Raw genomic sequence first — 72,089 nt, forward strand, 5'->3', positions numbered from 1 at the left:
GTGTCAACACACAATCTTAATCCAATAGAATGCAAAGAGAAATATAATACCACAAGAGAAATAGTTGACATGCTTGGGTTCACCAAAGAAAGATGAACACACAATATAATGCAATACTCCAACTTTAATAAGAAAGAGGGCACAAGTTAGGTTTGCTAAAGATGTATAGGGGAAAATGTGAATTACATAAATAAACCCTAAGTTCATATAACCACACTTACACAATTGAAAGAGGGAGTCAAGGATATTGATCCTTTCAATCCTATCTCTAAGGTAACTAGATCTGGGAAGATTAGTGCCAACCAAGTGATAAGGGAGCACTATAAAAACAAAGATCTAATGAATATAGGATTTGAGAAAGAATGAAAAAGTCTTTAAAACCCTAATGTAGCAAGAACTATGAAGATAAATTAAGTAGATGTGAATTGCAAGATTTAAGGGTAAGAAAATAGAAATATGTACCAAAATAGAGAAGGAATAGAAAATTACCTTGTAAAATACAAACTTGTAAGAGGGTTGTCAAATGACCTCTAAAGGGTTGATTCTCTCTATTTGGACCAAAAATTACGAGACAGAAAAACTCAAAAATTATTTAGTGATTTTCAAGGCCAACCTCCCTAGTCAAGGCCAAAATGTTCGCTATTGATGCATCAAGGCCCATAAGACTAGCCTTGATGGAATGAGTGTGACGTTGATTCTGATTTCACAATTTTGTTAAAAGTCAAAAAACATACTTAGATTAGTGTCATGTTCACCAATATGAGATCTACAACTCATAATAAAAATGGGGTTTTTTTGTTGGTGGGTTTGCCTTGGTCAAACCACAATTTAGGAATTGACCTTGAATTGAAATAATTGAATTGTAGAAATATAAAGTAAATGCATGAAACCACCTAACAATAGTGGGATCTCTTGAATTGAATGTATTGTGCTCACTTTGCCACTCAGTTTGGATCAAGAAGATGAAGATGAATGGATGTGGAAGATGCAACAAATGATCTTGAAAAATATATTTCTAGATACTTTATGCTTGAATCCTTGATCTTCAATGGAGGAATTGCTTGAATGATGCTTGAAGGCTTGAGTACTTGAGTGCGAGTGTTTGATCTTGTCAATGCATGATGTCTAAATGAAATGAGAAGGCTCCTTTTTATAGAGATCTCAAAGTGTCCAATGTTTCAAACTTTAAAATGAGGTGAGACCCATCTTAAAGTGGTGCAATTAAATAGATTTGGCATAATAAGATTTCTTGGAGGAGTAAATGAAGGATTATTAATTTGAACTAATGAAGATCCACCCTAGTTTATAAAATAAGTGGAGACACATAATATTAAAATATAAGGAAGATAAAACATTATCTAAGATAGGACCAATTTTAAATATTAATTTGAATTTATTAATAAATGAGGACACAATATTTAAGAGAAATAAAGGTCGAACCCATTTATATCAATTTAGAATTAATATAAGGTCCAATGAGACAAAATTAATTATTTAAATGGAGGAAAAATAAAAATAAATGACAGAATCACATTAAATGGGTGCTAAACCTTCACTAAATTAGAGTGCTTTTAATTTAATATGATAAAATAACAAATAAAATTTCTAAAAATTTTGTGTCAGAGGTCATACATTTACATGAATTTGGATTAGTGAGTGAAATTTATTTCTAGATCCTATTGCTATATTAAGTTATCTTTCAAATGCATATTATTTGATGAATTAAAGTGCTAAGGTGAAGATCTGACAATCAAATTCCTATTTCTAGCTTGAAACCCTCTTAATCTTAGGGTTTGGTAATAAATAATAGAAATTGGACACGCAAGTATAGTTCAAGTTTGTAATGCTCAAACATGTATATCAATATTATACAATGCTTTTTGTTTCTACTTCAAATGGATATTTTTGGTAGCAAACCATAGTTCCTAACATCTCTATGTAATAGGCTAGGTTTGTATGAACAAAGTGGTTTAGGAGATATAATTGAAGAAAGGAAGGGGTTTGAACACCTATGATATGTTGGGTAGAATATATTCAATGTTCTTGGGGTGATAATTGAGTTGGTTTCCATATATAAAGTCACTAGAACCCATTGCTATCAGTATAGCAAATAGTTAGGCCTTAAGCCTAATAGGTGCCTTAAAGAAGAAATCATATGATTTGACCCTAAAAAATTTGAAGTTTTTAGAAGGGACAAATCGTGGTTAAATTTGGGTTTTTTTGGAGAGATCACTAGTTGGGAAAAAGTGGCAACTATAATACCAAATAGGGAGTCTAATTGGAGCTCATAGACCTAATAGGATATTTGGAGGAAATTGGGTGTTTGGAGCACATTTGATTTTTATAACCAAAATAATTTGGGATAATTTGGCCTAAGGAAAAAAATCCTAAGTGATGGGGCATTGGAGTAAGTTTTTGGTGGGAAAACCCCTATCGTGCTAGTAGCTTTTCTATATGAAACATATGGTAATGTTGGGTTAAAATTTGTATGTGTTGGATCTAAGGTTAGGTCATGTTGTGGAAGATTTCCATGTCACAATGAACAAGTTTGTGTGAATTTGGGTGGATCTGCAAGAGCTTGGCTGTAGTCCTTAAACACTACATAGGTATAAGGGCCTATTGTAAGGTGAAAAAGTATCTAACCTCCTCCTCAAGATTGTGGCTCATTCTGAGTGAATGATTGATCAGTTAATAGTGTTCTAACAATACAACAACTTGGTAGGAGATTGTAACTTATTCTAAATGAACAATTATCGACTGGACAAACTAGAATCTTAGAACAACTTTTTGAATGAATAGTTGATTGATATATTGATTTGTAACCCTAGAATGACATGATATGAGATTATATCTCATTCTAAGTAAATAGTTCATCAATTTGACAATCCAAAAAATTAAAACAACTTCTTATTGTATTGTATCTCATTCTTTGCGAATGCTTGATTAATTCAACAACTTACATGCTCTAAATAATTGCTATTATATTGAAACTCATTTTGAGTGAATAATTAATCAATTTGGTGATAAAAAACCTCATAATGACTATTTAAGGGTAAAATGGAAGTGCTTTAATGGGATTTAGGCCTTCACTTTATGCTATTGAGCCATTCAAATATGTATGTGAGGGTGTACCATCCTAAGTTATAAGCACTTCAATTTATGGTTGTTTAATACTTATTCAATGTAATTTAATGATAAATTTGCATTTAATTCTCTCACCTATCCTTGTCTTAAATGGTATCTAGGTAGAACCTAATAAGCCCTCCTTTATATTCCTATTCTGCAATGTGAAACCTGAGATAGGATCTATTTACCTAGGTCCTCCCCTTTCCTCTAATGTCAATCAACATAATTCATTTTTACACTAAAATTGTAAGACTTGGTCTACCTCACAATAGGTGTGTGATAATCATGACCAAGGCCTTACTTAGGAATATTATATTCAATCTAAGGATTACTCCCCCCATGATGAGGTGAATTTAATTTTTCAACCTAGGGACATATACTTGAAATGGTTGGCATAGTATGTGCACTAGGTTTCTTAAGGAGTCATTATGCTTATGCTGGAGGAAAGTAAAAGCAAAGAAAGAACCTACACTAGTGTTGTAGAAAAGTAACACACTTAACTCTTTACTGAAATGAATGCTGTAATACAAATAAATGCTAACTTATATTTCAACTTAGATCATCAACTACAACTACTCTTGCAAATGCTATAGGAAAACTCACAAAGTATGATGCTGCAGGAAGAAACTTATAACTTCTACTTGAAATACTAGAAATGGTAGAAGTAAATATACACTAATCTAATCTAATCTACCTCTCAAGTGGTCCTGCTTGGTTGGCTTCTGTTAATCTACTAATATAGAATGTAAACCAAGAATTACTTCATTATATTCCAAAATTCTTTACATAAGAACAATACATAAAACTGTTAAACAACTCACTGCAAGGGTCGATAACATTTTTTCATAAAATTTTCTCTAACCCCCCAAAATTATTGATCCAATCCTTATAAATAGAGGATAGACACTTATTCTAAAATAGGAAAGAAAAAAATTAACTACAAATTCGCTAGAGAAAGAAGGAAATATAATAGTTCACGATACAAACAATAAAGTTTGGATAACCAATTCAACACAATAGTAAATGTAGAGGGGTAAAAGTACAAAGCTGTGTCACATTTTAGGCTGTCTTATCTGAATGACTGAATTTAAGTATTTCTATCTAAAAATAAATTTTATTCAAAGATATAAACTAGATAGATTCATTCTAGCTAAGTTATATATGGTCTCACACTTTTCCAATTGGAAATGTCTATTAAATGCAATTTTATACTAGTTTGTATCCAATTACTAAAAAAATAAAATATTTCAGAAAACTGACATTTCAATAACTCTTAATATTTTTTATGATATTCTTTTAATAACATATAGACACCATTTTATAGAGTTCAAAGTCAAGAATATTCTCATATAGAGTTTATAGTGTTTTAATTAGATATAGTATATTGTAATTAAAAACTTCTACAAGTACGTATTTTAACACTAGAGAAGATGTCAAGTTTGAGAAAGGAAAAAATATTACATCTTATCAAAAAATTTTAAAAATCACATGATGTTCTAGGGGAGAGAGTCCTCTTCAAGAATGTATAATTTTTTTTTATTAGGAAAGGTTTGTTTTAAAAAATGTGGTGGGAGATGAAAATTATTGATTTTAGATGAGTTAATTTTGAATCATTATAAAAGATAAAATAAAGGTCTAGAACCAATTTTAATTTTTGATTTTTTTACCTACATATGTTACCTATAACATAATCTAAGATCAAAGGGAAATAAGTTTATTTCCACATTATTTTGTGGTGGGAACTAGACCCCTAATTTTCAACATTTTTTAGCAATTAAAAAATTGTCTTTAAAAATTAGGAAAATATATGAATTCTTCTTCCAAATAATTATTAAAAATTATAATCCTAAAATTAATTCATTTCTACACATTTCATTAGTTTACTTTATTATCAAGTTCTAAATAATACTGCCATTTTTATGTCATTGAAGATGAATAGTTATACTTTTATTAGCGTTTTCCTTTATAAAAGGGTGATATAGGTTTGTGCTTTTACCCAAGAAACACTTCATCCTTGTATTCCTAGAATAATAGATTCTCCTTTGTAGTAGTTGTGTCTCCTTGTACCGTATGGTTCTTCCACTGCAGCAGGGCCTTAACATTCCTTCTTGAATGCTGGAGACCATCCTTTAGCTTCTTCCCTAACAAGTTAGTTATGATGCAAAAATATTTACACAAATAAGAATAATTAAATTAAATCCAAATATTAGAACACACATTCCAATGATTATATGAAATATTGCATTATATGTATAATATTGGCAAAATATGGCATACTATCTACCCATGGGTTAACAATTCTATCTAGACTTAATCATAAGTTCATCTAAGCATAAGTTCACAAATATCTTGGCAGTATTAAAATATAGTATTTAAAATTAACATAAAATAGAGGCAATAGATAGCCTCATCAAGACCCCTCCTCATATGTACTTATTTAAATATTAAATTCTAAGTTAAAACATTTATAGGAGATTTGGATGGATATTTGAGCATGACAAGGCAAAAATATGGGGGAAATATTATTGTTCTTGCTAGAAACCATGCAGAGGACATCATGATAAATTTTGGCTATCTTATGTATAATGATTATGATGATGGATATGAATTAAAATTTTATAGTTTAGATATCCTAATGAAAATTGAGATCAGTTGATACGTTCATGTTTAATACTCCATGATTCGAGGCTTACTTCATTGTTTAACTATTTAGACATTGATTTGTACTAACAATGATAAGAGATGTTTCACCATATGATGATGATATTAATTATGGTACCTTAATTATTAGGTTATATGCATTTAGATGGTTCAGTATGCCTTATTGCTGATGTTATGATGTTTGGGTATACATATGCATTACAGTGATTATTTCAATATTTTAATTCAAACTAATGAATATGTTATGATGATTCAATTATGAGATTAGTGATGATAAAATATGTGTGCAAAAATGAGAAAAATGTTATTTAAATGAAAATTTTAATGCTTTGATCAATACAATTATGAATATATGAATGTGATGTTATTAAACTAATGATATTCAAATTGAGTGTGCAGGATAATTAACCATGAAATTTATTGGAGAATTGGTAATTGACCCTATGTACAAACTGTACGACTAAGATTGAATCCAACAAAGTGATTCGAAACCTTGTTGACAAATTTTTTATTTGTATCATAATTTGAATGTGTGTGTGTATCATTCTGTGAATTGTGACATGTCGAATGTATGTAAAAGTAAATCTTAGGGTGTCACTTGATACTTGTTATATGTATATGTGTGCCGACATGTCAAATTAGGGTTAGTAGAGTAACTCGTTAATTTGAGACCAATTAGTTCGTAACCTAGATTAATTACCCTAATTAGAGTTTAGTGGAAAGGTTACATTCTTGGGGTTTTAAAAGATCAAATATTTCAAGCCAAATATATAGGTCCTAAAATGATCCTAGAGGCCAAATTTAAAGTAATCCAAGTGCCCAAGGGGTATGTGTATGGGTTGGGGACCTTTTCCACCCTTCTAGAACTTCCTAATAGTACTTATGACCCCTAAAATATCTCAATTTTTCCTTTGAACGAAAATGGACCATATCTGTGAGGTTAGTCAAGTTTACACTTCTCCTAAAATGTTATCTTGATAGTAGGAACAAGTGGGAAGACCATAGAAGGCTTAAGTCAAGTTTAGAGTGTTAAAAATAATTGATCAATTGTATATATTATTTGATGTAACAAAAAATGTCATATCTTTACTAGCTAGTATCTTCCAAGCTCACTCAAGAGATGAAGATAGTTTCCTATGTCTATCGAGAATTTTAGTGTTTACCAAGTTTAGAAGATAGTGTCTATCGAGTTCACTCGGGCACCAAAGAGAAGTTTGCAGAAGTTCAGTGCTAATAGAGCTCACTCAATTAACAAAGAAAAGTTGGCATGGAACCTGTGTTAATTGAGCTCACTTGATTACCAAAGGAAGTTTACGAAGTTGTAGTATTGACCAAGTTCACTATAGGAAAATCATTTTAGAGTTAGCGTCTACCAAGCTGGGTCAGCTAATAAAGGATTTCTTATTTTGGCATATTGAGTTAAATGAATTTGTTTGTTAATTCTAGCTGACTGAGGAGATGGATATTAATTGTTTTAAGTTGTATTCAAGCCAACTTGAAAATGTATATGATATAAGTATAAGGTCAAGTTGAGGAATGAATGTGTAAGAATGTTTGGAAGATAAGAAGATGCTTAAGGGAAGCATATTAGAAGGATAAGAAGAATATACTTGATGAGTTGCAAAGATATATATAATCAAGAAGGATCAAGTATTCAAGTCTAAAAAGAGATTTAAAATCAGCAAGTTAGTTAAATCAACAATCAGGTCAAGTCATTATAACTCTCTAACCATTGTAGTAGTGAATCAAGTATCTTAATAGGGTTATCCTAACAACTATTGTGTAAATCCTCTAACAAGGTGGTATTTCTAAATTGAAGTATCTAAAGACCTCTAACAAGGCCACTCCTAAGAGGGTGATTAAATCCCTTAATAGGATCACACCTAACAGTGTGTTTTGTAATCTTTAATAGGGTTGGCTCCTAATAGGGCTCACTTTAGAAGAGTGAACAATAGTAACTAGTTGCAATTGGTGGTTTTTTTCAAATTGGGTTTCTATGTTAAATCTTGGTATCACTTGTGTTCATGCTATTTATTTTATGTGTATGCAAATAAGTTAATTAAGATTTATCAAACTTAATATCTTAAGATATGCATGTAAAATATTTTTTGAGTTACAGTTGATATTACAATACATGCCGAATAATAGTATATTGTTAGTGTTAACCGAGTGTTAGTAGTAATTTTATTACAATAGAATTTATATTTGTATTGAAATCTAAGGGATCTAGGAGTTATTTTTTTGGTAACTGATTCACCCCTCCCCTCTCAATTACTCCTCTTATATTTCCAATAATTGGTATCAGAGCTTTTGGTGCTTGCAGAGAATGTTGAACAAGGAGCTAAGCTAAAGATCAAGATGTCTTACAAAAGAAATATTCCCAAGTTGAAGAAAGATAACTTTGAGGCATGGTAGGAACTTATGAAGCTATATTTGGAAACCATCAGTGGCTTTGGTATAAAATATTTAAATGCCAAGTAGAAGGCACCTACTAGAACTTTGACTGTGGAAGAAATTTTTGAAAAGAAGAATCATAACATAATGATGATTGACATTGCATCTACGCTTAGTTATGCTAAATTTGATGAAGTCAAGGATTGTGGTACTACTCATGAATTGTGGGTCAAGTTGAAAGATATCTATGGAGGTGATGATAATGTGAGGAGAGCAAATAAAGAAAGATTAAGAGGCTAGTTTGATTAGATAAAGATGAGAGATGATGAAAACATTGCAAAATATAGTGAAAGAATAAAAGCTAGTGTCAGTGCAATTAGAGCCTTTGGAGGGAAAATTGATGATGTCATTGTGGTGAGCAAGGTACTCATAACTCTTCTTCCTATCAATGCAATTAGAGTACCAACTATTCAGGAAATGAGAAGTAATACCAAGAATGAGATAACTTTGGATGCACTAGCAGGAAGGTTGACAACTTTTAATTTGGATAACTATGAAAAATATGTTCCTAAATCTAGAAGCATTGAGTCTACAGTTGAAGCTAAGCTTTCACTAAAAAAAGTTGGTAAAAAATCTAAAGGAAAATAATCTAAAAGTGAAGAAGAAGAAAATTTTGACAATGATATTGAAGTCATTAAAGCCCTACTTTCAAGAAGATATCCCAAAGAAAAGGAAAATATAAAGGTAAAATTCCTTTAATCTATTTTTCTTGTGAAAAAGTTGATCACATTGCTACAAGGTGTTCAAATAGAGAAGGTAAAGAAGATGAGAAGAGCAATAAGTACAAAGGCAAGAAGGCGTTCAAAAAATACAAAGACTACAAGGATAAAGGTAAGAAGTCTTATTTCATGGCTAAAGATTCTGATAATAGTGATGGTGATGAAATAGTTTATATTGCTATAGAAGATGAATCAAATGAATCAGATGATAAGATGATACTTATTTCTCATGTTAGTAAAAATGATACATAGAATATTGATAGTGATTGTTCTCACCATATGATTGGTGATAAAACAAATTTTGAACATATGGAATACTACGATGGTGGGAGTGTCAGATTTGAAAATAATGAACCTTGTTGTATAAAAGAAAAGGTTGTATTTCACTAACCAATGAACTCAGATATGAAAATTCCTACTAGGTTGAGGGATTAAAGCATAATATACTGAGTGTGGCATAGTTGAATAACATTATATTCAAGGTAGTACTCATGAATGGGAAGGCCAAGCTGTTGGATAGAAAAGGAAATCTAGTTGGGTCTAGGAATCAAACAAAAGGTAATCTGTTCTACCTAGATCTAAGTAGAATTTAGTATTTCATTGCTCAAGTAGAAGAAAGATGATTATGGAATAAAATATTGTGTAATGTGAATTCTAATAACCTAATCAAAATAGGGAATAACAAAAGAGTGAGAGGTATTCCTAGTTTGAGAAAACCTAATATGGGCATGTGCAAAAATTGTCAAATTGGAAAGATGGGAAAGACAACTTATAAAAGCAAGAACTATCATTATAAAGAAGTCTTGGAGCTAGATCATATAGAACTTTATAGACCTATTGGCATATAAAGCTATAGTGGAGATAAGTATTTCATTTTATTTGTTGATAATTATTCTAGAATGATGACAATACAGTATTTGAAAGATAAGTATGAAGATTTTCAAAACTTCAAGTGGAATCTAGCTAGGGTTGAGAGAGAAACTAAAATGTTTAAGGTATGATAGAGGAGGTGAATTCATTTCTAATGAATATAATGAATTTTGCATTGAAAGGGGAAGCAAAAGACAAGTATCAACCCTAGTACACCTTAACAAAATGATTTAGCAGAAAGAAGGAGAAGATCTATCATGGATTGTGCAAGAACCCTAATGATAAAGAAGAATGTTGTAATCAAATATTGGAAGGAAGAACTTATCACAATAGTTCATACCTTAAACAAAGTACAACTGAAGAAAGAATCAAATTAGACTCCTTATGAACTATGGTATGACTATAAACCCAATGTAAGTTACTTCAAAGTATTTGGTAGCGAACATTATATCTTAAAGGAAACTAGGAAAGGTAAATTTGATGTCAAAAGTGTTGAAGGCATATTCCTAGGATACTCTAGTAGAAGTAAAGCATAAAAATGCTTGAATCTAACTACTCATAAGATCATAGAAAGTGCACATGTGAAGATAGATTATTTTGCAAAAAAGAGTGAAGAAGAGAGAAATAGAGAACCTAAAGACTACATAAAGTTTATTTAATTTGAACTTGATACATTTCCTAATCCAATTGGAAGTCAATAGAATTCATCCCTTGAGTCACCAAAATATCCATAAGCACCCAAGTTGCAGCTAGTGTAACCTAGGTCATAGTTTGAAGGACTCGAGTCATAGTCAAAAGCAACCGAGTTGTAGCCAATGCAACCCAAGTTAGACTCTGAAGGAGCTAAGTTATAGATAGTGGGACCCAAGAATGATGCAGAAGATCATGGTGAGGCAAGTGAAACAATCTCTAAATCCAAAGTACCTATACTTGCAAGATATGGCAAAAGGTACCATGCACCTAAGAAAATCATTAGAGACAAGTTAGAAGGTACAATGACAAGGAAAAAATTGAAAGGTACATGTTTTCTTACTAAACTTGAACCTAGAACTGTTAAAGATGCTTTCGATTATGAAAGTTGGATTGAAGCAATGAATGAAGAGATTGAACAAATAAAGGAACAAAACTTGGTCTCTTTTTCCTAGACCCAAGGATAAGAATGTAATTGGCACAAAATGGATGTTCATAAATAAGCTAAATGAAGATGGAGAAGTTTCAAGAAATAAAGCAAGATTAGTATGAAAAGGTTACTCTCAAGAGGAAGGTATTGATTATGGTGAAAATTTTTCTCCTATTGCATTATTAGAAGGTGTTAGTACTCTACTTTCCTATGCTGCACATAAAGGATTCAAAGTGCATCAAATGGATGTGAAATCAACATTCTTGAATGGAATTCTAGAAGAAGTCTACATAGAGCAACATGAAGGTTTTGTACAACCTAGAAAAAAGGATATGGTTTGTAAGCCACACAAAGCATTATATGGTCTCAAATAAGCTCTTAGAGCTTGGTATGAAAGATTACATAGTTATCTTTTAAAGATTGGTTTTGAAAGGACTAATAAAAATAACAACCTATACATCAAAGAAGGTCCAAAGAAGGAGATATTGTTGGCAAAAATCTTTCTAGATGATATACTTTTGATTGGTTATGATGACTTATGTCAATCTTTTCATAAACAAATGAGTAAGGAATTTGAGATGTCAATGTTAGAGAGATCAAATTCTTTGTTTGCTTGCAAATTTAATAGAAGAAAGATGACATCTACATTACTCAATCAAAGTATATCAATTAGATACTAAAGAAGTTTGGAATGGAGGATTCAAGACCAGTTGGAACACCTATGTCTACTAGACATAAGCTTTCCAAAAATGATGATTCAAGGAGGTAGACCAGTGTTAGGAACCTGTGTGTTCCTTCTGTTTATTTTGTTAGAGTAGTGTTGTTGGACGCATATGCTTTGTAAGTCGTCCCGTGAGTATATTTTATTATCCCACATGCATAGGTAGTATTACTTTTCTAGATCGTACTCAGTATATAAGAATAGGTTGAGGCCCTTGATGGGCACGGACGAATTTATTGTATTGAGCTTGCTCAAAGGAGGTTACCCCCTCGAAGTGGCCTGCGATCAGTAGATTCATTCTGAGTTCTGCTATCACTTTGTATTCTGTTATTTCGAGCATTCTCACGATATTGCTATAAGGAGGTTCATCACATCTGGTATCAGAGCACTCTCTTGGGCTCGCGGGGTGGAAATTACATCAAATTTTTTTTCTGTCGTGGCCTTCAGGTTCCTCTCACTTCTAATATCTCTTGTTATTGCAATAACTCTTTTCAGTTGTTCTGTCTGTGAGTGAATTTTTCTAAGTCGACTGTTCAAAAAAAAAAAAAAAAAGAGTAAAAATTTTTCTATTTTTTAGTCGTAGCTTCCTTGTTTGCTTTCTGTTTCTGCTCATACTTCCGCAGAACGTCTGCAATATCATTTCGCATACTTCCTTCCTTGGCGACCCAACCCCAAATTTTACATATCAAAGCCCTAAAACCCTCATTTATCTAATTTTAGGGTTTGCCCTATCTTTTTCACCTCTCATCCAATCGCCACCAAACTGAGCCACAAGATTCAATTCCTCATTTTGCTCCCTTATCCCTCTTGGACTATTCGCCTCATTTCGCCTCCCTACCCTTGAAACCCTCATTTTTCTGTTTCCCTTGTCCCTAGATAGTCTCCCACCACCCGTCGCACACCCATTTCCTATTTGAGTTTTACCCAAATCCAAGTTTGCCGTAACTAAAAAAGTTTTTGTTTCTCATCTTCTACCCATTCCAAAAACAAAAAAAAAAAAAAAAAAAAAAAAAAAAAAAAAAAAAAAACCTTGCTTTATGGTTGTTACGCGTACAGGAGCAAAAATCATGGAAGAAGGAATGGCATCCCTCAAAACCAAACTTCAAGATCTGGATGACAAAATTCTGGGTCTTAACTTTCAGTAGTCAGCCATGAGCCGAAACCATTCAGGAGATACTGGGTCCTCTTCTGGCAATTTCCGTGGACCAAAGCTTGATTTTCCACGCTTCGATGGTTCTGATCCGACTGGATGGATCTATAGGGTAGAGCAGTATTTCAGCTTGCATAATACTTTGGATAACCACAAAGTCCCCCTTGCATCTTTTCATTTGGAACATGAAGCTCTTCAATGGTTCCGTTGGTACATCAAGGCTAATGTCGGCCCAACGTGGAGAGAATTGTGCACCCTCATTTTGGAGCGCTTTGGCCCTAGTTCCTTTGATGATTTCATAGGAGCACTCACTAAACTGCGTCAAACAGGCACTGTAAGAGAATACCAGACAGAGTTTGAAAAATTAGCTAATCACACAGAGGGCTTGTCTGATGAATTCTTCCGTAGTTGTTTTGTCAGTGGTCTGAAGGATGCACTTCACTCAGAAGTCAAAATGTTTCGACCTACTACAATGATGGAAGCCCTTGGGTTGGCTAAGTTAGCGGAAGACAAGATTAGTGCTCTACAACGCTCCAGATCTAATTTTGTTCCATTCAGAAATACAGGTTCTCACAACCCTCCAGTCATACCAGCTCCCAGAACTACTCCGATCAAGCACTTGTCTGAAACAGAGATGCGAGTCAGGCGAGACAAAGGGCTTTGTTATAATTGTGATGAGAAATGGTCTCGGGGCCATAGATGTGTTCAGCAAAAGCTCTATCTCTTGGATGTGGATTCTCCACCGGAACTGGAAGAATATGTAGATGCTCAGGAAACAGTGGATGATGAGGTTGAGCCTCACCAGCCTGAACCTCCTTCACCAGAAGCTCCACCAGAGATATCTGTCCATGCTTTGGCAGGAGTCACTACTCCACAAACCATGCGGGTTCAGGGTTTCTTCAAGAAGATCCCTCTTACTATACTCATTGATTCTGGTAGCACTCATAACTTCATTGATCCACGAATAGCCAAACAGGCTGATTGCTTTATCCATCCCTGCTCTAGCTTTGAAGTCATGATTGCCAATGGGGGCACTTTACCTTGTAAAGGGAAATGTTGCAATGTGCGTCTCTCTATTGGCGATTATAACATGCGCTCTGACATGTTTGCCTTACCCTTAGGTGGCTGTGATGTGGTTTTGGGTGCCCAATGGTTACGCACTCTTGGCCCCATTCTCTGGGATTTTGCTGAACTTTGGATGCAGTTTTCAGCCGAGGGGCACCAACACACTTTGAAAGGCTTACAACCAGGGTCTCTCAGCATCATCAGTTCACACCGTATGGAAAAACTTCTTAAGAAGAATTCACATGGTGTCATCGCTCAGCTCCATTCCATTCAGATGCAGCCATCAGCAGTCTCTAGCACTCCTGCCGATCTCCAACACATTTTGGACAAGTATTTTGGTGTATTTGCTGAACCTGTGGGATTACCTCCTTCTCGTCCAGAGGACCACCGTATTCAGCTCCTTCCTGGCAGTGTTCCGCCCAACATCAGGCCCTACCGCTACCCATTTCATCAGAAGACCGAAATCGAGATACTTGTCCGTGACTTACTGAAGCAAGGTATTATTCGCCCTAGTACCAGTTCCTTTTCTTCTCCAGTTCTGCTTGTTCGCAAAAAAGATGGGTCATGGCGACTCTGCATTGATTTTCGAGCACTTAATCATCTCACTATAAAGGACAAGTTTCCCATTCCAGTTGTTGATGAACTTCTTGATGAACTTCATGGGGCTCATTTTTTCTCCAAGTTAGATCTTCGTTCTGGGTATCATCAAATTCGGGTTAATGAGGAGGATATACCTAAAACTGCCTTCCGCACACATGATGGTCACTATGAATTTTTAGTCATGCCCTTTGGCCTCACGAATGCTCCTTCAACATTTCAGGCAGTGATGAATAACATATTTCGACCATACCTCCGGAAATTCATTCTGGTCTTCTTTGATGATATCCTCATATATAGCAAAACTTGGGCTGAGCATCTCCATCATCTGGAGCTTGTCTTGCAACTTCTCTCTGATCATCAACTCTGTGCAAAACTATCTAAATGTGTGTTTGGCCAGGAGGAAGTGGAGTATCTCGGGCATATTGTTGCACACCATGGAGTGCGGGTGGATCCTACAAAAATAGATGCCATGAAAACTTGGCCGCATCCTAAAACTCTCAAGAGCCTTCGGGGTTTTTTGGGGTTGACTGGCTACTATCGCAAGTTTGTCAAAGATTACGGGAAAATTGCAGCACCATTGACAGCTCTGTTAAAAAAGGATGCCTTCTCCTGGACCCCTGTTGCTGAGACTGCATTTGAACAACTGAAACAGGCTATGTGCAGTACACCTGTTCTCGCAATGCCAGATTTTTCCAAACCCTTCACTATTGAGAGTGATGCTTGCGGCAATAGATTGGGTGCTGTTCTCCTGCAAGATGACCATCCTATTGCGTTCACTAGAAAAGCCCTCTCTGGTAAGAATCTAGCCCTCTCTACTTATGAAAAAGAAATGATGGCTATTTTGCATGCTGTACAGAAGTGGCGGCCATACCTCTTAGGGAGTCATTTTTGCATCAGAACCGATCACCAAAGTCTGAAATACTTCCTGGACCAACGGGTATCCTCTCCTACACAACAGAAATGGGTCAGCAAACTCATGGGGTATGATTATGAGATCACCTACAAGAAGGGTAAGGAGAATATTGTGGCAGATGCTCTTTCTCGCACATTTGATAATCAAGCTTCCCTTTCCGCTATTTCTATGCCCATTCCCAATTGGTTAGCGTCTATTCAGCAGGGCTATGACAGTGACTCTTCTTTATCTCAAATCATTCACCAGCTAGCCAATAATCCTTCTGCTATACCACATTACTCTTGGGATGGTGCTTCTCTTCGATACAAGGGTCGGCTAGTGCTTCCTCAGAACCCAACTCTACATCAGGCTATTTTTTATGAACTCCATGCCTCTCCTTCAGCAGGGCACTCAGGCTTCCTCAAAACTTATGAGCGAGCAAGGAGAAACTTCTTTTGGAAAGGGATGAAACAGACGATTCAACAGATGGTGGCTGAATGTGATACTTGCCAACGCCACAAGGGTGAAACGACCCTCCTTCCTGGCTTGCTCGAACCATTGCCCATCCCTACACGGATTTGGACTGATATTTCTATGGATTTCATTGAAGGGCTTCCTAAATCCAGTGGCAAGACAGTGATCTTGGTTGTGGTTGATCGTCTCTCGAAATATAGTCATTTTTGTGCCCTCAGCCACCCCTATACTGCCTCCTCTGTTGCACAAATCTTCATGGACCAGATATTTCGTCTTCATGGACTCCCTTCTTCCATTGTCTCTAATCGTGATGCAACTTTTACCAGTCATTTTTGGACTGAACTGTTTCAGAAAACTGGCACCAAACTGAAGATGAGTTCGGGCTATCACCCACAAACTGATGGTCAAACTGAAATTGTCAATAAATGCTTGGACACTTATCTTCGTTGCTTCACTTCCGAACAGCAACATCAGTGGGCCAAGTGGCTCCCTTTAGCTGAATGGTGGTACAATACCTCTTACCACACTGCCTCTAAAATGACTCCATATGAAGCAGTCTATGGTCAGGCACCTCCAGTGCTCCTTCCCTACACTCCCAACAGCTCACCAGTCCAGGCAGTTGACATAGTTCTCCGCAGCAGGGATCAGATTCTTCGTACCTTACAGGATAATCTTCACATGGCCCGTAATCGGATGAAACAGCAAGCAGATCAACACCGTTCTGAGCGCTCATTTCAAGTTGGGGATATGGTTTTTCTTCGTCTACAGCCATACAAACAATCCTCCCTAAAGCTAAAAGGGCGTCATAAGCTGGCCCCAAAATTTTATGGGCCTTATAAGGTTCTGCAGAAGATTGGTTCAGTTGCTTATAAACTGGAACTTCCTCCTTCTTCCCGCATTCATCCAGTCTTTCATGTTTCTTGTCTAAAGAAAGTTCTGGGTACCACTGTCAGAGCACAAACTACTCTCCCTGAAATGGATACGGAAGGATCCATTATCCTGGAGCCGGTGGCAATCATTGACCAACGCACTTGCTAGCTTCGCTCTCGCTCCATCTCTGAGGTCTTGATTCAGTGGCATGGCATGCAACCAGAGGATGCTACCTGGGAACCCCTTCTTCAGATTCAACAACAATTTCCACACCTTAAGCTTTGAGGACAAAGCTTTTTTCTAAGGGAGAGGGGGTGTTAGGAACCTGTGTGTTCCTTCTGTTTATTTTGTTAGAGTAGTGTTGTTGGACGCATATGCTTTGTAAGTCGTCCCGTGAGTATATTTTATTATCCCACATGCATAGGTAGTATTACTTTTCTAGATCGTACTCAGTATATAAGAATAAGTTGAGGCCCTTGATGGGCACAGACGAATTTATTGTATTGAGCTTGCTCAAAGGAGGTTACCCCCTCGAAGTGGCCTGCGATCAGTAGATTCATTCTGAGTTCTGCTATCACTTTGTATTCTGTTATTTCGAGCATTCTCATGATATTGCTATAAGGAGGTTCATCACAACCAGATCACAAATAGATCCATGATTGGAAAACTATAGTATGTAGTAAATACAAGGCCTAATATTGATCTTGTAGTTGGTATGGTGGCAAGGTTTTCAGCTAATCCTAAAGAAAATTATATGATGAAAATAAAGAGAATCATGTAGTTTCTAAAGGATACTGAAAATAAAGAGAATCATGTAGTTTCTAAAGGATACTGAAGGTTATGAATTATGGTACAAGAAAGGAGGCAATTAAAAAGAATCATGTAGTTTCTAAAGGATACTGAAGGTTATGAATTATGGTACAAGAAAGGAGGCAATTTTGATTTGAAAGCCTTCATTGATGCAGATTGGGCATGAAGTATTGATAATAGGAAGAGCACTAGTGGTGGAAAATTCTTGGAAAGAGACTAGTGTCTTGGATAAATAAGAAGTAAAATTACATCTCTCAGTCTATACCAAAGGCAGAATATGTTGCAACAGTACTCAATTGTTCTAATATTATCTGGTTCAAGCAATTGTTGGAAGGTATGAAGGTAGAAATCAAGGATCCAGTGGCTATTTTCTATGATAACACTAGTGCATTTAATATATCAAAGAATCTTGTGATGCATACCAAGACCAACCACATTTAAATAAAATATCATTTTATGAGAGAATTGGTGCAAGAAAAGAGGTGATATTAGAATATCTGAATACAAAAGAAAAAATTACAAACATATTCACCAAACCATTACCTAATTATGCCTTTTTGCATCTAAGAGGTAAGCTATGGGTTATTCTCCTATCTAAACCTCACTAAACAATATTTAGTGATGCATCAACTGAGTAGTCTTGAAGATCAGTCAAGTAAATGCAATAATAAAAGGGTAGAATACATATGAATATGTACATTAGGTACATTGAAATTCACTAACTATTGTCTTTGGCATAAGATGTCAAAGAGGGAGAGTTTTCTATCATATCAAAAAAATCTATAAAGAGAGAGTTTTCTATATCAGAGAAATTTTATAAATGTTTGCAGATGTTAAAGAGGGAGAACTTGTGCAAAATTTTTGTGAAGACTATCCAAGAAAAAAAGTTTGGTGAAGAGTAAACTTGGAGAGTTTACTGACAGAGGAAGATATTGATGTAAGAGGGAGCTCACATTGAATGAGGGAGTTCTCATGGAGAATCAAAATCAAACTAAGGATATTATCATACTTTTATTTTTCTCTAAAATTTCATTGTACTATGACATGTTGTGATGAGTATCAATGCCAGAGAGGAAGATTGTTGAAAACAATTGATAAATTGCATATTGTCTTTGATGTTACACAAAATTTAATATCTTTATTAGTCAATGTCTGCCAAGCTCACTTAGGTGGTGAAGATAGTTTCCTGTGTCTACCAAGCATTCTAGTTTTTACCAAGTTTAGAAGACAATGTCTACCAAGCTCACTTGAGCACCATAAAGATGTTCACAAAAGTTCAGTGTTAACCAAGCTCACTTGGTTAACAAAGGAAAGCTCGCATGGAACCAATGTTAACTGAGATCACTTAATTACCAAAGGAAGTTTAAAAAGTTTTAGTATCAACCAATTTCACTTGGTTAACATAGGAAAATAATTTTAGAGTTACTGTCTACCGAGCTAGGTTGACTAACAAAGGATTTTCTTGTTTTGGTATATTGAGTTTAATGAATTTGTATGTTAGTCATAATCGACTGAGAAGATGAATATTAATTGTTTTAATTTTTATTCAAGATGACTTGAAAATGTATATGATATAAGTATAAGGTCAAGTTGAGGATTGAGTGTATGAGAATGTGTGGAAGATAAGAAGATGCTTAAGGGAAGTGAACTGGAAGGATTAGTATAATATACTTGATGAGATGCAAAGAATATCTAAAAAAGAAGGATTGAGTACTCAAGACAGAAAAGAGATCTAAAATAAAAAAATCAATTAGATCAGAACTTAGGTCAAGTCATTGCTACTCTCTAATCATTGTAGCAGTGAATCAACTCTCTTAATAGAGTTAGCCTAACAACTATTGTGTAAATCCTCTAACAAGGTGGCATTACTAGATTGAAGAGTCTAAAGACCTCTAACAAGGACACTCCTAATAGGGTGATTAAATACTTTAATAGGGTTACACCAAAAAATGCATTTTATAATCTTTAAATGGGTTGGCTTCTAATAGGGCTCACTTCAGAAGAGTGAAAAATAATAACTAGTTGCAATTGGCGATTATTCCCAAATTGGGTTTCCATGTTAAATCTTGGTGTCACTTGTGTTCATGCTATTTCTTTTATGTGTATGAAAATAAGTTAATTAAGGTTAATCACACCTAATATCTTAATATTTTCATGTTCATTATTTATCGAGTTGCAGTTGATATTACAATACTTGTCGAGTGATAGTAAATTGTTAGTGTTAATCGAGTGTCAATAGTAATTTAATTTAAAAAGAGTTTATATATGTATTGACATATAAGGGATCTATGATTTATTTTTGTGGTAACTAATTCACCTCTCCCCTCTCATTTACTCTTCTTATATTTCCAACATAGAGTTATTGCCATTTTGGGTGGGTGAGTTTAGAAGCCTATTTAGTGGCCATTTGAGAGTTGAAGGTTGTTCACCCATTCTTGACATTTAGAGAAAGTCAAGATTGGAATTGAGAAGGAAGAAGGATTAGCTCATTTGAAAACTCCATTTCCATAACCTTTGTGAAGGTAGGATTCTTCATGGCTATGTTCTTTATGCATTGTTAATTGCTTGCTTAGGTAGATCACTTGCATGTGTGTATTCCATGTTTGTGTTGTAACATGTGAGGTATGGGTATTTGTGGGTTTTCTATTTTATTTCCTTTCAAGTTTTTCTTTTTGGTTTTGTTGGGAAATCTATGAAGGGTGTGTTAGAATTACTCACCCTCAGATAGGGTAGAAGTAGTCATGTATGGGAGAAGGGCTTTAGTTGGACTCTAGGTTAGTGCAAAGTCTCTCCTCATGATCAGGAGAGGGAGAAATCAAGGTGTTATGGGCCTTTACTTGTCAATACAAACCACTTTTGTTTGGGGAATAAAGAGAGAAAGAAAGGGAAGTTTTAAGTAACTTTGTAGCCTCAGAAAAGGAATACGATTTGTGTTCATGATTACCATATCCTACCTGGGAAAATCCATGTTCTCCCTAGTCTTGGTTCAATATGGAACCTATTGTGCATACCTTGGAAGGGATTTTTTTGTTGAGTGTGTCATTGTTATTATGTTTGAATATCACCCGGTTGATTACTAGTTCTCCCAGCTCAAGGTGTGGCCTCACATTGAGGCCTTGGTTGGGAGGTGAGCTCTCCATGGTACCTTATGTGTGTTTGCAAATTTTTGATGGATTCTAATATGGGAGAAATCTTGGATTTGATTAATGGTGTTCTTGATGTCATGTGTTGAGAGAACGGATTCATACCTTCATTATGATCTATCAAAATGTATTCTATGTTGTTGATTTCAATTTCAATGAGAATAAAGGTGATTATTTTATGAGAAATTGTATGAAATGGTGATAAGATTTAAAATTGAATGCATTTCTATTTTTTCTTTAGATGCATTGAAATGACATAGTGTTAAAATGCTAGACTATTTCATAATTTAACCTATTACGATCCTTGGATTCAACCATGAATATAAATAGAATTAATATTGATAAAGTCATAGTTTTGGATAAAGGAAATTGAGGGAAATGTATATATAGACTTCACTACTAGTTCTTGTTAAAAATTCAATATTCAAATTTACACATCCAACTATATTGCACTTTACTTACCTAGAAAATTCAATGCTTAAAACGACGGACTATAATCCTAATTGAAAAAAATTGTAAAAATACATTAAATCACCCCTTAACTATAAGAAAACAAACATATACAATGTAAATTAATCTATGATAAACTCAAGTATGAAGAAAATAAAAATATATTAAAAAAATAGAGAGATGAAAGTTTAAATTTAGAGAGCCAAAAATCTCTTTGGAAAATGTATGGAAAATATTTTATTTTCAATTTTGGTAACATAGAATATTCCTTAGTTTCTCTTCTTAATTCCTATATAAAAAAATTATAAAACAAAAAGGGGCTCACCTAATAATCTTTCTATCATAACTCACTCTTTTATCTCCCACTAGTAAAACACTTTCCATTTAAATATGCAAGAAAATAAAACAAGTTGGAGTGGAGGTGAGAGACCCAGTGGGCCCCACCCCCACCTCACATCCCCTTCACATACCCCAAGCACTGATTTCCTTCCCAAGCACATGCTTTTACTATGAAGCAAGTGTAGAGTTTAAAAGGAAAAAGAAAAAAAATTGAAATGAAAAGTTTGATTGGGAGGGAACCTTGGTAGCTGGGCCCCTTTTCGAAAACCTACTTCAACTCCCCTTGAAGGCCCATCTCCTCCTCACACACGAGTCTTGGAAACTACAATAGGAAGTCAAAGAAACATTAAATAGAAAACCCTTGGAGATGAGATGAATGATGGGACCCTTGGTTGTGTGGGACACAAACACCCCCCAACCTCCCTCCTTTCTCCCATGCGATCCATCTCCCTCTTATGAATATGCTGACATGCATTTTTTACCTATGTTCCAATACACATGCATGTGGAGTAGGGATGAGACAGGGTTAACAAGTGGCATTAATTGTAATAAAGATCGGTTGTAAAATTCTCCTAACACACTCCTTCTTCCTTCCACCTTCTTAAGTGTTAACTTCTTGGGAGTATAATGGCACGGGGAAAGACACTCATCATGCCTGCTGTACATACATTGGGCTTCCCATCTCAAGTGAGATGATATTTTTTGTTGGGGAAAAAAGGGTTAGTGGCCAAGTTACCTTAGGTGTTAGAAGAGTGTTAGCGAGTTAGTTTAGGATTGTTAACTTAGGTTAGTTAATAGTTAGTTTATCATTAGTTTTTATTTTATGAGTTTTGTAATATAATATTTTTATGGTAATAAAAGTGATTGCAAAGGTATGCAATATTTAAATTAGTAAAGTATTAAAAGGTTGTAGTCCACAGAGAATAGTGATAAAGGTTTTTAAAGGATGTTTAGGAAAGTAGTATTTTTGGTTAGTTATTATTATTAATTTCATTCATAATATTTGTAATATAGTGTAATACATTTTATTATTATTAAGTTTACATTTGATCAAGAGGATATTATGGTAATAATTAGGTGATTTTTATAGCATGTATGTTATTTTAAGACAAGGTTGTTAGTAAATGTGTTTAAGAATTGTGATTAGATTAGTATTAGGACATGTAAGTTATTTGATGCTTCCTAGATTGTATAATGTTGAATTATTAATTGATGAATTGATTTTTATACTTAAATAATTCTAGAATGATGTCTAATAGAGAAAAATAATTAGCTATATAAAGCTTAAGCTAGTAACTTGATTATTAGAAGTTGCTAATGTTCACAGATCTTATAGGTTAGATTGACTAGATAATTTGCTAAGATAAGTCAGATTAAGTTAGATGATTAGTTGCATATCATAATTAGGGTTGTGAAAAGTATTTAATATTTTAATTTGTTTAATGATAAACACTTAATGTTTAAATTAGTGCTATTGAGTCATGTTGATAATCAAGATCAAGTGTTAAGGTGAGAGGCCAACTCTTTAAAAGTGCATAATTTGTTCCCTTAGGGGATTGAACTATTATCGTGATATGAGTGTTAAGTGTCAAACCAACCTAATATAGCTTATGTAATTAATCAAATAAAATGTTTTAAAAATAAATGTCGATAAGTAAGTTTGAATTAACCATCAATCAGGGCTAAAACCCAAATTTAACAATGAATAAGTGTGCGTTCACCTTCATGATGGAAATTGAAACTTGTGATCCCAACACTTCTAAACTAAACCTATCTAACTCAAATTTAACTACAAACTTGGAAATCCTAATGTATCCTTGAATATGCTGTCACATATTACCCATAGTTTAGTCAAAACAAACTAGAGACATATGAGTTGTCTTGTTGACAACATAGGAGTTAGCAACTTATTAGAGCACATGGTGTCTACAAAATATCTTTATGAGATACACCTATGTAAACTTTTCTTTTCATTATTGCACAAACTTCTGTGCTCAATGGAGGATAATCCACTTTTGGTGGACATGTGTTGAGTTGTAATCCTTATCTCTTGTGTGACTTCTAGTCATTCTAGTTGCCTCTATATACAAAAAATTCTAGTGTGTATTCATCTTATATCCAATCATCAGATATCCATTATCATCTTGATAATTATTGATACTCTCATTTGATCATCGTTAGTCTCTCTTGTAATATCTATTGAGCTTCTTGATCTTGGTGTTGAATTATTGCCTTAGGCAAATTCTGACATGGTATCAAAGCTATACCAAATTCTTACACATTCCAATCCTAACTTATAAATTTTTTTTGTTACATATTCTATCCCAGTTCTTGATTTGAGTGCATATCTAGATAATGTTATTCAATGTTGTGGGTTTTAAATTTACAATTTCCAACTACATCGACTTCAAAATTTCTTAAGAATTTTTGGACAAATCCATTTTGTGCATATCCTACAATCATATTATCCCACAAAATGATATATCCATGAGGAATTATTTAAAAAATTGTGTGCATCCTCCACATTCCACATTTCACATGGTGACAACACTTAGAACATCACATTTCTGTATTGGCCTGCAAGGAATTTGAATAATGTTATTTAAGTCTTTGAATTTTCTCTTCCTAATAGCAAGTAGAACCCAATACCAAGAATATTTTAAGCTCATCCATATTTCATTAAAATTGTAGAATTTATAAATTATTCCATTCCATGTGTTAATTTTATAATCTTTGTGGAGGTGGTGGTTTGCATAGTGGATAGAGGCATTTGATCAAATAGTTTGCGTGATTTGTGTCTTTAGAAATTGTCTTGTCATAGTAGCTTTTGTATTAAAAAAATACATCTCCTCAATGTTCTAATAGAAGTTTTCAACCATGAAACCTTGGTATCATGTGAGATAATTTTCACAAAGTCATTGAATCTAATGACATTCTTACTAACAATTCACATGCTCATTTTATGCTTCCACCTTTTATATGCATTTCATCACATTGACTGCTCCTAAATCAGATATTTTGTGTAACCATTAACATCTTTGTGCTACCAACCATGAGCTAGGCCATTCAATTTCTTTCATGAATATCATTACCCTTTGAAGCTATGAGATCTTTTAGATAGTCCTCCTTCCTCCTTGGAATAATGAGGTTTTCAATTAATTTGTCAAATAGTTTGGGTGCATTTTATGTCTTTTCCCATACTCTCACTATGAATGTAGAGAGAACATCTCCTTTGCTAGAGGAAATTTTATTTTAATTTACCAACATTTATAGTGATTGCATTCTCTCCAACTTGGGTGACTTTTTTTTACATGTTTTAGTAATTTTTTGTATCTACTTCAAAACATCCATTTCCTCCTTTGATTGCATTCAATATGAGGAACTTGATTCATATCTTGAGTCTTTTCTTTGGCATAGTTGAGAATATAAGATGTCACCCCTTTGAGAATTGAAGGCACTCTTGTCAAACATGGTGATATTGTCTATATTTCAATGCAATGTCTAAACTTTGATCCAAAATTTCAATGCTCATGGCATGTTCTAACATCATGGCATAAAATGGGACCAAATTTAAATAAAGTAGCTAGAGATTTGAACTATGTTGCAGTCTCCTATTAGAGTCAATTTTTTGTTGAATCAAAATACCAATCTATTAATGCTCAATACAACCACCCAACTTATAGTACATAGGAAGTGGTTAAGCTCTTGTCATGAATCTTGAGGGGAGTGCTGGAACAATTCCTAACAATCTCTCCCTCAACATTACCCTAGGGTTTAAGGATTTGAACCTATCACCAAGCTCTGATACCACTTGTTAGAGTGGGGTTTTGATTGTACCAAAAAACCAACATATTAATGCCTGATACAATCACCCAACTTATAGTATATAGGAGGTGGTTAAGCCCTTGTCACAAATCTTGAGGGGAGTGCTGAAATTTTTTCCAACATCTCCACCTTCAAGAATTATTGGAATATATTTTCTTCACCCATGAACACCACCTTGTGCATGTACAATATCACAATGTTTTTACTTTTGGAAATTTTATCAAATGGTTTCTATAGAAGCTATGTATTTTTTTGCACTCTTTGTGATTAGAGAGAAGGAAGAGCGATTAGAAATCTACACTGCACTCACGAAACTTTTAAAATATCTCCCATTTAACATGTGCAAATTAGAGATACATCATTTCTCTATTCAAAATAAGATTCCCCATGCTCCAACATTTGATCCTCACTGGCAATGGTGTGAGATTTATAATCACTTTCAAAAAGCTCCTTTTAATTTTATAGTGGCCAAATGGTTTGATGGCTCTGTTTGTGCCTTTACAAATAGTTTATATTTTTGAATCTATTCGGCATCCATCATGTCTAATAATTCCTTGATTGAAAATTCCACATATTATTTCTCAAGAGAAGCAAGCAATATCATTTTTCTTTCTTGCTTGGCATGGAATTGCATTATCTCCAATTTGATTTTCATTGCTAGCATCAACTTTTCTACTACAGGCAATTAAATTTCTCATACCCTGCAAATGGATTCATGTTCTACACACTTTGGATGAATGTTAAGTATGATATTTGTAATTGATTGCTTCAGTTTTGTACATATTTGGATTAGAGAACCACCACTTGTTGGAATTGTTTAGGATATGTCTTCCAACTTTATCTCTTGGTAGTTATTTCAAAGTTGGACTTTGGGTTAAAAAGTTAGGATTCAAGGATTCAAACTGAAATGTCCCTTTACTGATTTTTTTATGATATTTCCAGCCTCAAATCTGAACTTTAAAATCAAACAACCAATATAACAAAGATCTACCAATTTTCCAATAAAACCCAAATCGGGTATGTCCAAATTAGTGCCAAAAACTTCACAACTTCACAAATTATTAATAAATCTGAAAATGGACATTTTTACAGAGATTTCAGCAGAATAACAGCCTACAAAATGACATTTCCAGATTGTATAGCCCTTACACAACAGATCACAAATGTAGGGCAAAACTATGCTCAATCGGGCTCCCGAAATTAACACAAAAATGCCCGGAAACACCACAAAACACTCATAAATTATCTCAAAAATTTAATCACGACCCAATACATATATTCAGCTCTATTATGACATCATAAAGTCTGAAATACAACAGAAAACCAAACTGATATGAAATACTCAACCGGAAACACCAAACTCTTACAAAAATACACCCGGAAACTCACAAATTTGCACTGTTCAGCACAAGGGCAAACTCTGTATGAGCATGCACATGGAATGGCTTCAAACTCCCATCCTTAGCCTTCCTGGAAACCTGCAAACTCCCGTTCTTGGGTCTCCTTCTCCACAGGTTTGGCAGCCTCTGAAGAACAATAAGAAAATTATCAAGAATCAAGATGTAGAATGAGCCCAAAATGCCTCCAAACCCCTTTTAAAGAGGGAATAACCCTAACTCACGTCCAATAGAGGTTAATAAAATATAATTTAATAATAATTTTTATTTATTAGTCCATTGGTTTCCAAAGATTAACCCCTTTTTTCGAAATTTCACCTTTTTGGAGCCTGCCTGCCTTAACAAAGTTTTTTTTTTTTTTTAATTATTTGAATAGGGGACATGAAAAGTCCTCCCCTCCCAAATATTGCTTGTCCTCAAGCAATGAAGGTTGGAATTCTCAATAATATGTTCTCCTTCCCAAGTTGCATCCTCTAGTGGTAATCCTTTCCATTTGACCAAATGCTCTATGATGCTCCTATTTCTCAACCTTTTCTCTCTTGTATCCAAAATCTCTTCTGGTATCAAAACTAATTTCCCTTCATCATCAAGAGGTGGTAATTCTGTAGATACTATGGTTTGCTGGCCTAGAACCTTCTTTAAGCAAGATACATAGAAAATATTATGTATTTTGCTGTTTGGTGGGAGCTCCAATTCATAAGCTACCTCTCCTACCTTCTTGATGATTTTATAAGGCCCATAGAACCTTGGCTTGAGTTTCTCTGCCCCACTTCTCTTCAAGGTGCTTTGCTTATATGGCTGCAACCTAACAAATACCAAATCTCCCACCTCAAAAGATCTTTCAATCCTTTTCCTGTCAGCATATATCTTTTGTTGGTTTTGTGCATGTTGTAGATTATCCTTGAGGGACCTTATTATGTCTTGGCTTTGCTTGATGAAATCACTTGCTGCGGGTACTCTGCTATCGGAAAGTATTAGATCAACAAAGGAAAGGGCATTGTAACCATAAAGAGCATGAAAAGGAGGCATACCAATAGACATGTGATGAGATGTATTGTAACAATACTCCCCTAGGTGTAACCATTTCACCCAAGCATGTTGTTGATTTGAAACATAGTTCCTCAAATATCCTTCTATCCATTTATTGACTATCTCTGTTTGTCCATCTGTTTGAGGGTGATAGCTAGTACTGGGAGTGAGTTCAGTTCCTACCAAATGAAAGAGCTCCTTCCAAAAAGAGCTGAGGAATCTACTGTCCCGGTCACTAACAATGTTTCTAGGCAAACCATGTAATCTAAAAATTTCCTTGAAGAACAATTCGGCCACTTGTGATGCCTTGAAATCAGATGTGATAGGAAAGAAATGTGCATACTTAGTTAGTCTATCTACCACCACATATATGCAATCCTTACCTTGAACCTTGGGCAACCCAGTGATGAAATCCATGGAAATACTTTCCCATTTTTGTTCAGGAATAGGAAGTGGCTGCAACAACCCTGCAGAAAAATTTTGCTCACTCTTGCTTTGTTGACATACCATACATTCCTTAATGTGTTTAAGGACAGCCTCCTTCATACCCTTCCATGAAAACCACTCTCGAATTTGCCTGTATGTCTTGAAGTATCCCTGGTGACCAGCCAAAGGTGTGTCATGAAAAGCCCTCAATATCCTCTCCTTAGTTTTTGACCCTGGTACTAAGAAGATCCTGTTCTTGTAATAAATCAATTCATCAACAACCTTGTACCTGTTATCATCCACTAACTTATCCAAAATCTTGGTGGCAAATGAATCTTTAGCATACTCTAAAATTATGGAGACTTTCCAATCAGTAGAGATAGATGATAAGGAACACAAAGTGGGCTTTCTTGAGAGAGCATCAGCAACCACATTATTCTTTCCTTTCATGTATTCAATATCAAAATCATAAGCTTGCAATTTGCTTACCCATTTTTGTTGACGATCATTCAAATCCCTTTGGTTCAAGAAGAACCTGAGGCTATTATGGTCTGTCTTTACAATGAATCTCCCACATACCAAATATTGTCTAAACTTATGAAGTGCATGCATGATTGCCAACATTTCCTTATCATAGATGGAGTACCCTTTCTCTGATTGATTTAATTTTCGACTCTCAAATGCTATTGGATGTCCCCTTTGAGTTAGGACAGCCCCTATACCTTCTCCCGAAGCATCACATTCAACAACAAAAGGTAAAGAGAAATCTGGAATTGCAAGCACAGGGCATGAACTCATTACCTCCTTAAGCTTATCAAATGTTTTTTGTGCCTCTTCTGTCCACACAAAAGCTCCTTTCTTTGTCAAATCAGTCAAGGGGGCAGCAAGCTGAGAAAATCCCTTGGCAAATCTCCTATAGTAGCTACACAACCCGAAGAAACCTCTCAACTGTGTAAGATTTGTGGGTGGAGGCCAATCCAAAATTGCCTGAATTTTTTGTTGATCAACCTGTACTCCTTTAGAGCTTATAATATGTCCCAAATATAGGATCTTTGTCAAACCAAACTCACATTTAGATAGCTTAGCATAGAAGGATTGCTGCTCCAAGATTCCCAAAACAGTGTCTATGTGCTTTAGATGCTCTTCCCATGTTTTACTGTATATCAAGATATCATCAAAAAATACCAAAACAAATTTTCGAAGATGCTGACTGAATACCTTATTCATACAAGATTGGAATGTTGCTGGTGCATTAGTGAGTCCAAATGGCATAACAAGAAATTCAAAGTGCCCATAGTGACATCTGAAAGCAGTCTTTTCCACATCTTCACTCCTCATTCGGATTTGATGGTAGCCTGATCTTAAGTCAATTTTTGAGAAGTATACAGCACCATGTAACTCATCAATGAGTTCATCTATGCGTGGTATGGGATACCTATTTTTTATGGTCTTCTTGTTTAGAGCCCTGTAGTCTATACACATTCTCATTGTACCATCCTTTTTCTTGACAAGTACCACAGATGATGCAAATGGACTAGAGCTAGGCCTTATGAATCCCATGTCCAGGAGTTCTTTAATAGTTTTTTCAATTTCTTCCTTATAACCTCTTGGATGGTGGTATGGGGTTGTTATAACTGGTTTGGCACCCTGTTCTAACTCTATAACATGCTCAAAACCTCTATCTGGTGGTAATCCTGGAGGCAAGTCATTGAAAACTATACTATGCTTATCAAGAATATTTTGAATTTCAAAATGGAAATTACCTTGATTCTTGGGAGAGCTTGTTGGTTGGATTATGACTCCTGCTGCCCATGTTACTTGTCCTCTTCGAAAGGTCCTCTCCATCCTCTTTGCAGAGACTGCCTTAGGTGCTCCATTTGATAACCCTCTCAATATGACTTCTTTCCCATTGGAATGAAATTTAAACTCCATAGTTTGATGGTTCATGTAATAGCCTCCGATAGAGTGCAACCATTGAACACCCAATACAAGATCTGTCTCCCCAATACCAACCACATAGAAGTCATCACATAACTCATAATCTCCTAAGGTCATCTTGAGTTGTTTCACCACCCGTGTGCAAGGCATAGTGAATCCATCAGCTACAGTAACATTGAATCCCTCAAAATCTTCTGCTTTAAGCCCTCTTTTCATGACAAATCCCTCATCAATAAAATTGTGAGTTGCCCCACTATCAAGAAGAACAGTCAACCTTTGCCCTGCTAGTAACCCTCGAATTCGGAAGGGATGGTATCTTGGGACTCCTGATAATGCTGCTAAAGTTCCATCCTTGCTGATTTCTTTTACTTTCTCTTCTTCTACCTCCTCCTTAGTATCATGAAATTCCTCATGCTCATCTGAATCAGATTCTGAAGCAACTTCAATATAGTGCACTTGACCTTTCCCCAAACATCTGTGTCCTGGAACCCATGGTTCTCTACAAGTAAAACAAAGTTTTTTCCTTCGTAATTCACTCCTAGTCTCTTCATCTACCTTCTTTTTTGCCACATTTGTCACATCTTTTGGTGGTAGTGTTGGGAAAGTCTTTTTCTGAAAATTTCCCTTATGTTGCCAAAGATTTGGGGGTTTCTGATTAATGATTGATTTCATAGGCACGCAAGTTTCAAGTTGCAAGCTTCTTTTGATAGCTTCCTGTAAGGTTGAGGGTGAGAAAGCCTTAACCAAACCCTTAACAGAATCTTCTAAACCATCAAGAAAAAGATAAACGATCCTCTTTTCACTCATATCAGGTACCATAACAGCCACTTTTTGAAATTCTTCTACATACTCATTAACTGATTTGGTTTGCTTCAACTTTGACAATTCTTTAAAGTACTCTTCATCATCCTTGAGGTCAAATCTATCTATCACCCTTTGACTGAAATCTTCAAATGTAGTTACCTGATCATGACCTTGAGTAGTCATTCCATGATACCACCAATCATAGGCTGCATCTTCCAAGTGTAGACTTGCAAATTGAATAGCATCACTCTCTTTCATGGGGTTAAGTGTGAAGAAAGTTTGTAATTTTTGTAGCCATGCTCTAGCTGAAATTTTATTTGTTCCATCAAAAGTAGGCGCTGTAAACTTGCTTATTTTATTTTTGAGCTCTCTTCCACTTGTGTCATGCTCCCTCCTATTCTCTTTCTTGGGCATCAAAGCGTTCATCATATCCACATATTCTTTAAAAGGAACTGAACTACGAAAGTCATCATCTAAGCCATTGTAAGTAGCTCTTAATGTAATCAAATTACCTGTAACCTCTTCCACTGGATTAATGGCTGGATTTGGTACTGGTGGCTCATCTGCAGGCAAGAAAATAGATTTGGTTGATTTAGATGGTTTGGATCTCCCATTTCTCGGCTCCTCTGAAGTGCTCCCTTTCTCATTAATAGATGCAATTCCTTGTAATTTTTCTGTCAATATTCGCAAAGCCTCTCTAGTTTCCGCCAAACCATCCACTGTTTGCTTCTGAGTATTTTGGATGTCTTGGAAGAATTTCTTTGCCATCTCATCTGGATCAGCCATACTTTTTTCTTCCTTGGATTTTGTACTTTTGCTTTCAACTGGGGGTTTGATCAAAATTTCTTTATTCTTTTCTCGCTGCAAATATCTTTTTTCTCTTTCACTTAGTTGCATGCAATCATAAAATATGACATGCAAGATCTGGGTAGTTATCCAAACTTGACATGCAAGATCTGGGTAGTTGTTAAAACTGACATGCAACTTCTACAAACCCTCAGGCTGGCAAGATCACGGCTCTGATACCACTGAAATGTCCCTTTACTGATTTTTTTATGATATTTCCAGCCTCAAATCTGAACTTTAAAATCAAACAACCAATATAACAAAGATCTACCAATTTTCCAATAAAACCCAAATCGGGTATGTCCAAATTAGTGCCAAAAACTTCACAACTTCACAAATTATTAATAAATCTGAAAATGGACATTTTTACAGAGATTTCAGCAGAATAATAGCCTACAAAATGACATTTCCAGATTGTATAGCCCTTACACAACAGATCACAAATGTAGGGCAAAACTATGCTCAATCGGGCTCCCAAAATTAACACAAAAATGCCCGGAAACACCACAAAACACTCATAAATTATCTCAGAAATTTAATCACGACCCAATACATATATTCAGCTCTATTATGACATCATAAAGTCTGAAATACAATAGCAAACCAAACTGATATGAAATACTCAACCGAAAACACCAAACTCTTACAAAAATACACCCGGAAACTCACAAATTTGCACTGTTCAGCACAAGGGCAAACTCTGTATGAGCATGCACATGGAATGGCTTCAAAATCCCATCCTTAGCCTTCCTGGAAACCTGCAAACTCCTGTTCTTGGGTCTCCTTCTCCACAGGTTTGGCAGCCTCTGAAGAACAATAAGAAAATTATCAAGAATCAAGATGTAGAATGAGCCCAAAATGCCTCCAAACCCCTTTTAAAGAGGGAATAACCCTAACTCACGTCCAAGAGAGGTTAATAAAATATAATTTAATAATAATTTTTATTTATTAGTCCATTGGTTTCCAAAGATTAACCCCTTTTTCCGAAATTTCACCTTTTTGGAGCCTGCCTGCCTTAACAAAGTTTATTTTTTTTAAAAATTATTTGAATAGGGGACATGACACAAACATATTGCATCACATACCTCATCACATTACTCAATTGCTTAATGGGGATCAAGGATTCAAGCACCTTTGAACCCTAGATGTATAAGTACATCTCTCACATTATAAGGTAAAAAAAAAAATGTATTTTGGGCTAAAATAGTGAGTGATACTATCTATGAATAGTTTGTAAATGTGTTAACTACAGGCATATTCAGCATGAATTCCTACTTGGTGTATATTGATGTTTCCCTAGGTACCTTTTTAGGTTTTTCAACTAAAAATGACATGTCTATAATGCAAGTGTGGGAATACTATGATTAGTTGCCTCTAAAGAAAGATACATACATTTTTTAAGGGTTAGGATGCCTTCTTTGGGTATTACATGTGCCTATTTGAAAAAGAATTCCTAAAAAAGAAAGTTTATAATGAGGCACAAAATAGAGTGAATGAGTATGGTTGTATGTTTCTACAATTCCCAACTTCACATATCTATGAGTTGGATGTTTCAAGGGAGAGCCATACACTTTGCCAAGGTATGCTACAAACAATATTATACTCATCGAGTTGGCAAGAAAACTCATGGAAGTAAAATCTTATCAATCTAGTGTGCATCGATCAGGAATAGAGATTTCATCATGCAACCCCTTGAATATTTATGGGTACTCATTGGATACAATGCAAAAACAAAATAACATGGAGTTTGAACTTCAAAGAATCACACCAAAGAGGTTCGTAGCTAGAAGTTACTTTGATTGGAGAGGATTGGATGACAAGGAAGCAAGTCCTACACATAAATCATCTAGAATATCTTTGGATTGATGTATGCACTAAACTAGATATATAATGCATGGGCTACACTCAATTGACTATAAAATATATAATGGATTCCAAATTCATAGCAATCCCTCCTGGATTTGAGGATGATAATCAAATTTTAGATCCCAACTATGTTTAGCATAATGTGAATAATTACCCATTCTTCCTCCTACATGGTCATGCAAGAAAAATACCTCAATTTAGGATCATTTTTAATCCATTCTTGATAATATCAATACTTGGATGAAAAGAAGGGATCTCAAGTGCATCAAGATAAAATCTTGGGAAAGAATTTGATCTTCTGGTCCAATTGGTTTGAGATTCAAGATAAAAGTTAAAGGTAAAGATGGGACATCATCATTGACATTTGAACCTCCTATTTAAATTTTTTCCAATCTATCCAACAAAGGAAGGACTTGAGAGTACTTGAGGTAAAGGGGATTGAAACTCAAGCAATCCAAATTAACTCAAGTGATGATGATGCTAGGAAATCAAAGGAGACCTCACCACTAGTTCCATGTCCTCTTGAGGTTCTTCCAGCAACCTCTCTTCCAGGTTATACACTAGCATCAAATGAATCTCATGATTTATCCCTGAGCATGGCTATGGATGCACTCTCTACACATTGGAAATAGGAGGATATCATTATGACTATAAGAGTATGTTTGATACATATTACTTATCAATACATTTTTCTACTATTTAGTCTATGATGTTGCTTGATGTGACTTCAACTTAGTTTGAGCAATTTATGACTAAAATTACACACAGAAGTCCTACTCCTTTAGTCATTCAAAATGAGGTGCTCTCTATAGTCACTACAGTCATGCAAAACAATATAGAATTAAATATGGTGACTACCACTTGAGAAAACACATCTTCTTTAAGCCTTTCTCCATGGTTGAGCACCATCTTGTAGAAGATAAAGAAAGAAGAAATCCCCACTTGAGGAGTTTGACAGGAAAGTTGCCAGGACAAGGGTTTCAAAGAACAAAAAAAAAAAGACAATATATTTGGTTATGATAGATTATAAAAACATGAAGTATGAAGAAGTTGTTGAACCTCTTATTGAAAAGTTGGTAGAAGAAATGCAATCTATTGATTACAAGTTATTCAGGATTGAACTTGGAAAACAAACACATTTGGGCTGCAAGAAAGATGCTCAAGATGCTCTTGACTCATTAGTTTTGAAAGTTGATAGGTTGCAGGAAAAGAAAAGTATGTTGAAAAGAGTAAATGTGCATCTTTTGAAAATATTCAAAGAGATAAAGAAATATTCAAGTGGTGAACATGCTTCCTCTAATTATACTAAAAGAATCAAAAGAAAGGCACAAGTTGTAGATGGGTGGGATGTCAATATTGAATCACAAGGTGTTCTAGTCCTTTGAGATATCTATGGAATGTTGAGGAAAGGAAGTCATTTCCCAATTAAGTGATATCCAAGAGTCACTTAAATTATAAATAGAGTTGTTGGATGGAGACACTGGTGTTTGGAAGAGCATGATAGAGTTTGATTTGAATGGTTTATGTGATTAGGAAGTTATCTCATTTTTTGAGATGTATCATGATTACAAGCACCTAATGATTTACAAAGATTTTTTTTTACAACTACTGATGAAAAATGTGAATGCAATAGTAATGAATATTAATAAGAAATAAGATATGATCCATGGATTCTTTAAGAAGATGTCATGTGGAGTTATCACAATGATAAAAAAATAGTCCAAGAAGATGCAGAGGATGTTGGCACAAGCAAAAATGGTAAAATATCAAAATTCATTTTTTTGGTATTTTCTATGCTCTAGTATTTTGCATTTTTGGAGGCCTTTGAGGTATTTCTAGGCTTCAACAAGGCCAAGAAGTCATAGTTCTATGCTTAAGACTTCAAACACTAAATGCAGAACTTTAGAAGATCTTTCCAAAAATTTTGACAGTTCATGATTTTGAGCTATGAGTAGAAAGTCATAACTTTGAGCTTTACTTCTTAGTATATTATTTTATATTAGAGTAGTTGAAAAAAAACTTTGATCTTTGTGAGTCATTTTCCCTTTTTTTTCAAGAAAGTATCTCATAGGAGACTTTGGGTCCTTTCTATCAACCACACAAGTTAAGTTCTAATTGTTCTCTTAAGGTTGTTCTTACATCAACTATTAAGCCATTGGTATTATCATAGAAATAGATTCCTTTAATTAAATTGAAAATAGTAGTTAGGTCTTTATTGTATCCACATATGGTAAGAATGTAGCTCCCTTATTAGTAAGATGAGAGATTTATCTCACTACACCATTGCCTAAAGTTCCTATTTTGCAAGTTGTGGTCATAGTGGCTTACAAAAAATTTAGCCAACATAATTTAATGGAATGATGATAGTTTGAATACCTTATATTACCTTAGGAGATTTCACTAACCTTGTTGATGTCAATAGTTAAACTAATTCTAGTAGAATCACAAGGAAATTCATTGTTTCATGCATTCTAGGACTAAAATAATTTAAAAAACCCTTTCCCTTTGTAGTTGTTTGTTGATATCCATTGAATGAATAGTGTAAGTCTCTTTATGATATCTAGCATATCACATCATTATACCTGAGTCAAAATCTACAATAAGAAGGAACCTTGGGGTTATCTCCTTTGATCACACAATCCAAATACATTATTTAGCATATAAGAATCCTTATTCAAGAGAGAGTTGAAGATCTAGTGTTTCATATCATAATAGTAAGTATTCAATACTGCATGTTGTAATGGCATGAAACCTCAACACAACCTCAAACCCCTTGCCTACAATTTTAATGTGTTAGTCAAACTTTCCCAATATGGATTGTTTGCCACATTGAAAGGAAAAGTGTTGCAGTTCCAAAAATTTGTTGTTTCTATCCTTTTTTTCTAAGAAATTCCCCAGATGCCTTTGAAAATGAAAAATACTAGAACATAGAAAATATTGAAAAAATGGATTTCAATATTTTCTCATTCTTTTCTTGTGCAAACATCCTCTACATATTCCTAGAATATGTTTTGATCACATAGAGAACAAAGAACTCAAGAAAGAAGAGGATATTCTTATAGGGTTCACAGAAGAAATTCACTTTCAACTTGAAGTGAATAATTTCAATATCAATGTCATGAATGCATTTGAAAGTTGGAAGTGTTCACTAGATGAACTAGAGAGAAAGAAGGAAATTTATATGAGAGAAATTTTGGAAGCAGTGAGTACATATTGAAGAATCATAATGGTTGTTGAATACACCACTAAGCTTGATGCTAAAGTTGTTTCTAACTCATTGTAGAAATTTGCAAAGATAGTTGAGACTCTATGAACATGTCAAAATTTTCATATGTTATAGAGTAGGATGATAAATATTACATTTTAAGAATTATATTATAAGTACAAGATAATATGTCCCTATAAAACTAGCTCGTGTAGTCAAGTCATAATTGTATTATGCATGCAACTTTAAATAAGTCAGATTAGGTGTTTTTTAGTGAATATATCAAAGTGGTTGAGGAGTTCCTCTTTTACCTCCACTCTTCTCTCTCTTGTTTTCCTATATAAAGGAGAGAGCTCATTATAAATAATAATCTTTTTCTTTATAAGAGAAGGATGGGTTTGTAGCTTGAAGGCTTTGCATTTCTTGTTACAAATCTCTGAAATGAATAAAGAAGCAAATTTTTCCCAAACTTTGTGTTGTGAGGCTTGGAATCAATGTTTGTCCTTATGTTGAATTGATTAATTCATCTTTGGTAATTCTCTTTTTGTGAAGCATTTGAGTATTTAGTATTGTTCTTGAAATACTTTGAGCTTTCATAGATAAGATTGCTATAGTTTGATAGTGGTTGCAAGTACTAGGATTTAATGACTTTGATATTCATTTCTTAGCATATTATTTCATATTAGAATAGTTGAACAAAGACTTTGAGCTTTTTTACCTATTCTCCCTTTTGTTTCACGAAGGTTTCTTGCAGGAGACTTTGGGCCTTGCTATTAACCACACAAGTTAAGTTATAAGTGTTTTCTTAAGGTTTTTCTTACGTCAACCATTAAGCCATTGGTATTATTGCAGAAATAGATTCCTTTAGTTCAATTGAAAATAATCATTATTAGTATAAGATAATTCTTAAAAGAAGAGGGATAGATCTAGTGAACCAACCATTTGTCAATTCTAGCTAGGTCTTTGTTGTAGCCACCTATAGTAAGAAGGGAGGTCCCCTATTACTGAGAGGATAGATTTATCTCACTATACCGTTGCCTAAAGTTCCTATTTTGTAAATTTTTCTCATAGTGGTTTACAAAAAAAATAGCCAACACAATGTTAATGGAATGATGATAGTTCAAATACCTTATATTTACCTTAGGAAATTGCACTAATTTGGTTGATGTCAATGGTTAAACTAAGTCTAGTAGAGTCACAAGGAAATTCATCATTTCATGCATTCTAGGACTAAAATAAATTTTAAAACCCTTTCCCTTTGTAGTTGTTTGTTGCAAGTACTTGAAGTAGTTGATATCCATTGAATGAATAGTGTAAGTCTCTTTATGATATCTAGCATATCACATCATTATAACTAAGTCAAAATCTACAATAAGAAGGAACCTTGGGGTTATCTCCTTTGAACACACAAATCAAATACATTGTTTAGCATATGAGAATCCTTATTCAAGAGAGAGTGGAAGATTTAGTGTTTCATATCATAATAGTAAATATTCAATGCCGCATGTTGTAATTGCATGAAACATCAACACAAACTCAAACCCCTTGCCTACAATTGTAATGTGTTAGCCAAACTTTTCCAATATGCATTACTTGCCACATTGAAAACATAAGTGCTTCAGTTTCAAAAATTTATTATTTCTATCCTTTCTTGCTCACGTTTTTCTCTATTCCATTTGGTACCTTCAAGTGAAGTTTCTTCTCTTGGAACATTGTGTGGACCAAAAAATTGGGTTTGATGTAATAAGAGCCTGAGTCTTAGTAACCTCAATCTCATTGTCAGTAATAGATGAACTTGGTGATGGACTCTTGGACTTTCGTAAGTGTGGCCAAGGGGAACTGAAGTAGATAGCTTTAGATTTTTTTTTCCCTTTCTTTTCTATTTCATACTTGGTAAGAAGAGCCTTTATGTCTTTAATAATCTCTAATGTTGTAATGGGGTAACCTCCTTTTTTTGCAAGGAGATATTTTAATTTATGGACTCCACCTATAACCCAATTGTTGTATTTGGTGCAAGTCACCTCTTCCTTTGTATTTCCCTTTATCCCATGCTTCCACACTTCATCTTTTCTTCTTCTTGATTTTTCTTTTGAACTTAGAATCCCCTTGGAGTTGAACTTGACATTGTTGTTTCAACATGAAAGAAAATAAAAATCAATAGGGTTTCACAAAAATCAACAAAATATTACTAATGAATTGTTTAAAACAAATAGAATTAAAAAAAAAGGAAAAAAAAAAAGGAAAGAAGTTAGGAAGGGAACTAGGAAAAGATTTTTTTCTATTAGATATAATTTAAGAGTTTGATACAAGAATAAAGTATCTAAGTATCAACTAGAGTATACAAAGCATTACATAATGTACTCAATTTGAGGTTCATTCAGGTCAACCTTTATAACATTGGACCTTTAAAAAAATGACTATATATGACCAAAAAAACCAGATGAGATAAAAAAAAAAAATATCATAGAAATAATTATTTCTAAGAACAAGCTACCCATAGAAGAGGTCCTTCTATCCATTTGAGCTTTGTTGTCAATAAAAACTATATTGTAGCTAACAGGATTAGTTAGTGTCCAAAAGAGTGTGTGATGGTTGAGTGAACCCCTTCAGGAGCTATACATACATCATCTAAATGAAATTATGAAGGAAAAATGTAATTGTGATTGTATATCTTGTTATATGAATACATATCTTGTTATGTTTTACATTCTAGTCTCTTAGTGAGATAACTATTCATTTACCCTGTATGGTAAATATTTGGCAACATTGTCAGGGAACAAACCTGGGTCACCCTCATGGTAGGAGGGAATAATCACCACTATACATTAGGTATCTTGAGAGAAGGAGTGGGCAACACACATTGCTAAGAGGGGATAAAAAAAGGCAACATTTGTATATTATTTGGGGGATGCAAAGAGGGAGTTAGAGGAAAAAGAGGTAGAGCTTTGAAACATTGCTAAGATGATAAGGAGAGCACTGGAGTTTCAAATATTGTATACCAAGGTGGGTTTGGATGTTCAGATGCAACAAGTACACACAAGTTCCAAGCACAACTGAATGAGTTTTGGGCATAAAGGACATCTACTACACTAGCCCTACAAGGGATGCACCCCTCTTCTTCTTAGTTTGTTCTAAGTCTTGATGTACTTAGTAGTTTAGTTGTCTCTATTTTTTCATCCAGAGATGAATTTTATTTTGGGGGGGGGGGGATGATGTTGTTAGTAAAAACTATATTGTAGCTGACAAGATTAGTTGGTGTTTAAAAGGCTTCATGATGGTTGAGTCACCCCTTCGGGAGATATATGTACATTGTCTGAATAGAATTATGAAGGATGATTATATGAATAAAGTATCTTATTTCATGTTACACTCTAGTCTCTTAATGTGATAACTATATGTTTACCCTATATATTAAACAAGGTTCTTGGCTCCATCTTTGATGACAGTGGTTGGGTCCTTCATCAGTGCTTTCCATGGAAGAGATGAAGTAGATGAACAACACTTACCATTAGACATAGATGTATTCCATTATTAAAGTCATGGAAATTCTCTATGATCTAAATTAGATTTGGAATATCAATATCATTTGCCAACTTGTTGATGAAATTACTTATTCTTGATCTACCATAAATAGGTCTAGTTGCACTGGTGGATGATTGGTTGATTGTCTCTTTCTGGTTATTTAGTTCATTGAGCTCCCTTCTTAGCTTTATTTGGTCAAGCATATCCTTAAGAGTGAAATCAAAGTTGAAGGGATCCTTATCACTTATCTTGACCTCATACCAAAATTTTTCCTCCTTGAGAATCTTGTTGTAGGTGTTGTTCATCCTCATCAACTACTTTTCCTTTATTTTATAGCTAATAGTGACCTACATAGATATTTTTTGCATAGTGATTCTCCATAGAGATTTAGTAAGGATCCTAGTCCTACTTTTAAATATATGATCATTCCTAACCATCCAAATAAATAAATAAAAATAAGATGTAAGAATAGCCAAGAAATTGTTAAGTCATTTTGAGAGACTAGGGATGTTACAAATAAAGGCTTGAAGGATATGAATGACAGAGTTAATAAGAATACCAAGCCAATTCTAGACTTCCTTGGAAAAGTTACATCTAGAGAACATGTGTAGAATAGATTCAGGCTAGGAGAAAAAAGTGCAAGTGTACAACTCTTCATCTATCTCAGCTAGAGGCAGTCTATGGAGTAGGGCTTGCTAGAGAATTCATTGTATCTTTGGTTCAATATTATGATGCTAGATAGAGAAAAAGTACTTAGACTAGCATTTAGAGTCAATATGACATGATTACTTGTTATTGAGAAACTCAAAGACTTCATCACTATCAGACAACAAGTTATATAGGTACTAGCTTTAGTATAGATAAGAGGAGTCTCCTTTGGCCAAATCAAAAGAGGTAGTCTATCAATTTCCTCCCCACATATACCTTAGAGCTTGGCACTCTACCAGGAACCTTTAAGAACTACATATGTTCTTCTTTGAGATAGGGGAGATTAAATTTGGAAGTAAGTTCCTCCCAACCACACAACTTAACATCATCAATGAGATCCCTGAACTTGTGAATGTCCAAACTAGTCCATGCGTTGGCTGAGCAACCTTGTAGGAGTGCAAGGGGTTTACCATTCCTTTCAAGATTCCACCAAGGGGACTTTTATCCACAATTTTTGGATTGACTATCTGTTACAAAAATGACTTGTTTTGGCTTGCAAACTCCATTATTCTCTGTAAATTCAGCCTTCAATGATTGTCGACTATTGTTTTCTTTCAAATCCTAAATTTTGGCCTCTAATATTTTTATTCCATATTATTGGTGGGTTTTTTGAGAGCTCAATAGGGTTGTTGTTAGATTTTTCTGGATGCCTCAAATTTTTAGCCAATGGATCCAAAACTTGACAATGTATTCTTTTTGGGTTTTTTGAGCTCTCTTCTAGGTCAACCTTCAATTTTTCTTGGTCTTCTATTTTTTTCCTCAAAGAATGTGCCTTTGTATATTTTTACATTTTTTTATTGAAAAATGTGCCATGGCATCTTTGACAAACATTCTTCTCGAGCACAACTCAAAATTCAATGGTCAAAATTATGACACTTGGAAATAACAGATCATCACTATTTTTGAATATTAAAATACCAATCAACTTGTTCTGGGTATTACACAATGTCTAACTACTCCTAGTACTAATCATGATACTTGGGATCTGTGGTTGATGATCAACTCTCTCAAGTTCCATCTAGCAAGACAACTACCAACATCTAGACACATCTTAAAGGCCTTCATGAGACTTCTAACAAAAGAAAATCATTTTTCTTGAAGAACACTCTATTTTCTATTATCATGGATGAGAAAACCTCATCCATGATCACCTAAATAGGATTAAAGAAATCAGTGATCAGTTGCTTGTCATCAATTGCAAGATGGAGGAAGAGGACATTGTGGCTATCACTCTTCAAAGTTTACCAAAGTCCTATAAGAATTTTATCGAGACTCTCAATATCATGTCTTCTAGTGTTGACAAGAAGTTCACTAATCTTTGCACACTTCTACTTCAACAAGATAGGTGGAATGAACAGTTTGGTAGCAATTCCAACTTCACCTCTACAAAACAAGCCTTTGTTGATAAATCCTTTCAAAAGGATAAAGGTAAGTTTTAACAATTGTCTTAGTAGAAGACTTCTACTCCCACATTAGATGGCTCTTGGAAGAAGAACATTTAATGCAAAACTTGCCACAAGTTTGGGCACATGAAGGTTGAAGTCAGAAGCACTTAGCTAGACAATCTAAGAAATCAAGTTCAGAGCTGAAAGTGAATAGTGTAGAGCACACTAAGAAGATGAAGTCTTTTGTTTATGCATTTATGGTAAAAAAACCTACTAATCATGTGAAGTTATCTTCTTGGTATATTGATTTAGGTGCCTCTCATCATTTCAACCACCACAGAGACTAGTTCATTGACTATTAGCCTTACATAGATGTTGTTATTTTTGGTGGCAGAGAAGAGTACATTGTTGTTGGAAAAGGCAAGAGTCAAATACATTCTGCTAGATGGAAACTCATTTTCATCAATGTGTACTACATTGTATGGATGGAACTCAATATAATCTTAGTCAATCAATTTCTATGACATTCTTCATGGTTGGATGTCACCTTCAATTCATATCAGTGTACCATCATTGACAAGGCAACTCAGTCTATTTTTGTAGTGGGTCTTGAGGATCATGGTCTTTTCTGACTTACACATTTTGGTCATTCTTAGGACTTAGCTATGGCTTCTTGGTGGTCTTCTATTAGTACACTTTGGCATCAGGGATATGGGCACTTAAATGTACATTATCTCTCACAACTTCCTCGGGAAGAGCTTATGTAGCGCCTCGCCAAGGGATCCAAAAGAATTAACCTAAAGTTTTACTAAGTTTTCCAAACAATTTTTTTTTTAAAACATGAAAGATAAACCATTCATATCAAACACATAGTAGCGGAAGTAAAAACATATAATCAACTATAAGCATACATAATAGGTTGCATTCCTTAAGTATCCCAAGACGTTGAGTCACATTTAATCTAATTAATACTAAGTCTAACCACTACCACATCCACATAAAAGAATAAATAGAAAGTCCAATGTCCATATTACACATTTGTTTTAGAATGCCTCTTGGAAATTAAATTTGGAATACTCAATCATCCACTATACATGTCACAGGAAATGAAAAAATTAAAAGAATATACATGTATGAAAATGAAGTACATCATCCTATTCTAATCCATGATGCAAGTGCAATAAAGTAAATGAAACCAAATTCCATACATGATACATCATCATAGAAGGTATGAACATCCATCGTAAAAGATAACCATATATCATAAAACACAATTAACTAAGTGTACGGTTTCTCCCAACTATAAATAGCATCATTAGACCATCATGGGTCCTAGCCATCCTCCATGCATAACATTCCAAGTCATCGAAGAGATCATCGGTATTATCATAGTAGGAATGTCACTCCTCAAACATACTACAACATATGCAAAAGGAAATCTAACATGCAAATTAAAATCATACGATAAGTAAATAACAACATCTATCATATGCTAATCATCAATATAAGGATACATGTCCACCATCATAATCCAGGAACAAAACAAACATAGATGTCAACAAGGAATGCATCAAACACAGCATCTTAGATGGATCTCAAATGGTAAGAGTGAAAAAGCACTACCACCCAACCATGTGGGACCTAAATGGTCCACTCCCACTGCGTTGAGGAGATAATCTCAAGTCCCAAATAGGCTATCAAATCGCATAGCACAAATACTCTCTAAGTCCAGGAATCCTAAAAGTTTACTAACTCAAAGGTTCCGATAAAAAATTGACATCTAATCCCAGAGGCACACAAAGACATGTAGGAACCTACTATGTAAGCGAGAAAGTGTCATCGCACAAATCATGCTAGAGTTACCCTGGTAGTCTCTCTATAGATCCCAGCCCCTGGTGATCACTATGCAGCCACTAGTATCCTCTCATACTAACGAAGCATACTATGAAATGCAAGGTTGCAACCAAGCATTCTCTCTACTCCCATCCTAGTCTATACTAGCACTCGAGGCATGGGTGAGAACATAAAATTATCTCATTAGGTTCATTTTAATCCCCATTTAGTGTAAATGTTTTCACTTATTAAATAACTTACAATGTGTTGGTGTAAATACGTACTTTACTATTTACACTTACTTAAGTTTACTTAGGTTAATGCATTATTTAATTATTTTGCATTATTTTATTATTTTTATTTGTGAGACACTTAGGAGTTTGCACACCTTGTGATTTGTCATGTTGACAACACAGGAGTATGCAACTTTATTTGAGCACATGGTGTCTACAACACTGTTTTGCGTGTCCCACCCTTCTAGGCTTATCCTCTCATCACCACACTTACTTTCGTGCTTAATGGAGGATAATCCATATCTGGTGGACATGTTCTTGGTTTTATGACACATCATGGTGCTAACTTCTATGCATTCTAGAAGCTCTCCTGAGGCCTTTATATTCAGGCACTCCTAGTGTACTCTAAGCATCAATTATTGAATACATTGTTATTTTGATTATACTCTCACCATTTTTGGTCTATAGTTATGCTTGTGTTTGAGTTCTTAGTTCTTGGGTGAATTTTTCCCTTAGACAAATTCTTAGATGGTATCAGAGCTTGGAGACTTTCTCATCACATAGCCATTCGAGACCTCTTGCTTGCTTCATCACCTCAACCTAAATTTGGGGTGCTGCAAAAATTGGGAGCATCCAACATCAGATCTGACCTCTCTATTGCATTTGAAATGCTAAACTAGTGAAAATTGACTATAAGCACACCTACCTTGGCCCATAGTTGACTGTGAGGCAATTTTTTTTTGCAAATTAGAACCCAGAGGCCTTGATTTGCGGTATGGGTATGATTGAAGTATGATAAAGGGAAGTCTTCTCAAGCTCTAGTTGTTCTTCAGCTAGTTCACATGGTATTAGATGGACCATTTGCAGTGACTTCAGTCAGCCAAGGCCACTACATGCTCACATTTGTTGATGACTTTTCTAGATTCACTTGGGTCTTCTTCCTTCATCATAAGAATGAAGTAGTTCACAAGCTAGAAGACTTCAAGACTCATGTTGAACATAAGTCAAGGAAAACCATCAAGGTATTAAGAGTGGACAATGAGAACAGATATGTTGATAGAAGACTTAAGAAATTTTGCAAAATTGAGGGGATTGATCTTCAGAACTCACCAGCATTTAGTCCGCACAAGACAGATGTTGCAGCTACGAGGATTAGGACTCTCAAGACCATGGCAAGTTGCATGATAAAGGCCAAGTCTCTCGATCCTACACTTGAAGTTGAAGCCATTAGCAGTGCTACTCACATACTTAACAGGTCTCCTCATCCAACCTTACATGGAAAGACTCTTTTTGAGGCATGGTGCAATAGAAAACCAATTGTAAGTCACCTTAGAGTCTTCGGTTGTCCAGCATGGGCAAACCTTTCCTCTAGGAGTTGCAAGGCACCGACACCTAGGCCTTGTATCTTCATTGGTTATGAAGACGGTGTGAAGGCATACAGACTTCTTGATCCAGAGACACATGAGATTTTTGTGGAGAAGGATGTTCACTTTGAGGAAAGTTCTCCAAGCTTATCCTCTACTCCTCTCCACACTTCATACACAGTGGAAATTGATAGTGACACTAGCGATAGTGCTTCAACAGCTTCAGACACATGGGGTTCTATCGACAGTTGTAGTGAGAGGTCACATCAGTCTAGTCCACATGCCTATATTGCCACAGTGAAAGGTCCATCTTAGCATGGTACATCTTGTCTTCTAGCTCCAACTTCATTTGACTTGGGAGAGAGACTTGAGGACACACATCTTCTCATTGATGATGATACTTCTACAGTTGTTGCGAGGGCTCACTCTGACCCTCATGTCCATTCTCTACATGATCAATTTGCACAGGTTGGCGTGATTGTGGATCCTTATGAACATCAATTAGTGGAGGGCTCTTTGTCAGTAGAGAATATAGACGGTTCAGTGGAATAGGTTCAACAAACATCCTTGATAGATCTGCATTCATTCTTTTCAGCACAGTTGGATGGGATGAACTTCAGCATTAGTACAGGGATACTTGAGTAGCTTTCTAAGCTAGCACACATCTTCAGGACTGTATCTTGGGCATTGTTTCTTCCTAAGGGGATGAACACCATTCTGCATTCATGGACTAGCTTCTTCATCAGAGGATCTTTCACCTATTGGCATTCTTCTTTTTGGGGGGAGCCTATTCTGTCTCTCTTCCTTCTCTTATTCTCTTTTGTATATACTAGATGTATGTCGTAATGGGGGGGTCCTGATTCATCCATCTATCGATGCATCCTCCTTTATCTCTCTTTTTGGGGGAGGGTTTTTCCCATGAGGTTTTCTCTCTTTCCCCACTTTATGGGAGATTGCATTTCATTATGTACTTGGGAACCTAATATGGCCTAGTAGCCAGGACCCATTATGCATCTTCATCCTAGATCGTAAGCTTAAGGGCATTTCCCTAACTTGCACTTAATGGGGGATGTTGGTGTAAATACGTACTTTATTATTTACACTTAGGTAAGTTTACTTAGGTTAATGAATTATTTAAATATATTGTATTATTTTATTATTTTTATTTATGAGACACTTAGGAGTTTGTGCAACATTGTGAGTTGTCATTTTGACAACACAGGAGTATGCAACTCTATTTGAGCACATGGTGTCTACAACACTATTTTACGTGTCCCACCCTTCTAGGCTTAGCCTCTCACCGCACTTAGTTCCATACTTAATGGAGGATAATCCATATCTAGAAACCTGCTCAAGTATCCTTGTACTGATGCTGAAGTTCACCCCTTCCAACTGTGCTGAAAAGAATGAATGTAGATCTGTCAAGGATGTCTGCTAAACCTGTTCCATTGAACCATTTGTCTCCTCTACTAACAAAGAACCCTCCTCTAATTGTTGTTCATAAGGATCCAAAATCATGCCAACCTGGGTAGATTGATCATGTAGAGAATGGACATGAGGGTTAGAGTGAGCCCTCGCAACAACTGTAGAAGAATCATCATCAATGAGAAGATGTGTGTCCTCAAGTCTGTCTCCCAATTCAAGTGAAGTTGGAGCTAGAAGATGAGATGTACCATGCTATGTTGGACCTTTCACTATGGTAATATAAGCATGTGGACTAGACTGATGTGACTTCTCACTACAATTGTCAACAGAACCCCACATATCTAAACTTGTTGAAGCACTATCGCTGGTGTCACTATCAGTTTCCACTATGTATGAAGTGCGGAGAGGATTAGAGGACAAGCTCGGAGAACTTTCCTCAAAGTGAACATCCTTCTCCACAAAAATATCATGTGTCTCAAGATCCATAAGTCTGTAATCCTTCACATTGTCTTCATAATCGATGAAAGTACAAGGCCTAGGTGACGGTGCCTTGCAACTCCTGGAAGAAAGGTTAGCCCATGCTGGACAACCAAAGACTCTAAGGTGACTCACAACTAGTTTTTTGCCACACCATGCCTCAAAAGGAGTCTTGCCATCTAAGGCTAGATGAGGAGACCTATTAAGTAAGTGTAGGATTGAGAGACTTGGCCTTTATCATGCAACTTGCCATGGTCTTGAGAGTCCTAATCCTCATAGCTGCAACATCTGTCTTGTGCGGACTGAATGCTGGTGAATTCTGAAGATCAATTCCCTCAATTTTGCAAAAGTTCTTAAGTCTTCTATCTACATATCTATTCTCATTGTCCACTCTAAGTACTTTGATGGCTTTCCTTGACTTGTGTTTAGCATTAGCCTTGAATTCTTGAAGCTTATGAACTACTTCATTCTTGTGATGAAGGAAGAAGAACCAAGTGAATCATGAAAAGTCATCAACAAATGCGAGTATGTAGCAGCCTTGGTTGACTGAAGTCACTACAAACGGTCCTACTAATACCATGTGAACTAGCTAAAGAACAACTGTAGCTTAAGAAGACTTCCCTTTATCATACTTCTCCTTGAGATGCATCTCCACTGAGCAAGATGAACACTCCCCCTTAGAAAATTTGATTTTGGGTAGACCTTTAACCATGTGTTTTGAGCAAAGTTGCTGAAGAGAGCGGAAGTCAAGGTGACCAAACCGCTCATGCCATAAGTTGATTTTTGAATTAGAGTGAGTTAACAAGGCTTGAGAAGGACTCTTAGGCACAAAATGTGAGAAGGAATAAAGCCTCCTGTCATCATTGACTTTCCCCACTGCTACCAATGAATCATCTTTGAGACTTTGCACCATCACTGAATTAGGAAGGAACTCAACCTTATGACCATCTCCAAGGTGAGTGATTTGGTAAATTGAAAGTAGATTGGAGCTTAGATTTGGAACATAGAGAACATCTTTGAATTCCCCATCTTCCATTTCAACATGTCCTTTCCCTTCAACTTCCATTTTTGCATCATCTTCGACGAAGATGTGTGGTACCTGTGACTGCTTCAATGAAGAAAAATCTTGCTTTGAAGAACCCATGTGGTAGGAGGCACCTGAATCAAGTATCCATTCCGAAGAAGAATTTGAGTTTGCCATAAGTGCTTGACCTTTTCCCTTCAAAGAGGTTGGAGTAGAATCCTTGGAAGTACCTGACACTTGAATTCTGTTCTTCTTGAGTAGATGTTCTAACTCATTGATTCTTTTTGTCTTGCAATGATGCTCATCATGATTTGGCTTTTTGCAATATGCACAAAAGAGTTTGTCCTTTTCATTACTTCCTTTCTTGTTTGAAGAAGAACTACCTTGTTGAGAGGAGTCATGTTGTGTCTTAGATTGTGTTTTTTGCTTCCACTACTTCTTGTTGTTGTTGCTTTTTCCCCCTTGACTAGATTTGGAATCATAACTAGCCACTAAGGCTTTGGTCTTAGATGACTTGAGAAGGCCAAAATCCACCAAGTGAGATTGTTCAACAATCAACATGTCTAGAAATCCATCAAAAGAAGGTTTTTGGTAAGCAGATCCCACGGTTAACTTGTGAGTATTAAAACTTGAAACAAAGTTGGCGTACTCATAAGGTAGCTTCTTTAGGATGTGATGTATCAACCTATCATCCTTCATGGGATTTCCACAATCATTTATAAGTGCCTTATACTCATTGACTTTGATGATATAATCCTAAATTGTGTCATAATTCTTAGGATCCAAGAGAAGTAGATCATCTTCAATCTGAAATCCCTTTTCTTCATCCACTTTACCATACAACTGTTCAAGTTTATCCCACGCTTCCTTAGATTCTGAACAATTTTTAATGTGAAAGAGAAGATCCCCATGTACACAACTCCTGATAACACCTAAAGCTTGTCGGTCTTGACTTGTCCAATCAATGAGTTCTTTAGCATCAGTAGGTTTGATAATAGTACCATCAACATACAAACTATATCCTTTTTCCATTAATCTACTCCATGCAATATCTTTCCAAGTAGAATAGTTGCATGAAGTTAGAGGAGGACATTTAAAACCCATGATGCAAAAATGAAAGAGCACAAAATAGAGACACAAGAACACTGTACACACCCCCCCTTTTCACTCAATCAAAAGACCCCCCCCCCCCCCCCCCCCCCCCCCCCAAAAAAAAAAAAGATGCTTTGGCACTTTATAAGTAGTGCGTTTACAATGGGCCACTTGTCAAAATGTACAAAGTGGACTTTCTGATTTGGCTATTACAACTGCCTTATAAGGCTAAAATCTGTCACTTAAGCACTGTAGCTTAGTTTTACAACAATTTTGAAAAAGAATCAAAGCTTTACAATGCCAAAGAAGGCCTAATTATGAAAGTGAGAAATTTGTTCACACAACCCTAGAATCTGACTTCAGATCTCGAAAGTAATCCATATCTGGTGAACTAAGAACTCAAACAAAAGCACATGGTAGACCAAAAATGAAGAGAGTATGATCAGAATAACAATGTATTCAATAATTGATACTAAAGTACACTAGGAGTTCTTGAATATAAAGGCTACAGGAGAGCTCCTAGAATGCATAGAAGTTAGCATCATGATGTGTTATACAACCAAGCACATGTCCACCAGATATGGATTATCCTCCATTAAGCACGAAAGTAAGTGCGATGATGAGAGGATAAGCCTAGAAGGGTGGGACACACAAAACATTATTGTAGACACCATGTGCTCAAATAAAGGTGCATACTCCTATGTTGTCTACATGAAAATTCAAAATGTGTGCAAACTCCTAAGTGTCTCACAAATAAAAATAATAAAATAATGCAAAATAATTAAATAATGCATTAACCTAAGTAAACTTAAGTAAGTGTAATAAGTAAATACTTATTTACACCAACACCCCCCCTTAAGGGAAACTTAGGGGAATTCCCTTAAGCTTATGAAAAATAGGATGAAGACGCATAATGGGTCCTGGCTACTAGGCCATGTTAGGTACCCATGTACATAATGAAGATGCAAATCTCCCATAAAGTGGAGAAAGAGGAAAAATCTCATGGGAAAAACCATCCCCCAAAAAGAGAGATGAATAAGGATGCATGGATGGATGGAGTAATCAAGACCCCCCCATTATGACATACATCCATGTATATACAAGACCCCCTTTATCATTCTCTTTCATTTCTGCATCATGGGTTTTAAATGTCCTCCTCTAACTTCATTCAACTATTCTACATGGAAAGATATTGCATGGAGTAGATTAATGGAAAAATGATATAGTTTATATGTTGATGGTACTATTACCAAACCTACTGATGCTAAAGAACTCATTGATTGGAAAAGTCAAGACCGACAAGCTTTAGGTGTAATTAGGAGTTGTGTACATGGGGATCTTCTCTTTCACATTAAAAATTGTTCAAAATCTAAGGAAGCTTGGGATAAACTTGAACAGTTGTATGGTAAAGTGGATGAAGAAAAGGGATTTCAGATTGAGGATGATCTACTTCTCTTAGATCCTAAGAATTATGACACAATTCAGGATTATATCATCAAAGTCAATGAGTATAGGGCACTTCTAAAAGATTGTGGAAATCCCATTAAGGATGATAGGTTGATACATCACATCCTTAATAAGCTACCTTCTAATTACACTAACTTTGTTTCAAGTTTTAATACTCACAAGTTGACCATGGGATCTGCTTACCAGAAGCCTTCCTTTGATGGATTTATAGACATGTTGATTTTTGAACAATCTCACTTGGTGGATTTTGGTCTTCTCAAGTCATCTAAGACCAAAGCCTTGGTAGCTAGTGATGATTCCAAATCAAGTCAAGGGGGAAAAAGTAACAACAACAAGAAGTAGTGGAAGTAGAAAACTGATGGGGACACAACCCAAGAACATAGTGGACACAACAGAAAAGGGGAAAATATATTAACTAAGAAAATAAGATAGTACAAACAGTACAGAGAAAATAAAATTCAAAACATGCCCTAAGGGCTTACAATAGCATAAATTTGGAGATAATTTCTCCTTTTAGTACCTCCTCTCAAACTCCACTCCGAACTGCCTTTTACAATGCCAGGAATCTCCTTAAATAGACCTCGGAGGGTTAAGGACTAGGAGTACACTCTAGAAATTTCTAGTAGGCATCCACCGACTAAATAGAAGGTTCCAGAAGTTGCGTTAGAAGTCGGTGCAAATCTAGAAGAATCCAGAAATGGTAACCGAACTTTCAGGAGGCATAACTTTTGAACCGTAGCTCTGATTGATGAACCGTTTACATTTTTGGAAAGCTCTCGAAGTGCTCTATAGCCCTATTGACATGATTCACTCATCCCCCATTTTTTACCCTTTTCAAGGTCATTTAATGCCCCTAACCTGACTTTGAAGCATTCTTAGGAGGTCTCCAAAACTCAAAAAATTGTAATAACTTTCAAATCGTGGGGACTTTTGACCTGATTCTTTTTCTGGAATGCTCTAAATCACAATTACATTCATCTAGCCAATTCACACCTTCTAGGTCACCAAAATGATAGCCAAATTGCATGCTCCTATTTTTTCAAGATTTTCTAGCACACTGATAGTTGAACTGTGAGAGTTGGAACCTTTATTTGACCCAAATGGGTATCCAAAAATGAAAAGACATGAAACATAAACTAATTCTAAGTACATTTTTTTGGGTGACACAGGATTGCCCTTATACCTCTGGATGCTCCTGCATCAGACACCCAAGGTAGATTGAAAAGTAACCCTGTCACTTTATGGATGGTAGAGGGAATCCCAAATGGGAAACCTCAGCTATTAAAATCCAAGTTGAGTCCCCAATTGGTCGTCCTTTCCATTTGACCAAATACTCTTCATACTGCCTGTTTCTGGTACTCCTACCCACACGATGATCTAGAATGTCTTCTATCTCCTCCTTCTTAGAAGCAAGAATTGGACATGGCTCTAACACCAGCTCCTCATCTGCACCATCATCATGATACTCTGTTAAATCTACAATGTTGAAAATGGGAGAAATTAGAATACCATCTGGCAGCTCCACTTCATAAGTATTTCCTGAGTCATGTTTCTTCAAAATTTTGCAGGGGCCAAATTTCTTCATTTTCAGCTTGTTGTAAGTACCGGCTGGAAATCTTTCTTTTCGTAAGTGCACCATGACTAAATCTCCTACTTGGAATTCTTTATGTCTTCTCCTTTGATCAGCCCTAGCTTTATACTCTTGATTCATCTTGGTAATGTGTGCTTGAACCTCCTCATGTAGACGCTTGATAGGTTCAACAAATTCTTTTGCTTCAACACTTGTCCTCTCCCCTTGCTCTATCTTTGTCAATTCTAGTGCAGTCCTTGGGCTATTCCCATATACAATTTGGAATGGTAATTTTCTAGTTTTCCTATTTATAGAGTTATTATAAGAAAACTCTGCCTGTGGTAGAATCAAATCCCATCCCTTGGGCTTATCCCCAACTGAACATCTCTGTCAGAAACTATGCTCCTTGGAAGACCATGTAGTCTTACCACCTCTTTGAAAAACAAGTCTGCAATATGGACAACATCATGAGTTTTGTGGCATGGAATGAAATGTGCCATTTTGGAGAACCTATCAACCACCAAAAATACTAAGTCATTACCCCTTTGTGTCCTTGGCAATCCAAGAACAAAATCCATAATTATGTCCTCCCATGGCCTTGATGGAATAAGAAATGGCTGATATAGGCCAGTATTGTGACTAAACCCCTTGGCAACTTGACAAACCTGGCAACTCTGTACAAAATTCTTCACATCCTGTGAAATTTGAGGCCAAAAATAATGTTCTCTAAGAATGGAAATGGTCTTATCTCGACCAAAATGTCCTACCATCCCTCCACTGTGTTTCTCCTTAATCAAATTTTCCCTCATGGAAATCCTTGGAATGCACAATTGACTACTCTTGAACAACATGCCATCCTGAATCAAATAGTCTAACCACTTGGTTCTATCTATAGCAACAGGTTCTTTACAAGCTTTCCATGCTTCAGAAAAATCAGGATCCTCGGGGTATAAATTCTTGAGTTCATCAAACCCAACTACTTCAACCTACATTACTGTAAGCAACAACTGTCTCCTACTTAGTGCATCTGCAACCCTGTTAGATTTTCCACTTCTATGCTTTAACACAAATGTATAGCTCTGCAAGAACTCTACCCACTTGATATGCCTCTGATTCAATTTACCTTGACTATTTAGGTACTATAATGCCTGATGATCAGTATACAAAAAAAATTCCTTTGGCAATAAATAATGCCTCCATTTCTTTAAGGCCTGAACTATTGCATAGAACTCTTGATCATAAACAGAATAATTCTTCTTTGCATCATTCAATTTTTCACTAAAATATGCAATAGGCTTACCTTCTTGGCTTAATATAGCCCCAATAGCATTGCCACTAGCATCACAATCCACCTGGAACACTTTTCTAAAATCTGGAAGTGCCAACACAAGCTGTTCTATCACCTTCTTCTTTAGTAATTCAAAACTTCTCACAGTTGCTGCAGTCCATTTGAACTCTTTTCTATCCCCTCTTATTGTATCAGTTAGGGGTACACATATGCCACTGAAATTCTTAATAAACTTCCTATAAAAACTAACCAGACCATGAAATGATCTTACCTTAGTAGCAGACCTTGGAGTAGGCCATTCCAAGATGGCTTTTACCTTCTCTGGATCCATTTTGAGACCTTCAGGTGATATAACAAACCCCAAATAGACTAACTCCCTTTTTGCAAAGATACATTTCTTTAGATTAATTAATAGTTTCTCTTCCCTTAGCCTTTCAAGGACACTACAAATATGCAGCAAATGTTCTTCCAAAATCTTGCTAAAAATTAAAATATCATCCAAATAGACAATAACAAATTTTCCCAAGAACTTCTTAAGTACCTCATTCATGAGCCGCATGAAGGTGCTTGGAGCGTTTGTCAATCCAAAGGGCATGACTAACCACTCATAAAGACCCTCCTTGGTCTTGAAGGCTATTTTCCACTCATCTCCTTCTCGAATCCGTATCTGATGATAACCACTCTTCAGATCTATCTTTGTGAAGTTCTGAGCTCCACTCAAGCAGTCCATAAGATCATCCATCCTTGGCAAAGGAAATCAGTACTTGATGGTGATCCTATTTATAGCTCGAGAATCTGTACAGATCCTCCACTCTCCATCCTTCTTTGGTGCGAGTACTACAGGTACTACACATGGACTTAGGCTCTCTCAAATCAAGCCCTTCCTCAACAGCTCCTGAACCTATCTATTCAGCCCCTCTGTTTTAGTAGGAGTCATCCGGTGAGTAGCCTTGTTAGGCAAACTAGCTCCTGGAATCAAATCTATCTGATGACTGATTTGCCTTATTGGTGGCAATCCATCTGGAACATTATCAGATATAATATCTCCAAACTCCCCTAATAAATCTAAAACTTCAAGTGGTATTTCACTACTACCTTCTTTATCTTTCCTAGGAATCAAAGCATAGCACATATGATGATGTTTCATGCCATCTAAAAACTTCCTTCCATCAACAAGACAAATCCTAGCACTGCTACATACCTTTTCACCTTCCTTTTTCATGGGTTTCAATTTGTGGCGAACTCCATCCTTTGCTAGAGAGTATGTGTTTGCATGTCCATCATGCACTGCATGTCTATCAAAATGCCATGGTCTACCCAACAATAGATGGCAAACATCCATCGAAATAACATCAAAGAGAACTTCATCATGGTAACTTCCAATTTTGAATTTTACTAAACATTGTTCACTTACCAGGACCTTATGATCATCTTTTACCCAAGCAATCCGATAGGGCTGGGGATGTTTCTCCCTCTTGAGCTTCAGCTTAGAGACCATCTCTTCTGATACCAATTTATTAGTGCTACCACCATCAATGATCATGTCACAACATTTATCCTCACACTTGCATCTAGTACAGAACAAACTCCTTCGTTGTCCTAGTTCAATCTCATCACTTAGTAGGACTCTTTCATTTACCAAGGTCTCTCCTCCTTCTGCATCCTCTGAATGTGATTATTGTGCATCCTCATCCACATGAGCAACCCTAGCTTGGCCCTCAGCTCTCCTATCTATCCTTCCTTGTCGTTGAGGGCATTCAAAGGCACGATGACCTTCTTCATTGCAATGGAAACAAGTACCACAGAAGCCTCCTCTTCCTTGTCCACGTCCTCTACCTCTTTCTCTCTGATTTCCAAAGTCTTTATCATGGGAGCGGTTGAAACCCTCATTCCTTTGGTTCCTACTAGTACCCTCATCTTAATTTTTCTTTTGGGTTTCATTGCAGCCTCCAGAAAACCTAGCGCTTCCCCTTCCTCCTTGACCGCGCCTTCTTTGTCTTTCTTCAAACCTTTTATTTAGCTTCTCTTCAACTCGTAGGGAAAACTGGTATGCCTCTTCAATGCTGGTCATTCTTACCAGACTTAATTCCTCCTGGATGCTAGGTCGCAACCCACTGATATAATGAGCAACCTTCTCCTTATTTGCTTCTGCATGCCCCACTCTAATCAAGAGTCAGTAAAATTCTTCTGTATATTCTTGAACTGATCTTCCTACTTGCTTTAACCCATGCATCTTCTTAAACAAATCAAGCTCGTAGTTCACAGGAATGAACTGCTTCTTCAATTTGTCCACCATGTGATCCCACCTTGTGATCTTCTCCTTTCCTCTTCTGTTTCTTTCCAATTGAGCCTCTTGCCACCAGATTTTGGCATGGCCTTTTAGTTTGGCCTTGGCAAACTTAACATATCCTCATACTCAAAGTATTCTTCCAGTTCATTGATCCAATCGATCTACTCATCTGGTTTCAGATTTCCTGAAAATACACCCACTTCAATTGTAGGTCTTTTCCCAAACTTAGTAATGGCCCTAAAAAACCTTTCCTCTGCATGATTCAGAACTTCCCCGTCAAATTCCTCTTTTGGTCACATTACTTCTTCTTCATTGTCATCCTCACTGTTGTCACCTATGGCAACATTTGCTCCTCTACGAAGCTCCTCTTGCAATGCTTGCACCTGCCTTTGGAGGGCTTTAACCTCCTCATGATTAATAGCTTTGGCTCTTCCACAATGTTCTCTTCATGGAGGCATCTTCTTAACTCAAACCCACAACCACACAGTCCTGGTGCAAACTGCCTCACAGTCGGCGTTCTGTCTACACACTCGGGAAAACCAGCTCTGATACCACTTGATGGGGACACAACCCAAGAACATAGTGGACACAACAGAAAAGGGGAAAATATATTAACTAAGAAAATAAGATAGTACAAACAGCACAGTGAAAATAAAATTCAAAACATGCCCTAAGGGCTTACAATAGCATAAATCTGGAGATAATTTCTCCTTTCAGTACCTCCTCTCAAACTCCACTCCGAACTGCCTTTTACAATGCCAAGAATCTCCTTAAATAGACCTCGAAGGGTTAAAGACTAAGAGTACATTCTAGAAAGTGCTAGTAGGCATCCACCAACTAAATAGAAGGTTCCAGAAGCTGCGTTAGAAGTCGGTGCAAATCTAGAAGAATCCAAAAATGGTAACCGAACTTTTGAGAGGCATAACTTTTGAACCGTAGCTTTGATTGACAAACTGTTTACATTTTTGGAAAGCTCTTGAAGCACTCTATAGCCCTATGGACATGCTTCACTTATCCCCCATTTTTTGACCCTTTTTGAGGTCATTTAATGCCCCTAACTTGACTTTGAAGCATTCTTAGGAGGTCTCCAAAACCCAAAAAACTACAATAACTTTCAAACCGTGGGGCCTTTTGACCTGATTCTTTTTCTAGAATGCTCTAAATCACAATTACATTCATCTGGCCAATTCACACCTTCTAGGTCACTAAAATGATGGCCAAATTGCATGATCCTATTTTTTTGAGATTTTCTAGCACACTGATATTTGAACTGTGAGAGTTGGAACCTTTATTTGACCCAAGTGGGTATCCAAAAATGAAAAGACATGAAACAGAAACTAATTCTAAGTACATTTTTTTTGGTGACACAGGATTGCCCTTATACCTCTGGATGCTCCTGCATCAAAAACACAATCTGAGACACAACATGACTCCTCTCAACAAGGCAGTTCTTCTTCAAACAAGAAGGGAAGTAATGACAAGAAGGAAAAACTCTTTTGTGCATATTGCAAAAATCCAAATCATGACGAGCATCATTGCAAAACAAAAAGAATTAATGAGTTAGAAAATCTACTTAAGAAGAATAGAATTCAAGTGCCAGGTACTTCCAAGGATTCTACTCCTAACTCTTAAAAGGGTAAAGGTCAAGCACTTATGGCCAACTCAAGTTCTTCTTCGGAATGGATACTTGACTCAGGTGCCTCTTACCACATGGGTTCTTCAAAGCAAGATTTTTCTTCATTGAAGTAGTCACAGGTGCCACACATCTTCATGGGAGATGATACTAAAATGGAAGTTGAAGGGAAAGGAAATGTTGAAATGGAAGACGGGGAATTCAAAGATGTTCTCTATGTTCCAAATCTAAGCTCTAATCTCCTATCACTTTACCAAATCACTCACCTTGGAGATGGTCATAAGGTTGAGTTCCTTCCCGATTCAGTGATGGTGCGAAGTCTAAAAGATGATTCATTGGTAGCAATTGGGAAAGTCAATGATAGCAAGAGGCTTTATTCCTTCTCCCATTTTGTGCCTAAGAGTTCTTCTAAAGCCTTGTTAACTCACTCTAGTTCAAACAACTTATGGCACGAGTGGTTTGGTCACCTTGACTTTCGCTCTCTTCAGCAACTTTCCTCAAAACACATGGTCAAAGGTCTACCCAACATCAACTTTTCTAAGGGAGAGTGTTCATCTTGTTCAGTGGATATGCATCTCAAGGAGAAGTATGATAAAGGGAAGTCTTCTCAAGCTCCATTTATTCTTTAGCTTGTTAACATGGTATTAGCAGGACTGTTTGCAGTGACTTTAGTCAGCCAAGGCCACTACATACTCGCATTTGTTGATGACTTTTCCAGATTCACTTTGGTCTTCTTCCTTCATCATAAGAATGAAGTAGTTCATAAGCTTCAAGACTTCAAGACTCATGTTGAACACAAGTCAAGGAAAGCCATCAAGGTACTAAGGGTGGACAATGAGAACAGATATGTTGACAGAAGACTTAAGAACTTTTGCAAAATTGAGGGAATTGATCTTCAGAACTCACCAACATTCTGTCTGCACAAGACAGATTTTGCAGCTATGAGGATTAGGACTCTCAAGACCATGGCAAGTTGCATGATAAAGGCCAAGTCTCTCGATCCTACATTAGAAGTTGAAGCCATTAGCAGTGCTGCTCACTTTCTTAATAGATCTCCTCATCCAGCCTTAGATGGCAAGACTCCTTTTGAGGCATGGTGTGGTAGAAAATCGGTTGTGAGTCACCTTAGAGTCTTCGGTTGTCCAGCATGGGAAAACTTATCTTCTTGCAAGGCACCGACACCTAGGCCTTGTACCTTTATTGGTTATGAAGACAATGTGAAGGCTTACAGACTTATGGATCCAGAGACACATGAGATTTTTGTGGAGAAGGATGTACACTTTGAGGAAAGTTCTCTAAGCTTATCCTATACTCCTCTCTGCACTTCATACATAGTGGAAACTGATAGTGACACCAGCGATAGTGCTTCAATAGCTTTAGACACATAGGGTTCTATTGACAGTTGCAGTGAGAGGTCACATTAGTTCAGTCCACGTGCTTACATTGCCATAGTGAAAGGTCCAACTCAACATGGTACATCTTGTCTTCTAGCTCCAGCTTCATTTGACTTGGGATACAGACTTGAGGAAACACATCTTCTCAATGATGATGATACTTCTACAGGTGTTGTGAGGGCTCACTCTGACCCTCATGTCCATTCTCTACATGATCAATCTAAACAGGTTGGCATGATTGTGGATCCTTATGAATAGCAATTAGTGGACGTGTCTTTGTTAGTAGAGGAGATAGATGGTTCAGTGGAATAGGTTCAACATACATCTTTGATAGATCTGCATTTATTCTTTTCAACACAGTTGGAAGGGGTGAACTTCAACATCAGTCCAAGGATACTTGAGCAGGTTTTTGGGCCAGCACACATCTTTAGGAGTGTACCTTGGGAACTATTTCTTCCTAAGGGGAGGAACTCCATTCTGCATTCATGGACTAGCTTCTTCATTGGAGGAGCTTTCACTTGTTGGCATTCTTCTTTTGGGGGGGGAGCCTATTCTTTCTCTCTTCCTTCTCTTATTCTCTTTTGTATATACTGGATGTATGTCGTAATGGGGGGGTTTCTTGATTACTCCATCCATCAATGCATCCTCCCTTATCTCTCTTTTTGGGGGAGGGTTTTTCCCATGAGGTTTTCCCTCTTTCCCTGCTTTATGGGAGATTGCATTTTCATTATGTACATGGGTACCTAACATGGCCTAGTAGCCGAGACCCATTATGCATCTTCATCCTAGTTCATAAGCTTAAGGGCATTCCCCTAAGTTGCACTTAAGGGGGGGTGTTGGTGTAAATACATACTTTACTATTTACACTTACTTAAGTTTACTTAGGTTCATGCATTATTTAATTATTTTGCATTATTTTTATTTGTGAGACACTTAGGAGTTTGCACACCTTGTGATTTGTTATGTTGACAACACAGAAGTATGCAAGTTTACTTGAGCACATGGTGTCTACAACACTATTTTGCATGTCCCACCCTTCTAGGCTTATCCTCTGATCACCGCACTTACTTCCGTGCTTAATGGAGGATAATCCATATCTGGTGGACATGTGCTTGGTTGTATGAAACATCATGGTGCTAACTTCTATGCATTCTAGAAGCTCTCCCGAGGCCTTTATATTCAGGCAATCCTAGTGTACTCTAAGCATCAATTATTGAATACATTGTTATTCTAATCATACTCTCACCATTTTTGGTCTATTGTTGTGCTTGTGTTTTAGTTCTTAGTTCTTGGGTGAATATTTCCCTTAGGCAAATTCTTACACAATGAGTTAGCTTGGCAGCCACTTAGGGCCCTGGCCCCCATTGCAAGCCACTTCCCGACACTACAAGTAGATAACCTACCCTAGGCTCATGGAATCATAAATCACAAAATCACCTCATTTCTATACAAGTGATTGGAAAAATATCAAAAGATAATCCATAATAAGAACATCAAATCTCCATGAGCAACTGAAAAGCATCCATTGTTAATCATGACCACAACAGTTCTCTATTGGCAACTGAAGGCATGAATGATAATCACAATATCCATCGGTCCTCATCAAGCAACCGTATAGTATTCCAAAATAAATCTCAATATCCATGATGATGACATGAAGAAATAGAAGTTTTATTAGCCCTTTTTGTGAACATTTTCCTATAACATACTAAACTTTACCATCCTTTAGTATAAATGTTTTGAACTTTTGATGTATAAAGTATGGACATAGGGCATAAAATGATAATCAAAATTATATTTAAAAAGGGGTTCATTTTGTAGTAAAAATATTTCTCCATGAATGTTTGATATGGGTAGATCTTCCTGCAGCTGAAGAGATTGCAAAAAATGTTAGTTGAATAATTAATGCATTTTCTTTATAAACTAATAAATGAAAATAAATTTTTGTGGGAAGTCTTGTGTGTATTAAATGTTGATCGCAAGATACAAGCTAAGTGGGAGTTAAACAAACTATGAAGGAATAGTGCTAAGGCATTGATGACATTAAGGAGAAGCGTTATGACACCGTTGAAGCTAGAAGACTTGGTGGAAAAGTTAGAAGGGACCTGTTTTAATGAATAACCAAGGGGGACCTGATAAAGCGACCAAGCAAGGAAGTAAGCATCAAAGCAATCAGTTGAACATGCAAAGCACAATACCTGGATTCTTGGAAAGCTATTTGATGATAGATAAATGAGAAAATCTAGCATTTGCTATGATCTCTATATTTGTGGGGAATTTAGGTGAGAATTAATGTCTTTCCAATTGCATGTTTGCAGTCTTAAAGTTGTAACTGACTTTCCTTCATGAGGAAGTCATAGTTTTAGGAGTTTTTTGTCCTTCCCTATAAATCAGACCTTGTCTATATCTATGAGGTTAAGTAGTGAATAGACAGACAAAGTTGATAGACATCTTACTATTTTTCCTAAGTTATTGTAATATTCATATTTGATGAATACATGCCTTTGCTAAGTTTCTACACTTTTATCTGAGTTTGTCTTTCCTTCATTCTTTCGTGGGGGCCCACATAGAAGGTGGAGTTTGCTTTAGTAAGTAGGAGTTAGACTCAATTTTTTAAGTTAAAGTTAAAATTGCTGTTCCTGCAGCCATTGGAAACAGAACCAGTCACTGTTCCTGCAGTAGTAGGTCCATAGATGTATGGCTAAATAATTATAATTTCCTTCCAAGTATTTGATATTCATCTTTCCTTTGGATAAAATAGATTTCCTTAATGATTATTGCATTCAAAGTAGTAGTGACTTTTAGTGAAAACTAGAGCATATACTTTGCAGACATCATCTCAAGTTCACGCTCCCGGATTGACATTTAATGAAAATCAGCATAGTACTTTGGTGGTAAGGGATGTCCAATCCTGCAACTAAAAGGGTGTTATATTTATTAGACATATTTTTGGCACCATTTTCGGGGACGGTGTCAGTCTAGTATTTACTATTGAGTCATTTAGTTTCATTCTCAGCATTCTTGCATGCATAGAAGAAGAGATCACCTTGGAAGATTTCTTCCCAACTTCAATGAGGAAGATCCTTTTTATCCTGACTCTGAAGAAAGAGAAGAAAGAGAAGAAGAACTGTTTGAGAACGTATTTGCAGAAGTACTAGAACAAGTACAATCACCGTCCACATCTGAAGAATATTTTCATTTGAATAATCTTTTTGCTGAGCCAGAATATTAAGATAATCCATTAGCTCTAGTCATTTATCAGCCACCACTAGGACATCTACAAATGGTAGCAACTTAGCCTACCTTTCCCTTTCTAATTCCTCCTTAGCAGGGTAATCAAAATTTGAAAAATATACCCTCAGCTGCCTTACCTAAGTTCTATGGCCTTATTATTGAAGATCCAAAAACTTTCCTCTTTGAGTTTGACATCCTTTGTCAAAGTTATGACTACACAACTGATGCCCATAAGCTGAAATTGTTTCCATCAACTCTCAAAGACATCGCTTTGAGATGGTTCATGAGTTTAGGTGCCAATGCTGTGACAGATTGGCCAACTATGAGTAACCTATTCCTTAATAAATATAAGAAATATTGCAGAGGCCATGATTTGAAAGGAGATGACATTTTTAAAATGATACAAAAGGAGGATGAGAGTTTGGAGGACTATGTTGCCTGGTTCATGTTTAACCTACGACGCAACACACAACATTAGCTGAACAAGGAGTCTCAAAAGAATCTCTTTCTGAAAGGAGTATGGAAGCTTTAGACTTAATGGCTGGAGGTGACATTACACAGAAGATGTGGGCTGAAATCCAAAATATTTGTTTAAACTATTGCAGAGCAACAAAAAAAAAAGGATGAGGTTTAAGGGATTTACTTTAAAAGACTCCTAATACAGGAGTATCTAAGATAGAATTGTCAAACCTCTTTTCGGATTTCAAGCAAGACATCATTAATGATGTTGCTACACAATTGAATACCATGCAAGCACGCAGGAAGAAGGAAGATGCTAATAGTATGTTGGCAGAATATTGCCCCCATTACAGAGAAAAGAAATGCAACTGTCAATGTAAGCCTATTGCTAGTGTGGAATCATAGCATGTGCCTACTGAGTTCAAGGAAATTGATGAAGATGGGGAAGTCTTTTATGTTGCTCAATGAAGGCCATGGGCTCCAAGATTAGGTATTCCTCAAGACCCACTCCATAATTATGGTAGTAATAGTCAATGGCAACAAAAACATGGTAATTATAATCATTGGCAACAACCTTACCAAGGTTGGCAATAGCCTTACCAAGGTTGGTAGTAGCCTAACCAAGGGTGGCAGCAGCCTAACCAAGGTTGGCCGTAGACCAACCAAGGGTGGTAGCAGCCTAACCAAGGTTGGCACCAACCTCAGCAGGGTTGGAAACAAACCCATAATTGGCAGTAGCATCAGCAACAGTCAGCTTTGACTCAACCTCCTCAACAATAAGCCTTAATGCCTCCTGCAACCAATACAACCCTTCCAAAATAGCCACAGTTACTTGCACAACCTGCACCTAACCCTAATAGTGCAAAATCTTCAGCCCAACAACAAAGTTATTCCATCACCCTAAATGATATTCATCTAAGATCTGAACAATGCTTGCCTCACCTCAATAGTCCACTATAACAAAAATAGATGATACAAGTGCTGAGTCAGTTCAAGAACTTGCCACCATTGTTTCTCCTACGGCCAAAACACCACCATTTCCTAGTAGGTTAACAGAGAAAATACTGCCAAGTGAAAATCAAGCTGCACTATATTTTCTTAAGCAACTCAAGAAAATGACGGTAAAAATTCCCTTACTTGATGCAATCAAGGAAGTACCTATATAGTCAAAAGCCAAGAAGGAAAAAGAAAGACCCAAAGACTATCCATGTCCTTGGATAGCTTTCTGATCTTATGCTTGATAGCTACAAAATGCCTAAGTATGCAGACCCTGGTAGCCCAGTAGTAACCCTCACCATTCAAGGAGTACAAGTACATAATGTCTTAATAGACATAGGAGCATCCATCAATGTAATGACCAAGGAAGTAGTGTCCAAATTAAGTATCATTGGTCTTAGGCAGACGCCAACAATCTTGCAATTAGCAGATAGTTCTACCATCATTCCTGATGGTATACTAGAAGATGTCACTGTCATATTACATTCATGGGAGTATCCAGTTGATTTTGTTGTACTCCAAAAAAAAGTACTGGAGGCTACCCTATCATTTTAGGATGACCATGGTTAGAAACAATAGATGCTTATATTGCATGTCGATAAGGGAAAATGACTATTTCAGATGGAACAAACACTAAAAATTTGACCTTGTATTCTCTTACTCAGCCTTTGCTACAAGATGATCAAGTTGTCTGGCCAAATATGGATGACTCTGATATGGACATAGATTCTATTCAACAATTGATGATGATCTCACAGGACTCATTTGTAAACATTAAAGATGAAGATGATGTCATTTCTTCTATTATACTGAATGAGTATGGAACACAACCTGAGACATCTTCTACACGAGAGTATGTCTTAGAAAGAATTCTACCTTTATCTGATGAACTGCATTCACTCCTGCCACATGAGATAGATTCACAACCAATTGTGCAAATTTCAATGGCTGAAAAAGTAGTCAAAACAAAAATCATTCCAGGAAGAGAATTAAATATAAGCAAGACCTTATCTTAGGCACAACATCATGATACTTTGCAGCTGTTACAAAAGCATTAGGATGCTTTTGCTTGGGAGTATATAGATATGAAAGGTTTGGATCTTGCACTCTGTACCCATAGAATTTATATCAGTCCAGAATATAAACCTGTGAGACAATCTCAGTGTAGGATAAACTGAGCATTAAGGGATATTGTCAAAAATAAATTGCAAAAGTTACTCAATGCTGGCTTCATATATCCTATTTCTGATAGCCAATGGGTGTCACCATTAGTTATTGTTCCCAAAAAGGGGGGAAAATGGTGAGTTTGAATAGATTATAGAGAACTTAAATTGGCTACCAAGAAGGATCATTTTCCATTACCTTTTGTCGATCAAGTGCTTGACAATCTTGAAGGAAAGAAATACTTTTCATTCTTAGACAGGTTCAGTGGTTACAATCAAATCCAAATAGCACCAGAAGATCAGGACAAGACAACATTCACATGTCCATGGGGAACATTTTCTTATTCTGTCCTACAATTTGGTTTGTGCAATGCACCCGCAACCTTCCAAATAGCTGTTATTAGCATTTTTTCTAACATATCTGCAGGTTGTTTGGAAGTGTATATGGATGAATTCATCACATATGGGAAAACATTTGAAGAAGCCAAGGAAAACTTGGACAAGGTTTTACAAAGATGCAAAGACTACAATTTGTCTTTAAACAGTGAAAAGTGCTTTATGATGATGCAAGAAGAAGTGGTTTTGGGACACTTTATTTCTCCTAAAGGAATTGAAGTAGGTCCAGCAAAAAAAGAAGTCATACATACATTAGCTATACTAGCCAAATTGAAAGAAGTTAGGAATTTTTTAGGACATGCGGGATATTATCAGCGTGTTATCAAAGATTTCAGTCAAATTGCAGCACCCTTATACAAATTGCTTCGAAAAGATGCAAAGTTTGTATCGGATTCAGAGTGTACAAAAGCTTTACTATAGCTTAAGGAAGTCCTCTCAACAACACTAGTGCTTCGAGGACCAAATTGGGAGTTACCTTTTCATATACACACAAACACTTCAGATCATGCCATTGGAGTGGTACTTAGCCAAAAGATAGATTTAGTAGAACATACAATTTACTATATCAACAAAAATCTTCAAGGAGCCGAGTATAAATACACGATGACAGAGAAATAATTGCTTGCTATAATTTATGCTCTGAACAAATTCAGACATTACATTACAAGATACCAAATATTTGTACATACAGATCACTCTGCTATCAAATATCTGATGAACAAGCTAGCAATCTCTAGACAATTGGCTTGATGGTTGTTACTAATGCAAGAATTTGACATCACCATTATTGGCAAGCTAGGTAAAGAAAATTTTGTGGCTGATTTCTTGTCTCATCTTCAAACACGTAATGATCCTACAGCCATAGAAGATAGCTTTCTTGATGAACATCTCTTCCTTTTGTCAACACTAAATCCTTGGTATGCTGACATTGCCAACTATCTAACTACTGGCAAAACTCCTTCACATTTTTTTGCAAAAGAAAAATGTTTGCTAGCAAAAAAGAGTTTTAATTTCTCATGGATCTCAGGATTCATGTTTTATATTGGACCAGATTAGGTAACATGACGATGTCTCAGAGAAGATGAAACATATGCTGTTCTTCGTGCTTGTCATGAGGAGCCCTGTGGTGGACACTTTGCTAACAAATAGACTGCATTAAAGATTTTGGATACAGGTTATTATTGGCCTACACTTCACAAAGATGTGGCTCAATATACAAAAAAATGTGATAAATGTCAAAGAATGGGTAGATCGACAAAAATAGGTGAAATGCCCCTGCAACCACAGATAGTAGTAGAACCATTTGATAAATGGGGAATTGATTTTGTTGGCACTATTGAACCACCATCAGAAGGGAAAAGTTACATATTGGTTTGTACTGATTATGTTACTAAGTGGGCTGAAGCAAAACCCATGAAGCATCCCCGTGACAATAATGTTGCAAAGTTTCTGTACGAATGCATCTTTACCAGATTTGGTGTTCCAAGAGAATTACAATTAGATCAAGGGCCTTAGTTCACATCTAACCTGATAGCAGCACTCATGGAGGAATATAAAATTTGACATGGCAAATCATCTTTGTATCATCCACAAGCCAATGGACAGGTAGAAGTAACAAATAGAGAGCTGGAACATATTCTCACTAAAACAACATCTTTGCATCATAGAGATTGGGCAACTAAACTTCTTGAAGCCTTATGGGCATACAGAACAACATGGAAATCCACTTCTAGGTTTACACCTTTCCAACTCCTATATGGGAAGACATCTGCCATGCCTATTGAATTTGAACATAAAACTTTGCGGAAAACTTTAGAACTTGATATTACCCTTCCTGCAACACGACAGGATCACATTCTGCATCTCAATGAGTTGGATGAATGGCAAAAATCAGCTCTTCATAACACAAAATTAATTCAAGTCAAAGAAAGCAATGGCATGAAAAATTCATTAAAGACAGAGAATTCTCTGTTGGTGATTGGGCACTCCTGTATGATTCACGATATCAACATCACCAAGGAAAATTTCAAATTCGATGGCTTGGTCCCTATGAAATCATTACAATTTTTAACAATGGAGCAGTTCAACTATCAATGATTGATCCACTCAAATTTAAGCTCCTGGTTAATGGGCATTGCCTGAAGTTATATTATAAACCAACAACCAGAGAAGAATTTCTTCAACAGTTCACAACAACAGAAACATCTCTTCCTATAGCCACTTCGTCTGAGGCTTCCACTTAGATGCCTGTAGCCCCTTGAATTTATTTTCAAGGCCTTCATAATAAAAATTTTGCACTCATGCAAAAGTTCATTCCTTTTCTACCTCATTCCATCCCATCTTCTTGTCTTTCTATCATCATTCCATCTCACTTTCTTTCTCTAATAAGGCACTTCTCAATTCATCCTTCCTATCACACCTTAGGTCAGTCACACTCGACCTCTTTGCATTTATTTAATTAATTATTTATTTAGGAAAGCATGTTATTTCAATTTTTAGAATTTGCAATCTTTACGGTTTGGTGGGACCCAGTCTCTGCTAGGTTGGGGGGAAGGGAAATCGAAATCATAAATGAAAAATCAAGGAAATCTTAAGTTAGCATATAGGATGTACGGGGAAGGCTCATTTCAGTAATGAGCTGGCAACCCTTTGTACTTCCAAAATGTGTGAAATAATATTAAATCATGATTTCACATAACTCCTCATTAATATGGCGTATGCTTTTGAGCATGATCTTTATTCCTATTATGGTTTGGTGATTAAAATGCTATCATGAAGTATTGAAGAGTGTGATGTTTGGAAAATATTGAAGTATTGCAATTTCCCTTTGTTGAAACCCCTATAGCTATCACCACCCATACTTTCAAAATCACTTGCAGTGAAATCGCCTGTACTACCATTTTTTTTCAAAAATATGGGTGGAGAACCTCAGCGGCATGAACCAGCAGATCACAGAGTCTTACTGGTAGACCTAGCAACATGTAGTTTGTTTCAACAATGAGGTTGGTTGGCTTATTGTCTCAGTTTGAAGCAGTTTGATCAAGAAATTGTGCTCCAATTTCATGATACATTGAGGGATGGATATGCAACTGTTAAGGGCATTCAGGTAGAATTCACCGAAGAAGTGATGGCAAAAATTTTTGGGTTACCCACAATTGGAGAACGTTGGACAGAGGACATGGATGCATGACAAGAAAAAGAGCAATTCTCAGTACTAGGAGATCCTTGACTGGAGGAAAACAAAAAGCAAGGTCCATTATGGTAATCTCTCCCTCTGCAATTCATCCACCTTGCTGAATTTATCATAAGATATTTTACTTGTGAAGGAAGATATTCCTGCTTGCATGCTTTTCATTTCAAAATCCTGAGTGGTTTGCGGCATGGGGATTTTCCTATAAATCTTCCAAGTTTCCTTTATAATATCATCAAAAGACAAGCTACCTATGTACAGCAAGGCAAAACCAAGTCAGTATCCCACCATTGCTTGATTAGGGCTATAATTGAAAAGGAGTTGACTAGGCAACACTTGGGAACATGGGATGATTTTGTAAAGCTAAGGTTAGAGGGACCTAGAAGGGGTGGACCTAAAGGGCAAGGAGTAGGGACAAGAGGGAAAACTGCTGTAGGAGTAAAAAATGACATATATAGAATAGCTCAAGAAGCTTCGACTTCTACTTTTATGCCTAAAATAACAAAGAGGAAAATTTTGACCATAGAAGCCTCAACTTCTAAGAAGAGAAAATCACACACAGTTGCCACAGAGGAAGGTTCAGAAGAAGTACCTCCAGTATCACAAGAACCTGCACTTAACCCAAATAAAGGAAAATCTATTATTAAGGGCAAGAAACCAATTTCTACCCCATGGCGAGTCACCAGAATGTCTAGGGTAAATATAAGAACTGAACCTCCTACACCACCGGCTGAGCCTCCTATACCACCTATTGATATTGAAACTCCAGTACCTACACCTACACAGTCACCAGAGCACACAACACCTACTCCTGAACATAAAAATAATCTTGAGAAAATTTTCGCAAAACTGAATAGTCCTATTAATGTTGATAGTGACAAAGAGTCCTCAGAAGAAATAGTGCTCGAGGTTGGACACCTAGCAAAGGAAACTGATAATCTACCACTAGAGGAATATCCATTTGTTGCACAAGAAATGGTTCAGGAAGTTGTTGAAACATTTCAAGATCAAATGACTATTACACCCCATCTTGCAGCCATTGCCCCTTCAGAAAAAGTTGATAACACTGTTGCTTGTCAACATAATAATTTTGTTGAACAACAACATTCTCAGGATGACAACACTTCTGACCACCATCATCCTGAGCACCGCCTTGAAGATTATAGACCTATTGTTCGTCATCATACACCATCGGACATTTCCACTCCATTAACAACCAACTTTAGTTTGTACCAACAATTTCAATGGGAGAAAGAAAATTGGGATTTAGAGAAGAAGCAAATTCTCAGAACTATCAGGGAACAAGCACAACAAATTGAAGAAAAGGATAATGAAATTAAGATCCTACAACAACGTGTCACAAAGATCACAAAGCTCATTCTAGAGCTTGTAAATTGTAGGTCCCCATCTCCAGTTTACACACTGTTCCTAAAGGAGCAAATGAGTAATTTTTAGTTATCTTGAATTACTCGGGGGTTGAACCCTTCCTTACATACTCCTTAGGAATTTTATCCAATACTTTTGCATCCTATGCTTATAAAATATGTTTTGTTTGCTGAATATAACATGATTGCTAAAGAACAAAAATAGGAAAGATTGAAACAAAATCATGGATATTTCAATTACAGAGCTCATGAATTAGGGGAGAAAATCGCCAATAATCTCAAACTGCAGATGAGGATCAGAAACCTATAGATGCTAAAGGGACCAGCCTTAGGACGGTTGGGGGAAAAAATGATGACATGAAGAAATAGAAGTTTTATTAGCCCTTTTTGTGAACATTTGTCTATAACATACTAAACTTTATCATCCTTTAGTATAAATGTTTTAAACTTTTGATGTATAAAGTATGGACATAGGGCATAAAATGATAATCAGAATTATATTTAAAAAGGGGTTCATTTTGTGGTAAAAATCTTTCTTCATGAATGTTTGATATGGGTAGATCTTCTTGCAGCTAAAGAGATTGCAAAAATTGTTAGTTGAATAATTAATGCCTTTTCTTTATAAACTAATAAATGAAAATAAATGTTTGTGGTAAGTCTTGTGTGTATTAAATGTTGATCGCAAGATACAAGCTGAGCGGGAGTTAAACAAACTATGAAGGAATAGCTCTAAGGCATTGATGACATTAAGGAGAAGCGTTATGACACCATTGTAGCTAGAAGACTTGGCGGCAAAGTCAGAAGGGACCTGTTTTAATGAATAACCAAGCGGGACTTGATAAAGCGACCGAGCAAGGAAGTAAGCATCAAAGCAATCAGTTAAACATGCAAAGCACGATACCTGGATTCTTGGAAAGCTCTTTGAAGACAGATAAATGAGAAAATCTAGCATTTTCTATGATCTCTATATTTGTGGGGAATTTAAGGGAGAATTAATGTCTTTCCAATTGCATGTTTGCAGTCTTAAAGTTGTAACTGACTTTCCTTCATGAGGAAGTCATAGTTTTAGGAGTTTGTTGTTCTTCCCTATAAATAAGACCTTGTTTGTATCTATGAGGTTAACTAGTGAATAGACAGACAGAGTTGATAGACATCTTACTATTTTTCCTAAGTTATTGTAATACTACATATTTGATGAATACATGCCTTTGCTAAATTTCTACACTTTTATCTGAGTTTTTCTTTCCTTCATTCTTTCATGGGGGCCCACATGGAAGGTGGAGTTTGCTTTAGTAAGTAGGAGTTAGACTCAGTTTTCTAAGTTAAAGCTAAAATTGATGTTCCTGCAGCCACTAGGAACAGAACTAGTCACTGTTCGTGCAACAGTAGGTTCATAAATGTATGGCTAAATAATTAGAATTTCCTTCCAAGTATTTGATAGTCATCTTTCCTTTGGATAAAATAGATTTCCTTAACAATTATTGCATTCAAAGTAGTAGGGACTTTTAGTGAAAACTAGAGCATATACTTTGCACACATCATCTCAAGTTCACGCTCCCAGATTGACATTTAATGAAAATCAGCATAGTACTTTGGTGGTAAGGGATGTCCAATCCTGCAACTAAAAGGGTGTTATATTGATTAGACACATGATAAATCACAACATCCATCGGTTCTCAACAAGAAATCGTAAGGAATCTCAAAATAAATAATACTGATTGAAGACTCCAAAATGGTCAAGTCAAAACATGTCACAACATG

The sequence above is a fragment of the Cupressus sempervirens genome, chromosome 8 (assembly GCF_028749045.1).
Source record: "Cupressus sempervirens isolate cs-2001-9-10 chromosome 8, ASM2874904v1, whole genome shotgun sequence".
NCBI lineage: Eukaryota > Viridiplantae > Streptophyta > Pinopsida > Cupressales > Cupressaceae > Cupressus > Cupressus sempervirens.